General features: G+C 38.6%; 2 protein-coding genes and 2 long non-coding RNA genes across 7 annotated transcripts; 1 reads left to right on the forward strand and 3 right to left on the reverse strand.

The window, feature by feature from the left end:
- Nucleotides 1-14757: 14757 nt before the first annotated feature.
- Nucleotides 14758-15332, reverse strand: LOC120435402. Its single transcript, XR_005609702.1, has 3 exons — nucleotides 15280-15332; nucleotides 15013-15117; nucleotides 14758-14920 (listed from the first exon to the last, which is right to left on the reverse strand). It is a non-coding gene; the product is annotated as an uncharacterized LOC120435402 (long non-coding RNA).
- A 4716-nt stretch (nucleotides 15333-20048) lies between these two features.
- On the reverse strand, nucleotides 20049-21132 carry LOC120435401 (deoxynucleoside triphosphate triphosphohydrolase SAMHD1-like). The gene is made up of 3 exons (XM_039604944.1): nucleotides 21036-21132; nucleotides 20774-20923; nucleotides 20049-20595 (listed from the first exon to the last, which is right to left on the reverse strand). The coding sequence occupies exons 1-3, from the start codon at nucleotides 21117-21119 to the stop codon at nucleotides 20527-20529; spliced, it is 303 nt and encodes a 100-aa protein (XP_039460878.1). The 5' UTR covers nucleotides 21120-21132; the 3' UTR covers nucleotides 20049-20526.
- Nucleotides 21133-27934: 6802 nt separating this feature from the next.
- On the reverse strand, nucleotides 27935-50187 carry LOC120435400 (deoxynucleoside triphosphate triphosphohydrolase SAMHD1-like). 4 transcript variants are annotated; one of them, XR_005609701.1, is made up of 17 exons: nucleotides 41791-41847; nucleotides 40304-40364; nucleotides 40144-40207; nucleotides 37807-37967; nucleotides 37593-37708; nucleotides 37361-37437; nucleotides 33934-34101; nucleotides 33717-33811; nucleotides 33516-33624; nucleotides 33314-33405; nucleotides 33068-33183; nucleotides 32660-32815; nucleotides 30432-30562; nucleotides 29662-29751; nucleotides 29465-29569; nucleotides 29102-29326; nucleotides 27935-28244 (listed from the first exon to the last, which is right to left on the reverse strand). XR_005609701.1 is itself a non-coding variant. In XM_039604942.1 (17 exons), exons 3-17 carry the CDS (start codon nucleotides 40174-40176, stop codon nucleotides 28201-28203), a joined length of 1608 nt encoding a protein of 535 aa, XP_039460876.1. In that variant the 5' UTR covers nucleotides 40177-40207; nucleotides 40304-40364; nucleotides 50158-50187; the 3' UTR covers nucleotides 27935-28200. The 4 variants fall into 4 exon arrangements, 3 of the variants coding, with proteins under 3 accessions (XP_039460876.1, XP_039460875.1, XP_039460877.1); XM_039604942.1 differs by lacking the exon at nucleotides 41791-41847 and adding an exon at nucleotides 50158-50187 and having other exon boundaries at nucleotides 29212-29326; XM_039604941.1 differs by having other exon boundaries at nucleotides 29212-29326.
- Nucleotides 36090-37177, forward strand: LOC120435403. The gene is made up of 3 exons (XR_005609703.1): nucleotides 36090-36470; nucleotides 36669-36956; nucleotides 37118-37177. It is a non-coding gene; the product is annotated as an uncharacterized LOC120435403 (long non-coding RNA).
- Nucleotides 50188-72089: the final 21902 nt, after the last annotated feature.

Here is a 72089-nt window from a genome sequence, read left to right on the forward strand (position 1 = left end):
CTTCAGTCTGCAGGAAAACGATATCTCTGTTACTGATGTCAAGTACTGACTGCTATGCACTTCAAGCTCTCCTCCTTATAATAAGATGTGTTTGGTGTTTAATCTCCACCCCTGTGTTTTTTGTCTTTCTATTTGTGTATGTGTATCTATGGGTGCAGTGCTTGCATCACTGCTGCAATACCTGTGTGTAGGATTTAGTGTGCTGTATATTTAGAAACAGACTATTGCTTTCATAATTACAGTTGTGTATTTGTCAGCTTAGAACAAGCCACCCCCATATCTATACAGTAAGTCCATCAGTCACATTGAACCTTCTACATTGGACCATATTTGTACTGTAGCCCAGTGAGACAAAGAAACCCTGGCGCTAAGAAAAGGCTGTTTTACATTTATGTTCCAGCCAGTGTAGGATTTGTGCAGCAGGCAGGAAAAGGACCCGAATGCAGACGCATGGAAACGCGACTTAAACTCAGAAATACAGCTTTATTTGCTGAAAGGGAAAAATACAAAACTATACTGAGACACACGGGAGGCACACAGCTATGAGGGTGTAGGTTAGGTTAACAACGCGACAAGGAGTAAAGGAAAACACAGGGCTAAAATACACCAGGGAGTAATCAGGCACCAGGAGACAGGAAGGAAACACAGCTGGGACTAATTAAACATGACAAGACAGGGAGGAAGCAAAACAGAATACGCTGATATGAGACAAAAGACTGTCAAATTAAAACAGGAAATATAACACAGAGACGTGGACTTGACACTGAGACAGAGAGACATGACTGACCAGGGAGACAGAGGGGACATGAAGACAAGCATGACAAGACAAGGAACACGACAAAAGGCAAAATAACAGAAACCAAAATCCCAGGACAAAGATTAAAACCAAAGCAGAACCAAAGCCCATGAAATACAATAATCAAAGAATATAACTAAAACACATGAAAACACTGGGTCACAGACCCAGTAACGTGACAAAATTTGCCAGAAAGGTTTAGTTTTAGCTGCAGCCACCAGTTCCTACTCGCGGGTCCTTTAAGCCTTAAGCCTGCCAATCTCTCACTTCCCACTAATCTCTCTCTCCAGCCTTCTCAGTCATTCGCTTTTACTGTTTACTATCAACAGCAGATCACCCACAGAAATTTTGCCTCATATTGGTGTAGAACCTGAGGTGTGTCTGTCATCCATCGGTGGAAATGTGAGAAAGAAAGTGCTTACGTGAATGGGTGAATGAAACATTTTGTATAAAGCTCTTTGAGTGCTCAGATTGAGTAAAACAGTGCTATTTAAGAACCAGTCCAGCCCATCAATTTTAATTATCACAAGCTAATTGCAAAGTGGTGTCTATTTTTGATAACATAAAGAACTATCTGATGGCTGACAGCAAAACGAATATTACATTTGTTACAATGGAGGAAGCAAGAGTTGCTCACTGAAGTCATAATTTAGATACCAATTTGTATAGCAAATTCAGTATTTGAAAATCTACCTCAGTGTCACTGACCTTCCCTCTTGACGCAGAAAGAACCTGCTATCCCAGCTACCATAGGGCAAGAGGCAGGGTACACCCTGGCCCTCACAGGATCCAGCCAGGTGATGGCCCTTCTTGCTGTGAGGCAACAGTGCCACCATGCTGCCTACTACAGAACATGTTCATCTTTATCATATTTGAAAGAATTCATGCTAAGCATTAAGACTACTTATGGATGTAATATTGTTCTGACACTGAATCTTTATTTTATCATTTTGACTTTTGACTTGATTTTGACATAACTTGTTTCTAAAGTTGTTTCTGTTCATGCCATTATGCGTTCACTTGAGAATTAAGCAATTTAAAATGGTATGTTTTAAAACATTTCCAATGTTGCTCTCTAATTTTAACAGTCCCATAGAGGACGTGCTGAAATTCTTAATTAAGAATGAATATGTCAGAGTGCAAAACTATTACAGTCAGCAAAATAATTAGATGGTGTCAGAGAGAGGAAATGGGCATCATATGTCTTGGGTCCATGTTATCATTTAACCAAAAACAAGTGAAAACATACGGCACTGAGTATCTGACTTCGGAGAACAGCCCTACCTGATTCTGTGAAATGATTTGTCACTCGGTGTCACTGACCTTCCCTCTTGTTTTAACCAAAAACAAGTGAAAATGTGAGTCACTGAGTATCTGATTATGAAACAACTTCAGACAACAGCCCTACCTGATTCTCTGAAATTATTTGCAATGTAAACAAAACTCATTTAGAAATTAATGTGTGTTTTAAGAGGAACATTTTCCTAACAAACATGACCTTTGCAGGCCCACACAAAACAAAACACACAGTTTTACAGTGATATCATTACATAGGTATTTGTAGGACTTTCTAAAATGCTGCATAAGCATGTGTTTTTCCTTTATTTTGATTTCTGTGTGAAGCAACGGGTTAAAAACACCTTGTGTCTAAGAAGCACATTTTGTAATCCATTTTCTGTTTCAGTTCCCAGGGCAATTCTTCAAGGTAAAGGAAAAGGCATTAGGAATAGTAGATAGAGGGGAACCTTTGGAGCTCAGCAAAGGACTTTTCTAGATTGGTAAGAACACACTCTGAGGATCAGATTAAACCAAAATGCAGGGACTTACTTAAACCCAGAAGAAAATTGAATTGCAAACACGAACAAGAACAAAATACTAGAAAAAGAGATGAGGGATAAGAGTTTCATGTTTAAAAAATACTTTTTACTTTTTTATTTTTTTTAGATTTTTAAACTTCGAAATGGATAAGTTTGACATCCCTACCTCTTCACGTATTACAATAAATTACTGCTAACCATCTTTAATCCAAGTCTGCTGTTTGAAGATGCAACTGAGGCCTAAGCATAGCTTTGCATCATTGCTGGTCAGGCCTGTTAAGTTAAATGATGCAGAGTAATTTACACTATAACCAAAAGGCAACAGTTAATTGCAAAATAATGTAGGTGTTTGGTGCAACAAAACTCTGACAAGTTAGGATACTTATTTTATTAGGCAACACTGTGATGTGACAACACTTTTAACAGTACTTTGATACAACTCATGGCTAAACGCGAAAGGGTCACCTGAAGGCTCACATCACACATAAATATTGCATTTCCTGCTATGGAGAAAGTGGGAGCTGAGAACTGTTCAGCAACTCAATTTGGTGCTGTTAGCTCATATAATTCAAGCGTGTATGAAAAATATATTCTGATTTTGTTCATTCCAACAGATTCAGAAGATTTTTTTATCACCCAGAATATGAAAAACAATAGGTAGTAAAGTTGCTATACGATTGTTGTCTGATTTAAGTTGACAATCTTCTGCAGCATTTCCACTGTGGAAAATAGTGACAACTAATGTTAATAAAACACGTTAACTAGTTTCCTGGTTTCTGTGATCTAGCTAGGTTAGCAATCAGGTTTCTAGAAGGAATAACCATAAAAATACACCATCAGGAGAATAAACCAGACTTTTTCCACTGAATGATCCAAGGTGTACGCTCGGAGGTAGGCGAACAATATGAGAACAGTTCCACCAAGGCTTGCAATTCTGGAAAAGTATATGGGACAAGGAGGAAACACATAACAGCAATGTTCAGTGTTTAGTGGATCTAAGAGAAGACCACAGCAACCTCACTGAACAAGATCCAGTAAACATCACAGTGGCAGACATCCAAGAAAGAGTCTCCAGTATGAAGAGCTGGACCTGATTCACGCTTACTGGCTAATGAAGCAAACTGTATTTCACAAGCGCCTGGCAACAACGCAACGCTAGAGGTCTTTGTACTTCTTACTGTCAGTAACTCATCTTTGATTTGGACACATTAATGAAAAACAATAACTGCCCATATGGAAAAGAAATAGAAAAAACTTATAAAAGACTTGCATAAGATGTGGCCTACTACATATAGTGAATCATATAAGGCTTATATGATTCACTCATGAATAGGGATGGGTATCGAAAACCGGTTCTTGTTGAGAACCGGTTCCCACTTTTCAATTCCTTGGAATCGTTTGCCATTTTGCAAACGATTCCTTATCGATTCCAGTCGCCCGAATGACGCCACCACGTTGCGGGCGTCGGAGCGTACCTGGCAGGAAACACGCGCCTAAGCGGCTCAAACGCTCAAAAGTTTGGTTATACTTTACCAGAACGGATGACAACAGGGCAACTTGCAATATTTGCAAAGTAGATATTTCATTTAAGGGAGGAAACACTACGAATATGCAAAAGCATTTGCTCACAAAACACGCGATAACCTTAAATGAATGTCGTGTTTTTAATTCCGCTCCGGACTCGTGAATCTCAACCCAGCAGCAGCGGTTTGCACGTCCTCTCCCGTTAATGCGGCAGGTAAATAATCAGCTAACAGTGCATATCATGTTAGCGCGATCTGCTTTATTACAAAACCTGCCATTACTGTGCATTTAGGTGACCGTGATGAGAGAGACAGACAGTCTGGCTGGTGCTCGCTGGCAGTTGTCGCTGCAGTCCACCGGTAGCATCTCTTTTCAGGCCCGAATGTCACCGAGCAGTGACTAAGTTTGTGGTAAAAACCTTGCAGCCATACTATCTGCCACAGCAGATGGTAAGTGAATGTGTTTAATTGTAGGCAGGGACATTACTGGATATTTTTGTGTAATTGCTACAGAATAATTTATGTTATACTTTGTTATTGCTACAGAAGAATATTTATTTTATTATTTTACATTTACAATTTTCCCTGGGGACCCTGTGACACCCCATTGAAGAGCCGTAGGCTGGATCTCTTAAGATCTCACTGTTGGGTTTGTAAGGCCATGTTACTCCTAAATTTCTATCTTGTTCAAAGAGAAGACATAAAACAAAATTCTAAGCTAATCGACCTTAGTGTTCTCTTTTTAAAAAATAAGAATCGATAAGAGAATCGATAAAGAATCGAATCGTTAAACAGAATCGAAAATGGAATCGGAATCGTTAAAATCTTATCAATACCCATCCGTACTCATGAAAGTGGCCACTTTCATATATTGTTTTAGAAAGTATCCAAAACATACAAGTTTCATTTATATAATTTTTCTAGGGATTTTATATCTGTTTTCACTCTTGTATGCTTTTCATACAAGTTTCACACAAGACAGATACAAACTTTATAAGATTTATATATATCTTTTCCATATGGGTGAAAACTGTCATGGTTCTGACCCCATAACCCTGCCAGAAACAGAAAACCCTATAAACACCATATTACCAGATAACCTTAGATTTCATTCAAATTAACTGTAGTTAAGTTATTTGAAGTTTAGGACACTGTTGAATGATTCAGCATTTTCTTTCTGTAGTGCTAAAAATTGTGACACAATATTTTTAAATTCTGATGTCTTGCAGTACATTTTGTGACTTCTTGCAGTTTAATAAAATAAATTGATAAAAGTCATATCATGCTTTGTTGGATAAATTGTCTATTTATGCCAATTTGGACAATTACAGTGCAAAGTGTGTTAAACATTATAGCTCAAGTTACAATTGTTTCTAGACCATTTTGCTTGGAAAATGGAACAAATACACACACCCATTTACCTGGAAGACACTCACCTTTTATCAGTGTTTGCACAGTGCACCTTATGATCGTGCACTTCTGTGTCTCTCTACCTTTTTGTTATCTACCTCTCTGTTTGTGTTGCCAAGGGGTTTGGTGCTCCTCCCAGCTACCTGTTTGCACACCTGCCATCAATCATGACATCAGTGCTGTTATACTGCTGTCCACACAATGTATTTACATTTTCGTAAGCAAAGGTTCAGAATCATTTTTAACTATCATACTATCAGTGCGACTTCAATTTTGAATGAATCCGCCAAAGTGTCACCAGCAAAGCACCCCAACACCTTCACACCTGCTCCTCAATGCTTCACAGTGGGAAACATGCATGTAGGGACCATCCGTTCACCTTTTCTGCATTGCACAAAGACACTGCAGGTGGAACCAAAGATCTCAAAATTTGGACTCATCAGACCAAAGCAAAGATTACTCGTCTAGTATCCATCCATTGTGTTTCTTGGCCGAAACAAAACTCTTCTGCTTGTTGTTTTGTCTTAGTAGTGGTTTCTTAGCAGCTATTTTACCATAAAGGCCTGATTTTTGAAGTTGATGAGCCAGTTTCATTGTAGTGCTTGATGGTTTTTGCAACTGCACTTGGGGACTCATTTAACGTTTTTGCAATTTTCCGGATTGACTGACCTTCAGTTCTTAAAGTAATGATGAACTGTCATTTCTTTTTACTTAGCTGATAGATTCTTACCATCACCCAGAACATTAAAAAAACAACAGGCAGTGTAAAGTAACTGTCGAATTGGTATCCGGTTTAAGGTAACAATCTTTTGCAGCCTTTCTACTTTAGATAAAAGGAAAGGACATTTTGACGTTACCATGTGTTAACTAGCAAGCTAAAAATGGCTTCTGTCATCTGTATCCCAGCTGTCAGTCAGAAGCAGTAAACAGAACAGGGCAGCTACATCATGTAAGAACTTGAAAACTGAGACTGAGAATTTCATTGTGCTGAATTACAGAGAGACAGAGACCAGCTGCTGACTCTTATCAGGCAGCAGCTGGTTAAACAGAAGTGTTGAAAATCTTTTATGTCGTAAGGAAGAGGACTCTTACTACAATTATTTATAACTTTTATAGCACGCTAGGAGCATTGTTGCACTTGATTAAAAGCACCTTATCTAGCACTTTATTTAGCATTACACCTTGAGCATAGATTTGCACATGAAGAACATTAGCACAGACAAGTTTAATTATTTATTGAATATTTATTGCGCATTTTAAAATCAGTAGGTAGCCTTTTGGTGCCAGGTCCTGGAGAGCTGGGGCAAATGTGTGTGAAAAATCTAGAAAAAGTGGTGCAAAAAAGTGACTATGGGATGTGATTACTCACCTTTCTTTCCTGTGTCCTCTCCAGGGTGTTTGGGCAAATATTTCCTTGGGGATCCAGACACCAGATAAAGTAAAATAAAATAACTACAATGTTTTCATTATTCATTAAATCTTTGTTGTTTAAAACTATTTTGGAGTTGTGGGAGCGACCATGTTTTTTTGCACACAATGCATTCTGGGATGATGACGTATATTGGTTGTTGGCAGTACAGGCCCTTTCGTTCAGCTAACCTGTTGTTGCAGGAGACGAACTACCATGCCGCATTGTGCAGCTTTTGGTTGTAATGTCCAGTCAAAGGGCAACAAAGGAACAGATGTAAGTCTGCACAGCTTTCGTCATGAGAAAAAAAGAAGAAGAAAGTAATTGGAAGATGCTTGCGGTCGAATACAACTCCCAAAAGACCCACGGCTGTGCTCTTGCCATTTTAGCCCTGATGCATTCAAGGCGTTTAATTGACCACAGTTGCTAAAAGAGCTCACAGATGCGTCTGGCTATAAGCAAAGACTAAAACCAAATGCAGTCCCGACAATTTTTCCCCATAAGGAGACCACGCGTCCACGAAAAGCAAGTGAAAACCACGCTAAGAAACACATAAGACATGAGACACTAGACAATTTCCTGGATGATGGTGAACAACAACCCACTTCTGCAGTAGCCAACATGTTCGTGAATGATGACGACAACTCAGACACTGTGTCAGTTATGGAGGAGACAAACAATGAAGCAGTTGAACCTCCTAAAGTATCTGTAAGTGTTCAGTGTTCATCAAGTAAAACAGATACATCAACCCAGACTGAGATAAGTAAGTCAGATGTAGCGGTACAATGGCAATCTGATGTGCACTTTCCAGTCTCAACGGACCACACCTATAAAGGTAGACAGGAGACTGAACTGGACAAACAAGTAGACATGGATGATGGTAACTCCCAGGATTTGTTCATTTCATATGATGAATCTAGTGAACCAAAGTCACTGTGCAGTCAGTATGACCCTGAATTCATTCTAAGTTCTTCTAATTTGTCTCAAAGCACTCTGAATCTCAGACTTCAAATACTGCACATACAAACATAAGACCTTTTCTAGTTTACGAGCAACAGTTAAAACAATTACTTAAGCATTGTATGAAGTGTGGCTCCCCGATTGTACAAGAAGAAATCAAAGAGCTTCAAAATGAAGGATCACAGTTGACTCTCGAGCTCACATGTGATAACAGTTGTAGTTACAGATGGTAGTCTCAGCTTACTTTGAGTGGCAATAAAGGGCAAGGAAACCTGCTTTTAACAGAATCCGTTTTTTTAGTGCCATTCATTTTGCTAAATTTGAGTGCTTTTGTAGTAACCTGAACCTTAAAACAATAATTGAAGATACATGCGCCTCATTAAGAAAGAACTTTGTGCTTCCTATCCTTAAGAAAATGTGGATAAAAGAGCAAACTACCATGAAATCACAAGACGTTGTGCTCTATGGAGATGACAGGTGTGATCCTCCTGGACACTCAGCCAAATACTGCACATACACCTTTTTAGATGCACAAAGTACAAAAATTTGTGGACTTCAATTAGTAAGTGTCACCCAAGTTTCAAACTCTAATGCCATGGAAATCAAAGGATTTAAAGAAGCTCTCAAGACCATAGAGGAACATAAAGTGAAGGTCTCAACCATTTCCACTGACAGACATCCTCAAATTGTAAAAGAAATGAGGGTCAGCAATCCCGAAAAGCTTCATCAATTTGATCCCTGGCATGTGACTAAAGGCGTGTCCAAAGAACTGGCAGCTGAATCTAAGAGAAAGGTTTGTGAAGGTCTGGGAGCTTGGATCCATCCATCATCAATCATCTGTGGTGGAGCACACAAACTTGTGAGGGTGATGCTTTGCTTTTGAAGGAGAAATGGATATCAGTAATACACTATGTAACCAACTGACATGACTGGCCAGGGAACAGACATTATCACCAATCTGCCCATAACCCCCTTGATGACACAGTCCAGAGATGCACTTGTGAAGATTGCGACAGACAAACGGCTTTTGAAAGACCTTGATCATCTGACAAAGTGCATTCACACAAACACTAGAGGTATAACAAAGATTTACTTTATTTCACTTATATAGTCTCTAATCTTATATTGGCAAGATATACCTGATATTCTTGATTTCAAATTTGTTTCAGGTATATCACTCCATGTACCTCAAATACCTCCCTAAGAGAACACATTTTGGATATGATGTGATGATCCACGCCTCCATGCTTGCTGCCCTGGATCATAACAACAATGTAAACAAGGAACAAGTATGTAAACTGTAATAACTTTCTTAAGATTGTAAGCACATTATGCTTGAGGTGGGTACTATGACAATAAAGAATCAAATTGAGATATGAAGTTATCACAATCTGCTAATCTGGGAAGATGTTTGAATCGTGCTACAGTGAATTCTTTGTGCTCTGCTCGTTCCTGTAAACTAAACTGGTTTACAGTTTAGTTTACAGTTTACAACTAAACAACTAAAATGGTGTTGAAAACAAAATTGTGATATTATATTTTTGCCTTATCGCTCACCCCTATGTTACGCTGGGAATTTTGTATCAATTATATATTTTCTTATTTATGTTTTTGAACAGGCTGTTTATCAAGATGGGGAAAGTGTTAGCGAACCAAAGTTCAAACTTTAATGGAGCAAAGTCCACAAGACATTCAGAGCCAGAGCAGTGACTGTTGGAAAAGACTACTGCTACATGGCAGCTATGATGACAGATGTTCTCTCTGCTGTGTTGGATTCAATCCAAGACATGGACATGAGAGTGAACGTGACACACTCCACAAGAAAGACTACCCAGATAACAAATTGGTTTTCAAACACAACAGTTTTCACGTTTCAAGTAGCTGCATCATTACAAATAAAAAGATGTACACTCAACTTAAGTTCAAATGTCACTAACATTTATTTTAGTGACATTTGAGCAGTGACAACAGTGACATAACATGCATAAACAAACAATAACAGGCGGGTGGGCGATGGCTATAAAAGATCAAATTTTGATATGAAGGTGTTAGGATCTGCTAATTTGGCGAAATTGTTAAAATTGCTACAGTGCATTCAGTTTTGCTGTGCACTTCACCATCATTTTTATTGTAACAATGCCAGTGTTCATATTAATACGTATACTATGTTGTTACCATAAAACTTTTGGTTTGTTATTAAATCTTGTCAAGCTATTAATTACATAAATTACGTGGTAGAACAAGACAGTAAGAATGTAAACTATATGTAATAAAATCTCTCCACGGCTCATCTACCTGAAACCTGTATATATGCTACTTGGTTCTGGATAGGCTGTCCTTATTTTGTTCACTGGTCATGATGGGATGACTCTACATACTCTTTTCCCTAGCCAGCCATGCATCCACCGGTAAACTGTCGATATGAAGCATAACTGTAAGATCTTAAAAAAAAGAATGAACTATAGACTAGTCATTTATGCTTTTTGTCTTAACTGGTAAAACACAAACGTTAAGAAGTACATAGCTCAGTTTACTTAATTTTTTTATAGTGTAGCAACGATATTAATTAACTTGCCTTTTAGTGACCTGCTTATGACTTGGTAGACTAGTACTATACCGGTCATGAAGGCTAACAGGTGCTGCCCAAAGAACATCTGGAATAAGACATACGGCTTCAAAGTTCTGGTGCACTTTGTTGCATGGAGAATCTGTAAAAATAACAATATCGTAATTTCACTGTATAATAAAAATTAGAATTCTATTAATGTTTTTATCATGTGTTTATGCAATACCATGGATAGCTGCTGCCATAAAATTGAGCTCTTTACAACAAACGCTCTCAGTCGCTGTTGCCATAGGCAAGCAGTTGCCGCATAGACACCAGTAGTTTTCCCCCACTCTCCTGTCCTCGTGTGACAGATTGTTTTCATCTTCATCAAAATTAAGTACTGGTTGACTGTTTTTATCCTTTCTCTCAGTTTGCTCTGGTTCAAACTGGAAAGGTTGAACAGAAGCCATTTCCAGTGCACTGCTAACTGTGAACTTGATGCGGTGCAACCTTATGACGCCATTGACGTACATTGAGAAGTAAATAACAATGGCGGCCTACTGGTAAGTCGGTTTTATATAAAATGTGCTTAAAAGGAAAACATTTGGCGTATTTTAATACCACATATATATCCCCCCCAAACAGATATTGGTTTGTTGCTTCAAGGCAACATTGTGCAACAAGGGTAGTCAAACACCAAGTTATTCTTTAATAAGTTTTTAGTACAACAAGGATGAACAAATAAACAACAAATAAAAATAAAAAAGTATTAAAAAGAAATAAATGCAACAGGAAGATGCACATGCACGCGCGCGCGCACACACACACACACACACACACACGTTGTGTTTCCATCAGTTCTGGGGACATTAACTTACATTCATTTCCTGGAGACTTATCCTGACCCTACCCAGCACAAGTCCGTGCCTGAACCTAACCCTAACCCTAACCCTGACCTTATCCTAAACCTAACCTTATCCTAACCCTGACTCAAGTCTTCACCCTAAAATTTAATGATTTACCTAGCAATTTGTCTCCATAAAGTAGGCGAGATCTCACAATGTGAGTGTGTAAACAGATTTGTGTCCCCACAACAATAAGTAATACACGCACACACACAATTACTTTACCAACTGACCCCTGAGCTCCTAAGTGTCTCTCAAATCTGATTCAGGGATCCACTCCTCCACTTCACTGTCACTCCCTGAAAGCTCACTGTCCTCACTTTCTGAGGGAATGTCCCTAACTGCACATTCCCTTGGTTTCCTTCCATAAAACGTTTTCACATCCACGTCCTGTAATTATCAGTAGATTATAAAGTAAAAAACATTGACTATGATCATATAAATGCACACAAACACATCTCTACACACATATACTAATGCATTATATTACTGGAAAAAAAGACTGCAAACTTAACAAAACAAGCAACTGCCCAAACAACCATAACTGACCTAAATATGAAATGACACACAAGGGTATAATGGGTATATAATGGCTGATCAGACCACTATGACACACGAGGGGTAACTAAACAAAACAAAATTGTAAACAACAAACAATGCAGTATAGTCTGGTTTGTTAATAAAGTAAACACCAAAGAAGGAAATCAATACTACTAAACCCTAAATTCAAATACTTAATTTTTTTAAATTAAAGAAAACACACATCCCCCCCCCCTTCAGCAGGAAGTAGTGGTGCAGTCCAATTATCCCTCTTTGCATTTAGTGGTTTCAAACCCTGGCCACCACCTTTTGTGTGGCAACTCCCAGGTATGATGGCAGGTAAGAAGTAAAAGAAACAAAAGTTAGTCAAAAAAAATCAAAGTAATGAAGTGGTATGAATACAGAAGTAAACTAAATGTGCGTGGTTACAAATAGAACAAATGTATCCAAACCAATCAATAAACTTATTGGAAACTAAAGTGTGTTATTGTGTTTAAACAAAGGAATAAAAATATATAAGAGTTACCGCCTTTAGAGTGTGGCCATGGGTTTGGCCATCACAGCCAGAGATGTGCCTGGTAGCATTATTTGAAGAAAAAGAAAAACGTTTTTCTTTCTTCAAATAATGCTACCAGGCACAAAAAAAAAAAAAAGTTTTTTTTTTTTGAAGGGCCAGTGTGAGGCATGAAAATGTGGTTTGTTGCCTCAGGGCAACGCTATACAGTAGAGAGATATTATTGAAAGCACAGTACATATTTTAACGCAAACATGTCTTAATAGCCAGGGTTCCTTTAAATGCATGCTCAACCATCCAGGTAAGTAAGACTCTCTGTTGTTTGTTCCCCCAGTACATCTCTGACTTGCTTACTGTTCACATCCTGAAGTGAACAGAACTGATTGGATCCCCGGTGTTGTAATTAAACTTTGTGCTTCCAGGAGATCACAGTGATTGACTGTGCAACAAAAATGTGTTACACAAACACATGTGGTCTGATAGATGTGTTATAAAGATTCTTCTAAACTTCGTAACTGCAGTGCAGCTGGTTTGCTAGTAAGTCGGAGCACAAGCATCTAAATTGTGCCAACAGCTTTTGTGGCTGTCCTGTGACACTGTCCAGCTGTCCTCTCTTCAACACAGTTCTTGTAATCTTTCATTCTTACAAAGTTTACAAAAGTTTGCCACAGCTGAGGTTTAGAGAAGTCAGAAAAGGGGCTAACAGCATATGGGCTTGATCTCTCTGAACAATAATTATTATTACCTAAACTCCACTCTTCCAAGAGCACCACTAGGGAACGCTGAAAAATCACATGCAACGAGAATTGCTATCAATTTGTGCTATGTCTGATTGGTGACTGGGGTTTCATAATGAGAGCTTTTGCTACCTGGCTACATTAGGTTTTTCTGGATGCTTTTTCCAACAGTTACCAGCAGTGGCGGTCCTAGCCTGTTTGGCGCCCTGGGCGAACCCTGGACCAAATGTGGCCCACACATGGGCCAGCACAAGGCCAGTTGCAGACACACTGGTGGTCCTGTGCTGACCCATGTGTGGATTACCTCTGGCAAACCTGATCTGGGCCACCAAAGGGCTGTCATTCTTTGCGGTATGTGGGCCATGTGTAAGTTGTGTGCAGCCACGGGCCAGTTGCAGACACAATGCTCGCCCTGTGCTGGCCCAGAACAGTTTTAGCTCTGTCCCCAGATGTTAGCCTAATGTGTACCTTAATCAAGCCATGTAATAAAATTTGCCGGAACATGATAGTGCAAAAGTAACATGACAAAACTCTGTTCAGACAGTGAATGGACTGATTATTATATAGCACTTTTCTACTCTCTCAGATTACTCAAAGTGCTCTATACAACACACCACATTCATACACGTTCTCTAAACTGAGTGCTTCCTAACTACATTCACACTCTTGACATACAGCCTGGAGGAGCGAGGGATCGAACCAATAACCTTACAATCAGTAGGTGACCTGCTCTACCTCCTGAGCTACAGCCACCCAATGGTAAACATGAGGAAACCCTCACTAGGTTTTGGATAAAGTGTACACTCACAAACCTGTCAAACCTGCATTTGAAACGTTGGCTACCATAGGAGTATAGTATTACAACATGGCATTTGGGTCTTCTAACTAAAATAAGAAAATAAGAACATAAATAGTGCCATCATTGCCAGACCTGGCCCACATCTGGTTGACTTACACCCTGACATGACACCAGTCAGTCAGAAGTGCCAGCTTGATGCTGGATCCAGGCCAGACCTGTTTTCTATGAGCCTGGGCCACATAAACCAAACCATAATCGTGCCAGATGTGGCATGCCATCACATAAACCGTGCCATCTATGCTAGGCCCGGCCCATATCTGGATGGCATACCACTTACCATGCCAGAAGTCAGCCAGCAGTGCCGGCTTGACACCAGATCCAGGCCAGACCTGTTTGCTATGTGGGCTGTTATATAATAAATAATGATTTTTGTTTTACACAATGAGCAAATCATAACAGTAGCCTTTATCTAAACCATTCAGCCACATTGAGCTATATAGTCTAATTATAGTGAAAATGTGTGATAAATAACTTAATCATCAAACTACTTTAGTTTGCCAGTTTACCTGTTTTTAAATCTCTGAAGTAACACAAAAAATCTAATTTCTCAGTGTTTCACATCTTCATTTCATGGAGTTGCTCTGTCTCAATCCTGTAGATATATAAGGACACAGACAAGTTTATTAGTACAACCAAAAGGTCAAAAGTGTGATGTGAACCCAAGGCTCTGACAGGATATGCAGGTTTAACAGCAGCTTTCATGTTTATGTTCTCATCACATTGGTTGTAACATGGTAATGCCTGTCACTGCCACCCAACAGAATAAAGTGTTACCTCAGTTAGAAAGTCATTTTCGTGACACCAGCTTTGAAAGCAGAACTTAGCATCTCTCAGACTGGCTGAGTTCTTACAGTAAACTCTGAGGATCTTCTCAGCAAAGCACACTGGGAGAAGCTTGGACACCTGACAACAAGGACAGTAACATAAAAGCTGTTTTACAGAGACATCTACAGAAAGAACACACAGCTCATGCAAAGAGATGCAGTAGTTCTGACCTGTTCTCTGGGAATCTTGAATGCTTCAGTAGGGTTAGCCTTAGTGTAGAAATATGTGGTATTGATGGGGTCCTTGTTTTTCATCCCATAGTCCAAAGTGACAACCTAAAAGAGGAGTGTGACAGACCAGCCTGTGTTTATGTTCACATGTACATTATGACTCAGTGCAGGTTGGCAGCACAATTAAAATTAAATAAAAAACTAAACTAAAGAAACCCAAGATTTTAGGAAGATTTATTACTGAGTATAATTAGAATAAAAACCCACAGTAATTTCAAAGATGTCTTTTGGAATGACTTTAACCAGTTCATTTTCCAAGCATGTGCTGTCATTGATATTATCATTGTTTTGCTAATCTCTTTTTATGATCACTTTTCACTCTTACTTTTATTTCTTCTTGGTCTTCTTTCTTGAGCTAAGAAAGGGAGAGAAGAGTCACATCAACATCTCTCTCTCTTTTCTTTTAGAGCACTCACAAACCACAAATATTGTAATCAACCTGATATTAACAAAAAAAGTGTGATCATTTTGTTTTTTCCAACATTGCAGCTTGGGCATGATTATTTTTCATTTTCCAATAAAAAATGTTTTCCTTGCAACAAAAAGTTTGCCTAACTGCAGGTTAAACTGGGATAATAAGCTAGTATGCAGGTGAGCATGAACCTATGGATTGAAATGGTTTCAATCAAAATCCGCTACAAAGAACTCAGTTTTACTCTGTCTCAAATATTGAGTTCGAATCCCACCTGGGGCGTCTGTATCCGGTAAGGGTCCCAAGGCTAGACCCCCCATGCTAAGTGAGCCTGCTGCATACATGAGAGAGATAAATACGAAGTCATGCCCGCTCGGACGTTGCCCGGATCAACAAGGTCCGCATCAGCTGTTGAGGAACGAGGGCACCCTGATGAGAAGTGGGCTACTGGGACAAGAAGGCATCGGTGGGCAAGAGACGAAGATAGGGCGTTGTGGGCATGCTACTACGCAAGTAACCCTGGCAGAAGGGGTTACATTAATAGGATGAGCGACCTATGGAATCTTCCATACCCAACATCCACATTGACGGTGAAACAACTAGTAGCTCAGTGAAATCCATAGCATATGGGACAAGGAGAAAGACGCAACCCATAACAGCAACGCTCAGTGGTTAGTGAATCTAAGAGCAGACCACAGCAACCTCCCTGAACAGGGACCAGTATGAAGAGTTGGACAGCACCAGGCCCCGACATGGTTCACGTCTACTGGCTGAAGAAGGTGACTGCACTCTACGAACGTCTGGCAGCACAAATGAACCAGCTTCTACTTGAAGAGACACACCCAGAATGGCTAATCGAAGGGCGGACAGTCCCATCCAACTACCAGCCAATAACCTGCTTCTGTACCACATGTAAGCTCCTGTCAGACATCATAGTGGCTAAGATGAACAGGCAATGGTTCAATACATGAGTTGGGAACAGAAAGGGATTGGCAAGGATACCAGAGGCGCAAAACACCAGCTACTGGTAGACTGAGCAGTCAGCCGAGACTGCAAGACTAGGCTGACCAACCTGTTCAATGCCTGGATTGATTACAAGAAGGCCTATGATTCAATGCCCCACACCTGGATCCTGGAATGCCTGAACCCCCTCAGCGAGATTATTGACAAGACTGGCTATGGATACCGACTACGGAATGAAGCAGTTGTGAGCCATCTCCTGTACACGGATGACATCAAGCTGTATGCCAAGAATAAACAAGATATCGATTCACTGATCCACACCACCAGGATATACAGCAATGACATTGGAATGTCGTTCGGACTCGATAAGTTTAGTCGGATGATAACGAAGAGAGGGAAGGTACTGTCAGAACTGAGGGGATCGAACTACCAGAAGGTAACACTACAGACATAGAGGACAGCTACCTGGGGGTCCCACAGGCAAATGGGAACCATGACGAGGCCACTAGGAAAGCTGCAACCACCAAGTACCTGCAGAGGGTCAGGCAAGTCCTGAGGAGTCAGCTGAACGGTAAGAACAAGGTGCGGGCTATCAACACCTACGCCCTGCCCATGATCAGGTACCCGGCTGGGATAATAAGTTGGCCAAAGGAGGAGATAGCAGCCATTGACATCAAGACCAGCAAACTCCTGACCATGCATGGAGGGTTTCACCCCAAATCCAGCACCCTGAGGCTGTATGCTAAGCGGAAGGAAGGAGGCCGGGGACTGGTGAGTGTCACCACCACAGTCCAGGATGAGGTAGCAAACATACATGAAAAATGAGGAAGATGGCCCCAACCAACCACGTGCTCAGTGAATACCTCAGGCAGCAGAAACCCAAGAAAGAGGAGGATCATTGAAGGACAGGCCCCTGCACGGTATGTACCACTGGCAGATGGAGGAAGTGGCTGATATCCAGAAATCCTACCAGTGGCTGGACAAAGCTGGACTGAAAGACAGCACAGGAACAAGCTCTGAGCACAAGATCCATAGAAGCTGGGGTCTATCACACCAGGCAAGACGCCAGGTGCAGGCTGTGTAAAGATGCCCCTGAGACAATCCAGCACATAACAGCAGGGTGCAAGATGCTAGCTGGCAGGGCATACATGGAACGCCATAAACACGCGGCTGGCATAGTGTACAGAAACATCTGTGCCGAGTATGGCCTGCAAGTCCCGAGGTCAAAATGGGACACACCCACAAGGGTGGTGGAGAATGACCGAGCAAAGATCCTGTGACACTTCCAGATACAGACAGGCAAAATGGTGATGGCTAACCAACCAGACATAGTGGTGGTAGACAAACAGAAGAAGACGGCCGTAGAGATTGATGTAGCGGTTCCGAATGACAGCAACATCAGGAAGAAGGAACACGAGAAGCTCGAGAAATACCAAGGGCTCAGAGAAGAGCTCGAGAAGATGTGGAGGATGAAGGTAACGGTGGTCCCATTGGTAATCAAAGCACTAGGTGCGGTGACTCCCAAGCTGGGTGAGTGGCTCCAGCAGATCCCAGGAACAACATCAGAGATCTCTGTCCAGAAAAGCGCAGCCCTGGGAACAGCTAAGATACTGCGCAGGACCTCAAGCTTCCAGGCCTCTGGTAGAGGACCCAAGCTTGAAGGATAAGACCACCTGCAGGGGCGAGAGAGAGGAATTTTTCTTTTTAAATTCCCCTCTTGCCCCTGCAGGCTGTCTATCCTTGGACTTGAGGGGTCCTGCACAGGTCCTGCTGTTCCTAGGACTGCTATTCTGGACAGAGATCTTGGATATTGTTCCTGGGATCCTGGAATGCCCTGCCTGCTAGCATCTTGCATCCTGCCGTTATATGCTGGATTGTCTCAGGGGCATCTTTACACTGCCTGTTCCTGGGATCTTGCCTGTGTGATAAACCCCAGCCTCTATGGATCTTGTACTCAGAGCTCGCTCCTGTGCTGCACGTTTTCGCTGCCCAAAGTTGTGAAAAACCCTTCCTTAACAAATATAGTAGCCTACCTCTGGCAGCAAACCTGGCAAAGTTGTCAGGAGGATTAATTGTTTTTGCCCTGCAGCTGGATTGATGTCTGTAGTTTTGTGGACTTTTGGACCCACTGTGGTCATAAAACTGTCAAAGGGACCCAATTAAAAATGATGGATAACAAGGTCTGGGAATAGCACGCAGAAAGTTATGGAGTAGTGCCAGAAAGTTATGTAACACAAGTGTCCGAGAAGGAACAAGTGCAAGTAGGATTGACAACTGATTGGGGAAAAGTATTGACAAACATCTTACATTGATAATTTGGGGTGATATTGACATTTGTAGAGTTGAGAAAATACTTATTAGTTTAAAATTAACACGGTCCAAGTAAAAAGCAAGGGATGGAAAGTTACTCAGCAGCTGGAGGAGGGGTTGTGGCCTCCTATAAAAGGAAGGTCAGATATGCCCCGACCAGCTTTTTTTCCCGTCTGTTACTTTGTGTGTATCTGATGATTGTGCTTAAAGGCTCTACACCCGGGGGTTTGCTCTGCTTGCTTTGCTATGTGTTGTTTTGCTGTAATGAGCTGTTTTTCTGTTCATATGACACTGTTTAATAAACTCTGTTTTAAGAATTCTACTCTTTTCCAGAGGATCTTTTTGAGTGATTTGATTTTAATTGGATCTCAAAAGCTGGACCTCAACATCGTTGGCAGGATAAGGTTAACATATTGGCTTCAAAATATGCGACCCGACACATCTTCTAACCTAACATTCAATCTAGGCCCGAAGATCTTGACAATTTAATTAATTAATGTATTTCAAATTTTAATTAATCAATTATACATATAATTAATTCTTTATGTATTTAATTCATTCATTTTAGCACTCAAGACCCTCCATACTGATCAGGACATCATTTCTACAATATCTGTGTGTACTAAAGTTTCAGAAACAAAAGCTTCATAGTTATATTACTCTAAATAAGCATAGACTTGTTAGCTTTGAATAGCCCTCCAGATCTACACAGGGAAGGAATAAAAACATACGTTTATAAACAACAAATCAGTTTTTTGTAAACTGCTCTTAAATTGAACTTGTCCAGGGAGACACTCCAGATAAAACATTAGAAATCCTTCAAAACTTTAGAAACCCTTTCATTTTTGGAGACTTGATGATCTAAAAGCATATGATAGCTCTTGGCAACCACCTACTTGCCACCTTCTCAATCAGCTCTTTAGGTGGAACCTACCAACAAGGCAAGTAGTGCAAAAGATTCTTCAGATGCTCTAAAGACACTTTCCTTACTACTCAGACATCCCACTTAAGCTTTAAGCTCTACTCAGCTTTATCATTCCTCCAGTTTCTTGGTTGGCTTTGTGTTAGTATGGAATCTTTACAGATGGTGTCAGGTTCATTTTATTAGAGAAGATGAATGAGCTTAAAATGTAAGTTGTCATAATTTATTCTTAAGTGGTTAAAGTTTCAAGTTAGCTTTACACTGTGCCATTGCGCATGGCGCATTCTGGTTACATTTTTCAGGCAGAACCGGAGGGAGGGACACTGTGCCAAATGTTATGTTGTAAGAACTTCACGGTAACACAAAACATAAGAGAAAAAGAGCTTTATCTTGAATTTACCAGAAATCAGGAGTAAACAAATTGGAACAGGAAAACAGCTGAAAGATTTTAACTTCTGTAGATTTTCATTTAGCAATGACATGAAAAATAATGAATTTCCACACAATGAGCAAGTCACAAGAGTACCCAAAATTGCATGTATCGAAACTAGGCGCTCTATTTAGTAGTTGGAACATTACACTAAATAATTAATATTAGATTATCAAAAGTTTATTTCATATTGATATATGTTGAAGGAAGTAGTTAGTATCACTTATTATCAATCCAAAAAACTGATTAAAAGTCATTCAGTATGTAATATTTTGATAACATTTCATATCTAGACTAAACCAGACAGCTAACATTTAAACTGAAAAATGGAAAATACCCAAACTGCATAAATTTTCTGATTCAATTCTCCTATATTAAAATCCTTACAGTCACACAAAAACTTGATATCTGAATCTTTCACATGTTCAGATTGACTGGTACTGGAGTTTGACTGTCATTGCCACCATCCTCTTCTGCATTCTGTATCTGTAAATAAAGGTTATTATTAATACCAAGACATCAGAGTTATGAAGTGGAATCTGAACTCAGGGCTCTGACAAGATAGACATTTTTAACTGCAGCTTTCCTGCTTACACTGTGATCATTAGGCTTATTTTGTAGTAATACCAATCAATGCAATTAAATAGAATTAAGTAAGTAGTACCTCAAAGCCATAGTCCTCGCACTGGGTTTTAAAGAATTTTTTGACCTCTTTTTCTTTATTTTTTCTCTCTTTTCCTTGCAGTCCTTCATGGTTCTTCCAGTAAACCCCAAGTATCTCGTCAGAAAAGTGCTGTGGGAGAAACTTGGACACCTGACATCAAGGACAGCAGCATAAAAATGACATATTACACAGCCAAAGTTGTCTTATGGAGATGCATAAAAAAACAAACAGAGCTCATAGAAATTAAGGGTATAATTCTCACCTTTGATTTGGATATTGGGATTGCTTTGTCAGGCTTGTCCTTGCGATAGAAAAATGCTTTACTGATGGGGTCATTGTCTTCCATCGCATAGTCCAAAGTGACAACCTAAAATGAAATGTCACAGAGAGGCCTGTGTTTATATTCACATGTAAATAACGGTATGTAAACAGTGGAAGTTTAAAAGATCAATTAAATAAAATGAACAAAAATAAATAAATCAGGATTTCAAGAAAAGGTTGATGAATTAATAAAACTCACAATAACTTCCAACTTGTCTTCACGAAAGCGTTCAATCAGTTTGTCTCTTAAATCTTTCTTCATCTCCTGAAGGATGGAGATAACAATGTGTGTTATTACTATTATTTTGTTAATCTTGTTTCATGAGCTGTTCTCATTCTTACCTCCAATTTTTTCTTTTTGTATTTTTTCTCGAGCTGAGAAAGGGGAAAAATGGGAAGGAGAAGAAAAGCATTTACTGAAAGCACAATCGCTCGAAACCGAATGTTTAAAGAAAATCTCTTTTTCTTAATTCCTCTGTTTCAAACAGGAATTTTGTCACTCACCAAAATCGATCTGTTTCACAACTTTCTGCACAATAAACATTAATTTGCAGCTTGCTGTTTTAGTACATACATGGAAAATGACTCTTGGAAAGTGGTACTGTATGCCTTCCTAGTTCCCAGTAGACTGTGTGATAAGGTAGTGTCAGAACAGCACACACCACTTGTCCTGTCATGAACCTATAATAAGGCTGATTTTGTATTTTTTTTTCTCCCTTGCAGCAGCTTGGTTATGATTAACTTATTATGTTTCCTTTCCACAACACACTCGTCCAGCTTCAAGTAAAGAAAATTATATTCTAAGTTTTGTTGATGAATCATGAAAGATTACTACTGTATGACACAAGCCTGGACATGTCTGAGAATAAGAACTGCTTTGTCAGCCTCTGATGACAATTTAGGCTCTGTCTATATGTACATGGCTTTTTTGGTAAACACAGACTTTTATGTGCCTTTTGACTTTTTCCCAAATGGTAAACAGTTCTTTAAGCTTCCCTCTCTTTTCCTTCCAGTAAACCCTAAGTATCTCCTCAAAAAACCACTGTGGGACAGACTTATAGACACCTGCCATCAGGGACAGCAGCATAAAAATGACATATTACACAGCCAATGTTGTCTTATGGAGCTGCATAAAAAAAGAACACGCGGCACATGGAAATCAAAACTATAGTTCTCCCTTCTGATTGGGTGATTGGGATTTTTTTGTTAGGGTTATCCTTGTGATAAAAAATGCTTTACTGATGGGGTCATTGTCCTATTTCAAGCTAAAATATCTTGTATTAAGTAAAAAAATCTGCCAATGAAACAAGTGAAAATTGTCTAGTTTTTTTCTAGTTTTAAGATTTACTGTCTTGAAACAAGTTCCTTTAGCTTACTGAAATATTGCCCTTTAGCTGATTCTGTCTTATTTTAAGTGTAATGAGATAATTTTGACTAGAAATAAGACAAATACTCTTGGTAAGATTTTGAATTTTTGCAGAACAGGACATTAAATATGTTTTGTGAAGGCAAGAAAGAAAGAGAAGTCTGGGAGAAAGTTTAGATGCAACAATCAACCAAGATAGTGTGTATTTCTGAGTCCCTGTTTGGACATCCATCCATCCATTTCCTTCTGCCTGCCTGGGCCAGGTCGCAGCGGCAGCAGCCTAACCAGAGAAAACCCAGACCTCCCGCTTCTGGGCCACCTCCTCCAGCCTTTCCGGGGGAACACCAAGGCGTTCCCAGGCCAGCCAAATGATAGATTCTCTTGAGTTTGTCCTGGGTCTGCCCCGGGGCCTCTTCTCACTGGGACATGCCCAGAATGCCCCACCCAGGAGGCATCATAGTGAGATGCTGAACTACCTCAATTGGCTCCTTTTGATGTGGAGGAGCAGCGGTTCTACTCTGAGGCCCTCCCAGATGGCCAAACACCTGACCCTATCTCTAAAGGAGACAGGCCAGGTGTTTGCCAGCTACCCTTCAGACAAAGCCGCTTATATCTGCGATCTTGTTCTTTCGGTCACTACCCAGTGCTCATGACCATAGGTAATGGTGAATTCAGAGCTTCGGTTTTACACTCAGCTCTCCCTTTACCACAACATACTGGTACAGCTTCAATATCACTGCAGGATGTATGAACAAACAAAATGTACTAGAAATACTGGGGACAGCACATTAACACAATACTATGAAAAAATGAAAACAACATGGAGTGGGTAATAGGTAGTGATTTGTAAATAACTGGACAGGAATAACTTGAGCGTATTATATTATATCATACTACAGTCCTAACTAACTAGGCAGCTCATTGTCTTTCTCTTGTCAACACTTAAAAATAGAACTCATTTTAGGGTCGTGCCTGCCAGCAGGGTCTGATATCCTCGTGTTGGTGTTGTTCCCACATCATCATAATTAATGTTGTTCAATGTTCAACATTGCAAGTGACCACTCACATTGTTGTGATGTCATAGTTTTGCAACTTCCAAAAAAAAGCCCCTTCAAAAAAAACTACTTCACTTGCGAGAAACCGCCTCTGTCCCATCCAGCAATTTGAATTCTTTGTATTTCAGGACACATTTCTTTAATAAGCAGTAAGCATTATACATATTTTTGTTGTGACATTGGAATTTCATATATGAATTCATGGCTTGGCTTGCTGTTTGTTTACGATAGCATTAGCTAACCAGTGTCCTCTAGACAGAGAATTGAGTGTCAGTGTATGAAAGTACAGTTAAATATAGCTGTCATAAAAATTGTTGTCAGGCAAAAATGCAGTAGTTTCCCATGATCATTTTACTAATATAAGTAAAGAGAAAAGCATCTAAATAGCCCAGCCTAATGGTTGTGTGCTGAATCAATGAATAAAATATCAACTGTAAAAATAACTGGCCCATAGCTGTGGAAATTGAATTGAATTCTTGAGTTTGTGGAGATTAACAGTAATTTAAAAACAGTTAAATTTGTCCTGAGCCATCATGTAAAAGTTTGTCCAAACCTGTCTCAAATAGAGAATGTGTGGCATATTTTGAAGTGCAAAATGCCACAACGAAGACCCCGTACTGTTGCCCACCTTAAGACTTGTTTGCAGGAAGAATGGGACAAACTTACACCTGAAACACTTCACTTGGTGTCTTCAGTGACTAAATATTTAAGTGTTGTATTAATACTGTGTGTCCAGTTTTTCTACATCATTTTTTTTTTGGTTCATGCATCAATCACTGAAAAATTATTTGTTGCTAGCTGTAATCAGTCTGCCTTTCCATTTACTCTTTCAAACCAATATTTACTTCAGCTTTCTGCAGTTTCTTCACCTGATTAAATGGCTATGAAAATATTCTCCCAAGCATCTTTAAGTTGTGTCTGATTGCACAACAAAAAAGGAAACAGAAAACATGATGATGAGGAAGACTTGAGTATAAAACAAGAAATACTTGTGGAACAGTCACTCAAGGTCTGTTGTGTTGTGTTCGACCTGTCTTTCCATTTTTTTTCTGCTTTTTTTGTTCATGCATCCAGTGGTCTGACAGGTTCCTCACAGTGTGACTGCAAGCCAAGAAAATGCCATCAGGCCACCATATTTCTAAGATTTTGAGGGCCATTTACAAAATCCTCAGTTTTATTAAAATTTAGAATCAGAAAATTAGAGGTCATCCAGCTCTTTATGTCTTAAAACACTGCTGCAGTTTAACCACTTGGTGTGTATTATCTGGCTTCGTGGATAGATAAAGTTGGGTATCACCTGCATAGCAGTGAAAATGTATGCCATGTCTTCTGATGATACTGCCTAAGGGAAGCATGTATAATGTAAACAGAATTGGTCCTAGCATTGAACCCTGTATCCAATGAATACTGAATCCATAATTAACCTTAGTGTGTGAAGAGGACCATTTCCATTTCCATGAGGAAATTGGAGTCTATTAAATAGATATAATATAAACCAGTGCAGCGTAGTACCTGTAATACCTACAGCATGTTCTAATCGCTCTAATAGAATATTATGGTCGACAGTATTGAACGCTGCACTGAGGTCTAGCAGGACAAGCACAGAGATGAGTCCACTGTCAGAGGCCATAAGAAGATCATTTGTAACCTTCACTAAAGCTGTTTCTGTGCTGTGATGATCTCTGAAACCTGACTGAAACTCTTCAAATAAGCCATTCCTCTGCAGATGATCTGTTAGCTGTTTGACAACTACTCTTTCAAGGATTTTTGATATGAAAGGAAGATTAGCTAAGATCGCTGGGCAGGAACAAATACAAAATAATCACTGAAAAAAGAATTTGTTGGTAGCTGTAATCAGTCTACTGCCTTTCCATTTTCTCTTTCACCACATTTTTTACTTCAGCTTTCTGCAGTTACTTTCATCCCATTTTCTTGATATGATTAAATGGCTATGAAAATATTCTCCTGAGCAAGTTGTGGGTGATTGCACAACAAAAAAGGAAAGAGAAAACATGATGATGAGGAAGACTTGAGTATAAAAAAAGGAATACTTGTGGAACAATCACTCAAGGTTTGTTGTGTTGTTTTTATCCTGTCTTTCTGCAGGTATTACTGGGAGAAAGTAATTTATGAACTACCTACTCACATGTGTAGGTAGTTCTTCCCCCCTCTGAAGAACTACCTACACAGTTTAGGACAAAGGAAATTGTACACAATGGTCATCAAGAATGGGGTGCAAAAGAAAGGAGATGTGAAACCCTAAAGAAACAAAATTGAGATTTCAGTGTTTCCTTTTTTTTTCATCAAATTATTTTTATTCAGGGGATACATCATATGATATTCAGCTGCACATTTGTGAGGGAAGAAAACTTTGTTTCCCCCTGTTTACTTACACTATGATCAGTGTAGAATGGATGTTTTCACGGCAGGTATGGACAGGAATATGATCACAGCTTCCAACAGTTTTTCAGTATTACTATTGTCATGGAGTATTAGTTTTAAAAATGCTGTTTTAAAAGAGACTTCAAAAAAGGTGATTTTAAGTATTCCACAATATCTTTTCCAGAATTTGCGTCACTTAAAGCACATTATGTCAGTTTGTTTTAAGAAGGGTTGTAGCCATTTCATTATGATGTCACTCTCAAAGATCACAGAGCAGATCACACAGCATTTGTAGAATCAAGAGATCTGGTACAAAGACGTGCATGTGGTGTCTTATTGCACCCCAAAATGATATGTGGCAGGATCTTTAGCGGTTTTTGTACAGCAGATCAGTTAATTTGTATGTGCATGCAACCCTACATTTACCTTGCATTCAAGGAAGACCTCAACTGTTACTGGAACACATGGCTCAGCTAAAATGCAGGTCCAGGTTTACAGATCAGCTGTATTTCTGCTACATACACATGGAATTGACACTTCATTGTATATACATTTGTCTCCTGTTCCTTTTATTGTTTTAGGTTAGTCCTTTAAAAGCTAATTAAAAATAAATAAATAAAATGAGTTATTTCAGGTGGCATTGTATGTGTGTGAAAGCTGTATATTTCCCCTCAAATCAATATTTTGATTCAGTGTGTCAGCCCATGTGGTACTTTAAATTCCACGAATAAATGTTTAGAGTACTGCAGTCTAGTAGTTATTGACTCAAGCAAGATTTAAAAACCCTTACAATGGGATCTTGACCCAAATTCAGAAAGCATTTGGGTTTTTTTCAGTCTTTGCAAAGAATCATTTTCCATTACATGTACAGCGGGCAAAAAACAAATAAAAATAAAAGAATTAAACCTCCCAAGTGGGTTTTTAAAAATTATTTTTATTTGTATTATTATTTTTCATTTCCTAAAGATTAATTGAAGTCTCACAATGTGGGTCATCCTTCTCTAAATAAATGCGAATTCCAGCGGATGGGACACACAAGGGATAAGTAGACTTTTTTTACACCTGTTAAAGTTTCCCAATGATCAAAACAAAGAGTTAAGATTTCAAACTATTAGATAAAATGCAGACCGCACAGCAGAAAATCCACACATTTAAGAAGTAGACCTTAAAATGAACTTATGATGTTGAGGTCAGTTCTCATCAAAGAGTCATCGTCTTTCCATTGCTTACTTAAGGTGGTCACCACAGTGGATCATCTGCCTGCATCTTTCCCATCCCTGGCTGCCTCCTGTGTCAAACAACTCTCTTTCATGTCCTTCACTATATCCATGAATCTTCTCTGTTATATTTCTCTTTTCCTTCACACCTGACAGCCTTATATTCGGCATTCTTTGTCCAGTATATCAATTTTCCCTCCTCTGCACATGTCCAGAGCATCTCAAGCTTGCTTCTCTAACTTTGTCTCCAAACCGCTGAGCTGTCTCTCTGATGTACTCATTTCCTGTTCTTCCTGGTCGCTCCCAGTGAAAATCTTTAACTCTGCCACCTCCAGCTCTGCTGCTCAACTTTTTGTTAGTATGACACTCTCCAAATCAGACATCCAACCAGCAAATTAAATTAAAATAATAAAATAACAAATGTCATTTGGGTTTTACAGCATGTACAGCCATGATCATCTGTCCTTTAAACATCAATGTAATTACCTCTTTTCAAACCTCCACTATAGCATATAAGACATGAATATAGCTATTATCTGATATATAACATATGGTACTTTAAGTAAATTGAGTCTTCTTAAATATTTGCATACTTTTCTTATGTTATAACTTAATCCCTTAAAAAAAAAAAAAAAAACATATAAAGCTACAAATTTCAGAAGTCTAATATAAAAGAAAAAAAGATCAGACTAAAAGTATGTATTCATTATTTTAGAGTCCTCAATCTCAATGAGTCACTGAATGTTTCATGTTTTTCATTTTAGGTCTGTTACGGATTTGGAATTGAGGGAAGATACAAAACCAGAACAGTCCAGAAGGGTTGGGTCAAAACAATGATTTTATTGAACACACGCGCGGGAAGATAGTCACTGCACAACATCAGCAAGGATCTTCATCCAAAAATACACTTCAGATTGCTTTTATAATATCAGGGTATTATGACGCCCCCTCATGCGTTTACAAGCACATTATTTGCATCTTAAGAACATTATTTGCCTCTTTTACAGACAATGATCAATTTTTAGAGATAAATGCAGACATCAGAGTTCCTCTTTCTCGCATCTTCTTCCAAATAAGGCGATGGTCTCAGGCCTCTGGGTCCCCATGGGCTGGTCCCCTCCTTATGTCACCTGTTGTCAAGTAGACTCTAGCACAACATGTTTGCTGAATGCATTCAGGCCTCTACTCAGATCTGTTTCTAGGTTATATGTGGTATATATATATATGTGTTTTGTAAGCATGTGTGCGATCTTTCTCTAGCTCCCAGCCTCTCATCCAATGGATCGTCCGGACCTAACGCCGAACGAAGCTTTTGACCTTTAATTACCTGGGGAGCTTCAACTCTTTTATGAGCACAGAACTGCAATGTGTGTATAGAGATATGACAATATAAAAACGGTTATAACTGCACCTGTAATAAAGGTTAATATGGTGTCAGTATGTTAAATGTCTCCACGCCGTCTTAAAGCTATATGTGATGGTATTAATGCAATGCTAATGCTAAGAAATATACTGTAGCAGTAAAACAATTTCTTTAATTCCACAGGTCATCTTCAGCTTCATTTTTCATTACTGCTGCATTTTGTCTGTAATTTAAATCAATTCTAGATATTTTAATTGTTATACTAGATACTTCTTAAGCTTGAATAGTTAACAAATGTTATAAACAAGGGCTCGATCCCAGTGTCCCCATTTTTATTATCAAGTGTGAAAATATTCACATCAGACACCTGATCATTTATAAGTGTCTGTTTTGTTTTACTAGATAATTACCAAGAAAATGACCAGTATATTCTTCAGATGATAGATTAGAACAAGCATTAGCTGCAGCCCTTGTCTGTTGTAAATCAGCTCAGAAATCAGCTCTGACAATATTTACAATTTTTATCTGCTTGTGTTTAACTTCTGATGCTTCTCCTTATCTAAAAACCAGCCATTCGTATTAAAACACTAAAATCTATCACATCTTTTAACCTGCAAGCCCCACCTGTGTTAGTTTGTGATGGTATGAAAGCAGGTGAGTACTGCTGGTCATCACCCCTGATAAAAAAAAATAACCAGTCATGTACATTTTACGTTAGATATCAGAGAAATTACCTGAGAGCCACTGATCAAAGTGCTCCTGGGCAGTCTCAACGATTTCTTCATCGATGTTCTTATAGTAAACCCTTATGAACTGCTCAGAGGAGCACTTTGGGAGAAGCATAGAAACCTGACAAGAATGATGAGAGATAAAGTTTAAAATAACAATGTCCTAAAGGTTGTCTTAAAAATATACACACAAACAGCAACAAACTTATAGAAATATACCAAGATCAAAACTTTTTTAATTCATTGTTTTGGTTCTGACCTCATCTTCACGGAGGTTGAATGGTTTGTCATGTTGATTCTTTTTGTAGAAAAATACATTTTCAATGAGTTCTTTTTCTGTTATCCCATAATCCATGGTAAAGTGCTAAAAGAAAGTTATAGGAAGCCTGTTTCATACAATATGGTTTCACAGCAGAGGTAAATATCTTACAAATCGAATGATGATCAAAAACTCACCACAATTTCGAAGTCGTTGGCTGTAACTGTGACATTCTCCCCAGGTGGGCATGCTTGAGCCAATTCCTTTTTCCAAGTATCAATCTCTGACTAATGGTGGTAGAAGAAAGAGTGAGAAGTAAGAGGGACAAGAGATTTGAAATGTAGCCCATCTTGTCCACACACAGTAAGAGCATGTCCACATCACAGGCAAAATGTACTTTTAGTTCATGTCAGTATAAACAGTCGTTCCTTATGAAGATCTTATGCAATAATCTTCTCACACTTATTGAAATGGATTTATCTGCCTCAATAATGTATTTAAAATTAGCTCTGCTTTGGGGTTTTTTGTTTTGTTTTAAACATTCTGACAATAGTCAGCTATTTATGTCAAAACATTGCAGCTTGGCAGTGTTGATGAATCATTTTGTGTAAAAGTGAAATTCACAGAAATGTGTTCCAAAAAAGTGGAACCTATAATGTATAAACTACAGGCAAACACATGGTTTTGTTATGTGTTCATGACAAAACCATTCACAAAACCTTAAAGGTGTGATTTGAAAGGTATGATGTTGAGTGTGAAAGTTGTGCCGTTTGCAATAAATGGTTTTGATGATGGTTTCATTTCAAATTATTTAAACTGCAGAGTTAACGCTTCTATTTTCTAATGATTAACAAAATTCTAATAACAATATCCAGTTTTTTACCCTTAAACAATTAAAAATGTGCATTGATATTGCCACAGTCAGAAAGTGTAAACAAGCTCAGAAACACAAGAGATTACTGCACACCATGGTGGGTTTTTCAGACTGCATTTTGCCCAAACACTTGTAGATTTCTCGAGAGACGATCTTTAATAGAAGCCTCTGGGCCTCACCCATCTCTTTGGAGAATGAGTTGATGGCTTCTGTAATAATATTCACTGCAGAACAAACAGAATCCAAGATTCGTCAGTTAAAACATTTAATAAGTATTTAAGAAAAGTGATTAATAATATAAAGAGAGGCACAGCAAAACTTACACAAATGAAAACAACCCACTTAATGTAAAATCCCATTTCCCCTGTTTTCTATTATCATAAGCAAAGCCTGTAAAGTTAGTTCAGACTGAAACATAATCTGAAGAGTCAATACTCAAAATAATAGAACTGTATGTAGAACTGATGTTTTCACAAAACACATATGGCACATGTTTTGGCACAAGGCAATCTGTTGCAGAAACCAGTAGAAAAAGCTTATGTGATGGGATTGGAGGAATTATTAAACACCTTGCAGACAGAGCTAGTTTAAAACAACTATCAATGGTCACATCCTGACTTAAATCACTCAGTTCTGTGTTTCAGCCATCAATGTTGTTTCCAACATGGTAATCTGGATCCAAGACAGCTTTTTTTTAAGTCGGTCAAACCAAACAGAAAACAATGACTGGTAAAGAAAATTATAACCATACTGACAATACCATTAGTGCTACAGGTTGACACTGCTTAGTATGTTGTCAACATCTATGACAACCTTAGACATTAAGGTTGTCATAGATGTTAAAAACAAAGATATTCACCTGTGCAATCATTTTTAAACCACCCCAGAAAAGACAAGTGTTGAATACTAAGATCATAGATCATGACTGTTGTTCAGAATTAGATGATGGAAACAAACTGATATAACATGAATTTAACACAGAGAAGACTACAACCAAAAAAGACTTTTGATTTAAGTGTTAAAAATATATGTGATATTAGAAAAATTATTTTGACACAGAAGCAGCTGCAGCTAAAAGACGAGCCTGCTGTTGAAACGATGATTAACCTAAAATAGCTTATTGATGTTATGGATGGAAGAAAATGTTTAAAAACGAAAAAACAAACCACCAAAGTTGTTGGCACATTAAAACTAAAAGAGGCCCTTTGGTGGCCCAGATCAGGTTTGCCAGAGGTGACCCAGAAATGGGCCAGCACATGGCCAGTTGCAGACACACTGGTGGTCCTGTGCCCTCCCAGATGTCAGCCTAATGTGTACCTTAATCACGCCATGTAATAACAGCATGTGCTGGAACATAATAGTACAAAAGTAACATGAAAAAAAACTCTGTTCAGACAGTGAATGGACTGATTCATATATAGCGCTTTCCTACTCTCCCAGACTACTCAATGTGCTTTATACAACATGCCACATTCACCCACTTTCTCTAAACTGCAATTCCTAACTACAATCATACACATTGACACTCTTGCAGACTGGAGGAGCCAGGGCTTGAACCACTAGCCTTCCAATCAGTAGGTGACCTGCTCTACCTCCTGAGCTACAGCCTCCCACTGGAAAAAATGAGTAAACCATCACTAGGTTTTGGATAGTGTACACTCACAAACATGTCAAATCTGCATTTGAAAGGTTGGCCACACATGGCCCACTGTATATAATTTTCTGTTTGTTATTTATTATATGTTATTCCTGTCTGACTATTTATATTTTATTTCTGCACAGTTGGTGTGGAGCACCCACAATTTTGTTGTACATGTAAAATGACACTAAAGAGCTATTCTATTCTATTTTTAAAAGGACACATCTATTTTTAATAGATGAACCTGATAGTCCACAGTGACACAAAATTATATTGTTTGGTCCACTGGATTAACACAAAGGCAATGTTCATTATTATTCTGTTGTTATCATGAATCATTTTCATTACCCAAGCACATTTTTATTCAGGGGGATGGTACTCACAATAAGCTAACTCAGAGCTCATAGTTAAACTTGGAGTTTATTAAAATAGCTTTCTACAGATGGTCCTGTTTCCTCATGTTACTGTTTGGCTTTTCCTTATCATGCTTATCTCCACAGCATTTTCCTTTCCTTTTCTAACAACCTATAGGTTTAGAGCTATTTTTTCCCTTTCCCTATATTTGGATCCTGTTTTTGCTAACATACGTATACAGAACTCCAGATGTTATTAAAAACATATTTTAAACATGGCACAAACAAGTGTCTTAATGTTCTTCAATCTTGAGTGGTAGAACACTGACCTTTCATCTTTTTGTAGGTCTCCATGTTTTCTTCGGTGGGTGAGAGACTTGAGCCCTTGAACAGGATGGAGGGATCTGTGCCCAACTCGTGTTCTAGCATCTGAATCATTGCATCCGGCCTCTCGGAGGAGTGGAGTATTTTTTCAAATACAGAATCTATGAGACAAATAAAAAAATGTCAGGCCCTTGAGCTGCTTAATTATGGCAAAAATCGGTCAATATCAAGACTTTTCTAGTCTTTATCAAAAAAGCAGCTTTAAACTTCTCACATTTAACACAGTCGCACATTTTTGTAGTGCTTTATAAAATACACTTACACTGCTCCACAATTAGAAAAGGCAACAGCAAAATATGACCATCTACTGGCAAAGTTTAAAACATGAGTTAAGACAATAATTGCTGACTGACCTGTGAGCTTGGTGTAGGCTTCCATGTCATCTATAGCTGTGGATAAACTGCATATTTTTCCTTTTGAGCCTTCAATCTGGATGCATTCACCTGCTTTTAAGAGGGCATCTTTGATCCTAAAATAAACAACTTCAATATTTTACTTTGAGAAACTTTTTTTACTATACAGTATAATCAGAAATTACATATGCTATATTCAGGAGATCATGCTAAATGATGAAGTATATTGTAAGAACAGATACTCACATAACCTCTATGATCCTGGTCGTTTTGTGCTGGTAGGCTGTTCTGTGGAGTAAGCTCCTTGTTTGGAACATGCTATACAGATTGCTCACCTCCTATTTAAAGTATTCCTACAGTTTAGTTGCAACTAAACATAAAATATTAGAAATAAAGCACTGAAATTTATGAAAACTAAAAAGAAAAAAAAAAACCCCCAAAACAATACCTTGTCTCTAAAGCAGATGTGGTTTATCCCGTCCACCCTACACACCCGGGCAAACATGAGGCAACGGCGATGGTCAAAGCTGCTCTGGATGCCCAGATAGTAGCCATCTCTGAGATGACATAATGTGGAAATGTGTTAAGAAATCAAAATAATACACTGTAACTTATCATGTTAAAAACTGGTCTCTTTAACAGGATCCACCTGGCAATGTAGTCAAACTTGTCCACATCAATGCCATTTTTCTCATTTTCCACAATTTCATAAAGGAAGTACTTGTCCTGTGTTCGACCCATGAACTGTGAAAAAACAAAACAAAAAAAAAAAAACAAAAAAAAAAAAGAGGAATAGCACAGACATCGAATCCTACAGCAATACTAAGAACTGAATTCACTGTTTTTACACAGAAACTGATATAAACCTGTTCTTGAGTTTCAGTAGTGTTCAGAGGTCCTCCGATCATCTCCTTGATGAACACCAGGTCACTTTTATTTTGACCATCCACATTCAGACCATATTCCTTCATTGATGAATGGAGATTATTGGCTGTCAGTAAGTAATCAAACATCTGCACAGAAATCTTCTCACGCTGAAAGATACAAAAAAAATCTACTCATAATAACTGTTACATGCTGTCTGGAAATTACAGAGGAGAAGGGAAACAGTTTCTTCACATACTCTGTCATTATGAACTGTATCGTTTTAAATACTCAAAATTAGAGATGGCACGATACCACTTTTTTTTTTTTTATGTCCGATACCGATATCATAAATTTGGATATCTGCCGATACCGATATGAATCCGATATAGTGTGTTTTTTAATCAATAAAACAGTTTTTTTAAATATCTTGCTGCATTTTGTATAAGTTCATACTCAAGTTTAAATAAACAACAACACTAAAGCTATTGTTATACCTGTAGCTATGTAAAAAAATACACTGCGCCCAAAATATTTCATAGTTCAGCAATACTGATCAATCTAATAAACTTGAACCTACTCCATCCTTCCTATTCTGGTATTTTAAAGACTACTTAGCAGAAATCTTAAGCAACCTAACTAATAGGGTTGCAAACTCCCAGCAAAAAAACCCCCCAAAAACAAAAAAGAGAACCACCCCCCACCTCATGATGCTTAATTGACGTAATCAACTTTAATTTGATGCAGTGTGAAAAAAGAATGCACAGAAATCAATTATTTTTCAAGAATAATTAAATAGATTCAGCATCTTTCTTCAACAGAATTGCAGAGTGCACAGATGGTACTTTCCCAAAGGAAAAAGTATTATAGCTTACTAGGGTACATTAGACTTAACAGTTACTGTATACAGTAATGGACTTCTATACATTTTACATCAGATTAAAACTTTGGGTGTAAGATTCAGATTATTTATTAAAAGCTAGACATTTTAAATGAGAATAAGAAAGTAGTATGTCTTCGTGCCCCCCTTTTCCCTGTTAATGCCCTATCGGCCCCCCTGGCTAAACTTTGCTAGATCCGCCCCTGCACAGTTACCAGCTGTCAGCTACGTAGAAAACGATCCTGGTCTAGAAAGTAATATTAAATAAATTCTAACAGCTTATCAAGCTTAAACGTGCTGCTGTTGTTCAGCCGCTGGTTTCCTCTTTCTGGTGCAAAGTGGGCCAAAAACAAAGAGAGACGGACTCACCGATCAGCTGATCATTAAGCAGTTTCATGATTGAAGTAGCAACAGGAGAGGGAGGGGGAGAGAAGAGGCACTTGCTCCATATATCGATTGGTAAGCTTAACGCGGGAACGCTTTATAAACATTCAGAGATGAACTTACACACTTGCTTTACTTCTCTCTCTGTGATAACTTCCTCGGAGATGAAATGCTGGATTGCTAGCTAGGCTACAAATACACACAGCTGCTCTATCACATGAGGCATACTGCTCAAACATGCTATGGTTATGAGCCGAGTTATGCCATGTCGCAAGTTTTGTGAGGTGCTTTTTTGATATTTAATGGATCGGATTACATTTTTTATTTCTCTCCGATATCCGATCCAGTAATTTAGGTTGGTATCGGTCCGATACGTAATATCTGATCGGTCCATCTCTACTCAAAATACTTGGAAATACGATGGGGAAGTTCTTACAGACAATTTTAGCTCAGGGAGAAGATTGGGTGAACTACCTACTGGAAGATCAGGGGCTTTACAGCTGGTTCCTGTAGTCTACATGCATTTAGGCATCAAAAAAATGTGCTTGTATGTATTTGTGTATGAATGAGGCTTATAGTAGTGATTTGAGTATCGAAATCCTAGTAGAGGAAGATTAAAATTACAGGTTATTTTAAAAAGCTTAAATTTTAGAATGTAACTGTTAATGGCTCTGTGTTGTTTTCATGTCTGAATCTTACAATATGAAGTAATGAAATGATTAAGGGCTTAAAGAAACATGAGGAATGTACACAGTAGCTTATATTGTACACTATCAGTAACCTCATTAACACATGGATGGCTTAGAATCTAAATAATGTTGTATGTTCTTCTACACTAAGTCCTCAGAAGCTAGTGTAGGTCCTTCGGACTTCAAAATCCTGTGTTCCCAGCAACTTCTAACGGAGTTTGCCATTATATAAAAAACCATATTGATTCTTATTCAGCTGCTTCTCATAATCTGAATCACTGTTTTCAGAGAAAGGTGCATATAAAAATCTGTCCTTAAGTATTTTAGGATTATTTTATTAGTTGTATTACTTTTATTGGCCCAGTGAGGAGTGATGATGCTTCATAACAAAACGTTTTTTAAGTGGTCAAAAACATGAGAAAAGCACTGTATAAATTCCATGCCTCTGTAACAGTGTTTATGTGGTATTATTCCACTTGCCACAAATGTCAGTGTAATGGGGAAACAGCGCCCCCCCTCTCGGTGTGGCTGGTTAGGGGAGGCTGGCTGCAGTAATCGCTGCCAGTCTGCCGTAGCCATACGAGAGGTGAGTTGTATTGCTCCGCACACGATATAGCTAAGCAGTACAGACACATAAAAGATGTTTGATTAACTGATGGGCACCGAGTGTGATAAGTGCTTAGTGGACACATGTCCAACACCAGTTTTATGTACTTTTCATTTGTTTATTATTGTGTAAAACATGTATGCTAAAGCGGAATGCTAATGGGATGTTCTGCCGTAGTGTGCTGTGCGGAGTGGTGTGTGGCGAGCCTGTGCACTGATAAAAAACACCATTGTTTCCATTCAGGAAATAAAGTGGCATCGATCAGAGACTCATTGTTTTCTTAAAACACAACACAACGCAGAGTCGAGGAGTCTGTTTGGGCCGAACTGTTGCAGTAGGATGAAGCAGAAACCGGTTACACCTCTTCAAAGAATAATTGTTGTGCGCCTCCTGAATATACAGCATTGGAGGAAAAATTAAACACTCAGTAAACGACTGATGGAGTCTCATGCCATATAAAGTCAGGTGCATTCATTTTCTCTCTCTCTCTCCATTCTAATTTGTTGTTGTACAGTTATGTTTTTTTAACTTTAATTTTTATATTTTATTCCTTCCTACTTAAATTTACCCTTTTTAATTTTTCATATTTATTTCCCATCTTATTCATAGCCTTTTCTCTTCTTTAGGTCACGAGCAGTTGTGTAAGCATTTCACTGGATATCGTACTGTGTATGACTGTGTATGTGACCAATAAAATGTGAAATTGAAATTTTGAATTTGTAATCTGGTTTTCTAATTAATTAGAAAGTTTCCAAACCCATGTGAGTAAACAGTGCTAACCACTGACCCACAGTGCTACAAAATCAAGACACTCACATGTGTTTGAGTTTGGTGATGCATCTCAAACATCAGAAAACTTTGCTTCTTACCTTCTTACCGTCCGGCAGATCTGCCCTTTTTTCCCGGATGAACATTTCCTCAAAGACAATGGAAAAGGGTCCTTGTCCTACATACAGATATAATACATTTGTTATCAGTGTTTGCATATATAGTTTCATATAAAAACAGTCTACTGTTGATGTTTCTTTTTGTCACATTGGCCTTATAATACACCATTAGGTTGGTGTAAATTCACTTTTATACTAGTTGTTCATCAATTACCCAGATCTTGGCAAAGTCCTGCAATCTGCACACACAGGATGTCTTCAGGCGTAATATTGAGTTCTGGCTGCTTTGTACTTAGAGCTTCTGCAAACTGGCCTGCTAGGTACGCCACTCTGTAACACAATGCATGTACAACTGAGTTGCACTGTTTCAATAACTCTATGGAGGTATGGGTCAGTAGTTACCCTACTGCAGAATATCTGATAAATACCCAAGTGAATGCTCAAAGCGATTGTGAGATGCTCCAGGGAAAACAAAATAGGCCCCTCCAAGTTGCTTGATGTTTCGCAGTCTCTGAAACTGAGGTGTGTCAATGATTTTGACAAGAAGTGGGTGTAACTCTAAAAGCCCATGGATAGGATCATAAAAGACCTGGAAAAAAAACAAATAAGACATATGTAGCTGAGTTATTTCATAAACACTACGATAGCCAAAATAGTAGAAATTCAACATTCCGAGTATTGATTTTGTGGTCTTAAGATGTGTGATCATAAGTTGGTCCGGAGGCCGACCGTGCGGAAGGCAACGGCGGCGACTCAGGCGAAGGGAGTCTGGGGGCTGCCCACGACGGCGATGGCGCCTGGCCAGTGGCCTGGAAAGTGGCCGGTTAGCTGCAGCTGGCTGGACGATGAGGCTGCAGCTGGCTGGACGGGGCGAGGATGAAGACTCGGAGGCTGCAGCGGGCGAGGGCGTGGAAGACGGAGACTGAGGTGCTGCAGGCGGCGGCGTGGACGCCGGAGGTGGAGACACAACATGCTGGACAGATCCCTTGGACCCTCCAGCGGAGACTAGAGACGAAGGCCGGAGCAGTCCCTCGGACCCTCCAGCGGAGACTAGAGATGAAGGCCGGAGCGGTCCCTCGGACCCTCCAGCGGAGACTAGAGATGAAGGCCGGAGCGGTCCCTCGGACCCTCCAGCAGAAGCCATAACAAAGCCAGCAGGCATGGAGTCCACTAGCTGACATAAAGGCGACTGGCAATGCACTGAGCACTGGCTCTGCCCAGGCAACGCTGACATGGTACAGTTCTCAGGGGGCTGCTTAAACTTCAGGGGTCCAGAATTAGCTGGGGACTGAGACCTAGCCTCTGGGGAAGCCCTGGAGTGGCAAACTGTGCCAACGGCGGCCAAACCATGAAAAGTACCCTGAGTAGACATTAAATTACCTCCCTGCACGGAGTGAAAGAGTAAAACTGGTGACACAGGAGAGCGAGTGAGCAGCTGACGCAGACTGAGAGGAGAGCGAGTGAGGAGCGGACGGTGGCTGCTGCTGGGCAGCTAACCGAGCTGACGGTGGCTGCTGCTGGGCAGCTGATAAGCTGTTGACAGTACTGCTATCCGCGGCACAAAACACAGCCCCTGAATGAACAGTCACATAGTCCGGAAGAGAAACAGAGTCCTCACTCACCACAGCCGGCGATTTAGAAGTCCGAACGTCCGGCTGTGGGGTGATCGACGTTTCCTCCCCGCAGACGGCTCCGACGGGCCGGGCAAGATCACATCCAGCGAGTCGGGCAGCGAGGCAGGAGTGGCTGAGAGGAGGTGAGGTGTGTTGTGGAGAAAGGCCTGCATGGTCGGGGGAAGCGACTCCAGTAGCCATGGCAGGCTGGAAAAGAGCCGTTGTAGCCGGCTTTCAACAGCGCGGCGAAGCTCTTTCGGAGGGTTCTCCAGCCACAGCCCGAGGAGGATCTCCACATTGTAGATGTCATCTTGGAGCTCCTCGGACGGATTTACTGCTGCTGGGTCCATGGTGGCTGGTTCGTACTGTCACGTCCGGTGTGGCAGACGTGTGGAGTTAGTAGAAAGGACCCAAAATGCGGCAGCTCTGGTGCAGGTGAATATTTATTTACCCGAGTGGACGGGGCGGGTGAACATGAAACCGGAAAACCTAAGCTGGGCAGAGCTAACAAAACAAACCTGAACAAAGATGCAGGGAGGTACGGGGAAATACACAGAGAGACGCACAGAGAGACGCACAGAGAGACGCACAGAGAGACGCACAGAGAGACGCACAGAGAGACGCACAGAGAGACGCACAGAGAGACGCACAGAGAGACGCACAGAGAGACGCACAGAGAGACGCAGGAAGAACGAGGTGAACTACACAGACGAACCAGCCACAGCCCGAGGTAACACACACTATAAATACACACGCCAGGAATCAAGGGATGGGAAACAGGAGGGGAACACACCTGGAAGACATCACAACTGACGAGGCAGGGGAAACGTAAACAGAACACACTGACATAAGACACAGACCTTCACAATAAAACAGGAACTACATACACGTAATGACACAGACTCAAAAACGCAGTCTAAACACAGGGATACATGGGCAGAAAAGAATGAACACTAAACTAAGGAAGAACAGAACCACAATCACAATCATAGAAAACACAACACGCTGGGTCAAAAGGACCCAGGATCATGACAAAAGGATATTTTATCCTTGTCCTTTTGAATATTTTTGATACTGTATCAAATTAGAAAAATGGGTTTCATCAATTTATCAGTTATTGTAAGATAAAGACCGAGGGTCATGTTAAATCACCTTCCTTTCTTTGGTGTCCTGTTGATTTTCCATAGTGTTGTAGATTGGAAGATGGATACTATCCCTAAAGAGTACATTAAAAAACATAAGCAAGCATAGCAGAAACATACTAAATTAACCGAGTAAACAATGCAACTTCTTTTAACATGGACAAACTTACTCTATGCCAATTTTCTCCACCTGATCAGGAATTAGCTGACGAAGATCAGTGATGTTGTTTTCTGGGTACATAAGGAAAAGGTTATCAGTCCTGTGATCTATCAACTGTGACTATTAGACTATTATTATTAGCAATAATGGCAAGTTAAGAATGCTCTCAGATGTCAAGCCTTTAGGACGGGATAGTCCTTTTGTTTATCATTTATTTATTTATGTAGCACATTTAATTACAACAGCAATGTTGATCAAAGTGCTGTACAAAACTACAGAATAACTAGTTAAATAACTTATAATATTAGTACCAAACATCAAATACCAAATAACTCTCATACTGTATTAAAAGCCAGTGAATAAAATGTGTTTTAAGATAAGATTTAAAAAGATTGACAGTAGGAGCTTGTCTGATGTGCAGGGGTAGATTATTTGACATCCAGGCTTTAACTTCACCAAGACACTGAAGAAAGGGGGCAGAACAATTAGAAGTGTTAAAAGGGGCAAGCTTTTTATTCTCTAAAAAATACTACTACCTGATACAATACAACTACATGATATCATTCCCCTCTCTTAATTTGAATAGTACCCTGTTTTTACTTGCAATCTATGAAAATGTTTTGTTTCCATACTGATATTATTGAAAAAATTCTGAACTGCAACTCTATCAAAACAGTGTTTTTTGTATCACCCAGATGAGATTATAATTTAAAGTAACAGTGTGTAAAATCTCTACTGTATATGTCAGTACACTGCAAATTGCAGTCAACTGTGTTCTGATTTCTTGCCCCTTTCCAGTTCAAGTACAAATGCTTGGTTAATGAATTATGCTTTGTTTTTTTCCTTAATGCTTTTAAAAATGTTTAGAATTAATATTTTGGGTGGAATTCATTAAAGTTGAGGAATTTACAAAATGTATAACTGACTTAAGTCAGCATATAGTACAGCAGGTATTTGCAAGTTTACAAAAGTAGTAGCATTTGAACAAAGTAGTAGTATTTCCCCTAAGCACTAGTATGAAAATATACTTAAAGTGCCTAAAGTGCTCATGTGTACTCAATATATTATACTTTCGAATAACTGAACAATTCTGACACTAACAAATAGATTTGTGTTACAATCGATAATGAAAATAATGTGGAATCAAAATGAATTCAATCTTAAGCAAATACTTTGGATTTCCTCGTAAAAATTAAGGGAGGAGAAAAAGAGAAATTATTAGTTCAACACATGCAGAAATTAGAACAATTAAATACTTGTATAAAGTAAAGATGCATTCAGCAATAAGATGAAACCAAGTTTGTAAACAACAGAAACATTTTGCAGAATGTAATTTCCATTATACTCATATTTCTTCTTTATTTCTGCTTTCTTAATGACTCTTTATCAATAACACATTACAGACACATTGGCAATCATTTCACACAATCATCTGTGATAATTGCAATTTAAAATCCGATTATCAAGAGACATGTAATGTATGTTTGTGTCAGTTACCTTTGCAATAGCAATGAATCTGACTTCAGTCTGCATGAAAAGGATGTCCTTGTTACTGATGAGATGCACTTCAAGCTGTCCTCTTTATATAAAGAGATGTTTGGTGTTCAGTCTCCTCCCCCTATGCTTTCTGTATTTCTATTTTGTGTGTGTGTGTGTGTGTGTGTGTGTGTGTGTGTGTGCGTATCTATGGGTGTGGCGTTGGGATCACTGCTGCAATACCTGTGCAGAGGATTTAGTGAATCTATTTTCAGAAAGAGAATATTGCTTTCATAATTACTAATAATTTTCATAATTGTGTATTTGTAGCTCTGAACAATCGTGTTGTGTTTTATGATTCTCCTCCACCCATAGCTGGACTGGCCATCGGGCATACCGGGCATTTGCCCGGTGGGCCGCTCGTGATTTTTCGTTTTTATGGGCCGATGGGGTTTTATTTCTTTTATTTTTTCAACGGTATAAATGAATAGTGGTGTATTGGCCAGTTGGTCATGATCGACTCTGGGCTGGACCAATTACAGCCGAGGAAGTCGAACTTTAAAGTTGAGGTGAAATGCAACGCGATTTGTCCCGACTGATCGGCTTTTCTCTCTGCGTCAGAAAGAGCAAACCAGCGGAGGTCGCGTTAAACAACAGAAGCACCTTTAAACTTGATGAGCTGTTGTTAGAATTTATTTAATATTAATTTCTAGTATCAGCTGATGTTTGCTGGAGGGATGAAGGGTTGAAGGGAAGTTATGAACTGTTTCTGAGAGACAAATAACACCAGGATCCTTTTCTAAGTAGCTGACAGCTGGTAACTGTGCAGGGGCGGGTCTAGCAAAGTTATGCCAGGGGGCCAGGTAGGGCATTAACAGGGAAGGGTGGGAACAAAAAATACGTTTCTTTCTTATTCTCATTTAAAATTTCTAGCTTTTACCAAATAATTATCTGAATCATACAACCAAAGTTTTCATCTGATGTCAAATGTATAGAAATCCATTATTGTACATAGTAATTTTTTTCAGGGTCCCAACATAATTTCTTCAGAAAGTAAGTACTGTATATGATGCCAGTATTTTCCCACATTTTCTAGGTACTGTACCAGTACTGTGTGTAAAATACCATCAAAATTAAGTTTTGATGGTAAGTTTTGAGTGAGGAAGTTTTATTCTTTCTCACCTTTCTTTCTGTCTCCTTTCACTTTTTAAAGGTTACCATGTTAGAAAAAATATTTTGCCCTGCCATGCTGTTTATTGATGTGGTAAATAAATAGTTTATGAAAATATCACTAAATCTGTCATTTATTATTTTTAATATTCAGTAATGGTCATGTCTCACCTCTAGTCTTCTGTCTTAATTTCAGGTTTCCTCCATGTGTTGTAGAAAGTTCAGGAGGTAAACCAAGCAGTCTTTGGGTTTCGCTAAGTACTGTTTAGAATACCAGAATAGGGAGGATGGTGTAGGTTTAAGTTAAGTTCTAGATTGATACATATATACCAACAAGACAGTGTACATCACTGTCACAACGACGTTTGTTTTCATTCAAAGGCTTTATGGTTTTTCCTATAATACCTGGTGGGCCGGTCTCTAGTCAAAATGCCCGGGCCGATTTTTTGTCCCAGTCCAGCCCTGCCTCCACCCTTTGCTCTCATCCTGTTTTTCTGTCTCTCTCTTTGTGGATGTGGCACTTTTCCCTCCTCTCGATTACCCAATTCCACATTGTTACATTACTACTGTGACACCTGTGTGTAGGATCATTGTTTATTTTCAATCAAGTATTCATAATTCTGTTATTAGAAATAATTGTGATTGTATTAGAAAGGAAAATGGAAAACCTATGACCAAAAAAATGACATCAAACACCCGAGTCTCGGGACTGAAAATAGGTTTGGAAAAGTAATAAAAGGCCTTATCATATTTCTACAGGCCTAGTACGAACATAATAAACAATCTTAAGAAAAGGCTTTTTGTACTTTTAAATTGATTTTCCTCTAGTCTCAGCCTGCTCAGCTACTAGCCTCCCTCTTTCAGTATTCTGTAACCTTTTCTTAGCCTTTCAAAAAAACAAAAACAAAAAAACAATAGACAGTAGGCAGTACTGCAAAAGTAACCAGTGATCTGTCCAGCTTTGAAAAGCCAAGGTCAGAATAGTAAACATGGTTATTTGAATTGCAATAGCTAGCTCAAATATAAAAGCAAAAATAACTTGAATATTATTTAATACCAATAATGTTGCACTGCAAACACTGTTGGCAATTTTAGCTTGGTGAGGGCAGCCTATATAACAATGGAGGTGTATATAAAATGTTAGGCTGGCTTTTAGCATCATCACGTGGACCAGCTAGCACCTCCTGTCAAGACATACTCTCCTGGTCCAACAGGGTAGACTTGCTCTCGGAATGGTTTCACTCTACAGGTAAAAACCAATCCCAAAATAATCCTCAGCTGTGGGATCACTCTCAGGGCTTTTTGTCGATTCAGGGTCTGTTGACTTAAAGGCATTTTTCATAAAACTGTCCTATTGCTGTAGCATCAGCAAGAATTTTAAGTCAGGAATTTTAAGTCAGGCTCCTCACTTAATTTCCTTTCGCTGCTCAGCTGTCACACAGTGGCTCAGCTATGCTCAAATCCTCCATATTATGGCATATTATTATTTCGCCTTTTCGTGCCCTTCGAACACAACTAAACGCAACCCGTTAGATTGAGCAGTAAACTACGACAGTAAGTTACAGAAATGTCAGCGACTTTGTCTGTCATAACGCTTATGTTCATAGAACACAAAGAGTTTTCGGTAAATGCAAAAGAAGCATTCGGCAAAATGCAGATTTTGCAAAGTCTCCTTGACCGAGACAGCGGGGACTACCTCAGCCTTCACCAGGCACCTGGGCGCAAACACCCTCAAAGGTAAGCTAGCCAGTAGCCATCTTTCCATCTTCAAACTCTTCTACCTACCTTTCCAACCTCAGATGACCAGGTCATGTTTATGTAATATTGTTATTTATAATGTGTTCTTCACACGGTATAAATTATTTAGGGACAGATTTTGCAACTGTATTTGCAGACTTAACTTTTCTTGTAAAGATTGCAACTAACGTTACATGCTAAGTACAGGTAGCTACCGCTACCGCTGTCTCCTGCCTTTCCTTTTTTCTCCTTCAGCACGTTATTTACTTCAGCTTTTTGCATTTTCTTTCTTCCCAATTTGTTTTTGTGATTAAATGGCTATGGAAATATTCTACAGGGCATCTTTAAGTTGTGGCTAATTGCACAACAAAAAATGAAACTGAAAACATGATGATGAGGAAGACATGAGTTTAAAACAAGAAATACTTGTGGAACAGTCACTCAAGGTTCGTTGTGTTGTTTTTATCCTGTTTGTCCAGTGTACACTTATGCTTGGAATCACTGGGTATTTATGTATTCACATTTTTATTTTTACATTAGCCTTCTCATATGAGAGTTTCATATTTTGTTTGAGAAACACACTTTACAGCACCAACAAATGATCATTTCTCAGTCATCAGCCTCTCTTACTGTTTGCAACTAAAAGCATTTCACCCACAAAACTTTCTCCTAGCATTTTTGTACTTTTGAGAGCGTAACATCATGCCAATTTAACCTCTTAAGCCCCAAAGATCTTTCTGAAGTTCCTGCTTGAAAACTCTTTGTAAACAATCTTGGTATCAAAATAAAGCTAACACTTATGAGATTTCATCAGAGGTGGGTAAATACTAGAGATGGCACGATACCACTTTTTTATGTCCGATACCAATACCGATATAATAAATTTGGATATCTGCCGATACCGATATGAATCCGATATAGTGTGTTTTTTAATCAATAAAACAGTTTTTTTTAAATATCTTGCTGCATTTTGTATAAGTTCATACTCAAGTTTAAATAAACAACAACACTAAAGCTATTCTGTTATACCTGTATGTAAAAATACACTGCACCCAAAATATTTCATAGTTCAGCAACACTGATCAATCTAATAAACGTAAACCTACTCCATCCTCCCTATTCTGGTATTTTAAAGAGTAAGCAACCTAACTAACAGGATTGCAAACTCCTAAAAAAAAAAAAAAAAAAATAGGGAACCACCCCCACCCTCCACCTCATGATGCTTAATCGATGTAATCAACTTTAATTTGATGCAGGGTGAAAAAATGCACAGAAATAAATTATTTTTCAAGAATAATTAAATAGATTCAACATCTTTCTTCAACAGAATTGCAGAATTCACATGATGGTACCTTCCCAAAGGAAAAAGTAGTATAGCTTACTAGGGTATATTAGACTTAACAGTTACTATATACAGTAATGGACTTCTATACAATTTACATCAGATTAAAACTTTGGGTGTAAGATTCAGATAATTATTTATTAAAAGCTAGACATTTTAAATGAGAATAAGAAAGAAAAGTATGTCTTTGTGCCCCCCTTTTCCCTGTTCATGCCCTATCGGCCCCTGGCTAAACTTTGCTAGATCCGCCCCTGCACAGTTACCAGCCGTCAGCTACGTAGAAAAGGATCCTGGTGTAGAAAGTAATATTAAATAAATTCTAACAACAGCTTATCAAGCTTAAACGTGCTGCTGTTGTTCAGCCGCTGGTTTCCTCTTTCTGGTGCAAAGTGGGCCAAAAACAAAGAAGAGAGACGGACTCGCGACAGAAAAGCAGATCAGCTGATCATTAAGCAGTTTCATGATTTAAGTAGCAGCAGGAGAGCAAGAGGCAGTCGCTCCATATATCGGCTGTTAAGCTTAACGCTGGAACGCTTTACAAACATTCAGAGATGAACTTAAACACTTGCTTTACTTCTCTCTGGGATAACTTCCCCGGAGTTGAAATGCTGGTTTGGTAGCGAGGCTCCACACAGCCGCTCTATCATGTGATGCACACTGCTCCGACATGCTACGGTTATGAGCCGAATTACACCGTGTCGCAAGTTTTGTGAGGTGCTTTTTTGATATTTAATGGATCGGATTACATTTTTTATTTCTCACCGATATCCGATCCAGTAATTTAGGTCAGTATCGGACCGATACCGATACGTAATATCGGATCGGTCCATCTCTAGTAAATACAGCTGATTTTGCTGTGTCAAAGTTACTGAGGCTGGAATATAGAAAAGATATAGGGCCGCTGTTAGCCTCCACTGTGCAGTTGGTGCGTAAGCTCCCCAGGAAGATGATGATGTGCTGGCCATCGGCCTGGAAATCCATGGTTTGAGGGTGAGCAGGACAGCCTATTGCCTGCTATGGACAATACATGGAGACATGCAGATATCATATGAAGCCCAACCCCACAGCTAACTCTCACAGGACCATCACTCCTCTGCCGACCAGCAAGAGATTGGTGCCCACAGCTGCGGTGGGTGTGCCCCCAGCTGGAGCACAGCCTCCAGTTTGATCTCCACGCCTGTTAGCTCGGATTAAAGGCCCACCTTCAGCCCCTCGGTGGGATGAGAACGTGTGTTTATGTGACCAGTTGTTTGTCTGTTTTGTTTTGCTAATCCAGCCAGAGGTAGAGCTCTGTCTCATTGGTGTACAGCATCAGGGGTCTTACTTTGTCCCAGGGGCATAAGAGCTCATTCCACCAGGCCAATGGCAACCTCATGGGCTCTTTTTAAAGGGGTTTCCATAGCTGATATTTGTGCTGCAGCTAGTTGGGCATAACCACACACTTTAGTGTGGTTCTATTGTTTGGACATTACAGCCCCTTCAGTGGCTTATGCTGTCCTTTCCGCTGGGTATACCACACACTAAGGCGTTTGTGCACTGTAAAAAAAAAAATCCTAAAATAAAAGTATTTTATTGTATATTTCACAGTTTTGTTCTGTTCTTCTAGAATATCATTAAATTTACATAGACTGTGATTTCACATTTTAAATGTAAATTAACGTAAAATCACTGTAATGTAATAAAACATAATTTTCTTGTTTTTTTAATTTATTTGTCTGTACATATGCATATTTAGATTGTTAAAATACATTCGCAGATGTATCATGATTTCACAAATATTTGTCCGTTATTTGAAAGATTGAACTGTTAAATTCAAATGTAATGCTATGGAAAAATATTTATTACTAGTCCTTTATTTATCCAGGTAAAAATCTCATTGAGATTAAAAATCTCATTTCCAAGAGAGACCTGGCATCATGGCAACAAAAGTCACATACCACATAGGTATATAACATTTAAAACAAATACAATATCCCATACCAACATGTGTAAAATATACAATAACAGATCAAATTAAGAGTACATTAAAAACAATCACACTGAGTAAAAGAGCTGTTCTCTCGTTCCTTTAAGACAGACTTAAACTCTCCTAAGGTAACCAATTCTGATAATTTCAGTTCCTTCTGCAGATTATTCCAGGAAGCAGGGGCAGCGTATTTAAAAGCCTTTTCCCCCAATTCTGTTTTGATTTTTGGGACAAAATATATATGAAATGATTCTTAGAAACTTGTTTTACATCAAATAATAATAATAATAATTGCTATTTAGGGTGATCGTGGCTCAAGAGTTGGCAGTTCGCCTTGTAATCAGAAGGTTGCCGGTTCGAGCCCTGGCTCGGACACTCTCGGGCGTTGTGTCCTTGGTCAAGACACTTCACCTACCCTACCGCCTACTGGTGATGGCCAGAGGGGCCGATGGTGCGATATAGCAGCCTCGCCTCTGTCAGTCTGTCCCAGGGCATGCAATCCATTATTATTTAAACCAACTGTTAACTGTATATTTCTGTACATTTAAGTATTATTATTCATATTGCCACATTCATTGACCTTGTTTATAGGTAATTTAATTGTTTAATCACATTAAAATGTTCCTAATTTATTGTTTAAAAGCACTTGAAAAAGGCAAAATCCCATGTAAAATTAGGGCAACAAACTGTATTGTCATTACTGAAAATAACCACATTTTTATGAGAAAGTTATCTTCTTTTATTTTATGGTATTATTTTGGCGCCCCAGCTGCCGGAATATTACTGTTTTTTTAAGATGTTTTTTCTAACAGTGTGGTCTAACTTCAGTTCGGTGGCTGCTCTACAGGGCGTGTACCATACTTATGAGTGAAACGACTGAAAGGGATTGAACAGTTATATCTATAACTTCTGTTACCTGAAGGAAAGGAATGAGGTACAACACAATGTTGCCCCACAGTGCAGCTTGGCTTGGTGAAGAGCAGCTACCAAACTGAGGGATGACCGTGATCACAGGGGTAGATGTGCAGGCAAGGCCATGCAGATCACAGGTCATCAGCCTTAAAGTTGTGAATAAAGGTATCTTAAGACAGCACACGCAGAGGCATGATATCCCATACTTATGTGTTGTTGTTATGTGCTCAGTAAAATCAAGAAACAGTAGCCACTGAGGTGACAGTATCATGACATGATGCTCCTCTGTTTCTTGAGACCGGATTATTTGTTTCCTCTTCTGCAGTTATTGAGAGCTAAGCTGGTCACTGCACATGCTTCATAAATCCAATGCTAAGTTTAAGTGTGCACTTCTTTAGTAGGTGTTGTAAGGACATTTCAGTTGATTTATTAGTTAATGAGATCCATTGTAAGGCCACTTCTGCTTTGAAGCAGAAATAATGTTTGTCAGGGAACGCCTACCATTTAAAATGGGAAATCATTGCAAGGACAGAATAGTAACCACTAGATTAGTTTGCCTTAACCCAATATAGCCTAATATAAAAAAGGATATTCAGCAAAAAAAGGAAGACTTACCCCTCACTTTTTGCAAGCTTGTATACAAAGCTTGTAGATAAACATATTGAGGATGGACAGTTCAGGTACAAAGTAGTTTAAATTGTAGGATGAAGTTACAAATGTTTTAAAACTATTTTGGTTCAAAAATGGAGCAAGTGCAGTGCAGGCCCATTTGAACTGGAAGGTGTTTAAACATGTGCTTGGACAGCCAAATTAAACTGCAGGGATACATTTGAGTATATAAACCTCAGTGTTATTGGTCTTCCCCTAAACACAAAAAGAAACTGACACTAATCTGATGGAAGCCAAGAGACCTTTGGACTGTTGTGCATTAAAAAATCAATACAAATTACAATCTTTCTTCAACACAGAACAAAATTCTGTGTCTGCATGGATTTGCTGACATGGGACCTTTTTTGTGTATTAATGATGACTTTATAGTGAACTTAATGAAATTTGACTATGGATTAAAAAAAAATGTAAATAAAAAGATCAACCACTGTTTATTGCAGCCACTATGATCAGTCACATATAATAATAATAAAGCTTACATTGAGCACTAATTATCAATAACATGTTTGCTATAAGATCAATCATCAGACATGATCACAAACTAAAACTGCCATTAAAAAACCTAAAATGTAATATAATCTGTTTTAATTACCTTGGCTATGGTGACTGAACAGTCTTCACATGAAGGATGTCTGTCATCAAGTTCCTCTCTCTGTCTCTATACCTCTAAAGGTATATTTGTTTAGTGTTTTATGATTCTCCTCCACCCTTTGCTCTCACCCTGTTTTTCTGTCTCTGTTTGTGGATGTGGCACTTTCCACACCTCACACCTCATTGTCACATTACTGCTGTGACACCTGTGTGTATGATCATTATTTATTTTCATTCAAGTATTCATAATCCTGTTATTGAAATAACTGAATTTATTAGAAAGGAAAGTGGAAAGGTCAGAATAGTAAACATGGTTATTTAAATTGGAATAGCCCAAATATAAAAAAAAGCAAAAATGACTTGAATACTATTTAATACCAATAATGTTGCACTGCAAACAAACTGTTGTCAATTTTAGCTTGGTGAGGACAGCCTATGGAGGTGTATATAAAATGTCAGGCTGGCTTTTAGCATCATTACGTGGACCAGCTAGCACCTCCTGTCATTACTTATGACATACTCTCCTGATGTCCTGGAGTCCAACAGAGTAGACTTGCTCTCCAGAGTGATTTCACTCTACAGGTAGTGGAAAACCAATCCCCAAATAATCCTCAGCTGTGGGATCACTCTCAGGGCTGCCTTGTGGATTCAGAGTCTGTTGACTTAAAGGCACTTTTCATAAAAACTGTCCTATTGCTGTAGCATCAGCAAGAATTTTAAGTCAGCTTTCCAGCCACAAAGCATAATGATTCAAAAACATTAAGGCCAAAAATGTAAATAACTCAAATTTAACTCTGTACTTTTCCCTGGTGATACAACATCCTCTTTATTGGAAAAGAGTTTTAGCATCAGTGGCCTTGCATCTGTCCATTACCAGCCATTTGATTTTGTACAAGCAGGGAAGCTTATCGCTGCATAGCATTTTTAATTGCTCAGAGTTTTGGCTCTTTCTTGGTTGGAGTTGGAGTGGGTGGGTCACACCCAGGTTACTCCTGGGTAGTGTTGGTCAAGTTACTTGAAAAAAGTAATCAGTAACTAATTACTTCCCCCCAAAAGTACTGATTACTTATTTTCAAAAGTAATTAGTTACTTAGTTACTTTTTAAAAACATGATTTACAACCTGAATAGGTGGTAAAGCGATAGATCTTTCAGCCCAATTGTACTTTCTGCCTAAGCCATCATTTAAGTTTAATTAAATGAAAAAAAGTCTCTTTTAAAAATTTCTTTTATTAGTTTTAATCTTTTAACTTTATGCATCAAGCAAAAACTTAATTATATGCAACATTCTCATTTACATTTAAACCTATTTTCTGCACATTCCCGCAAATAAAATAAAATAGGTTTTTGTTTTTACACTCAGTCTTTCAAATAAATGCAAGTAAAACACAGCCAGAAAATAAATAAAATCAAACACTCAGCGGTCCTGTTGCTCTATTTTCACCTGTATAACAGGAGTGGGGCAGTTGGAGGTTTGCCCTGGTGCAGGTGTGCCGCAGCGGTCATTGGAAGAATCCGCGAGTTTGTCTGTGAATTTCCCATTCTGTGGTAGCGTACTCGGTGCGTGCTTGGAAATTACGGGGGTTTTCGCTGTAAAAAGAAGTTTTCTTCCCACGCAGTGAAAAGCAGACGCTAATGTTTTTGTCACTTTTTACGGAATCAAACTCAAAGTAAGGTCAGTACTTCCACGCTCTAAACGTCTCTCCCGCACTCGATATATTATCCATTTTTGATCTGCACACAGCTGTTGTCACGAACGTCGCACTCGCTTACCTCACTGTCATGAGACATTCTTGCACAAAAATCATAGTTTTAGTAACGCAGTAACCAGTGTTGCCAACTTAGCGATAGTGATGTGCGGATCGATACTGAAATATCGATTCTTCCGATACCAGTCATTTATGTTCTAGAATCGATTCTCACATTAAAATATCGATATTTTAGTACTTTAGGGTAAATTTGTAGTTTATCATTAACAGGAACACAGTGGGAAGAACCTATTTCATTCGGATTGTCTACATTGGAAGGAACTACTTCCTCTTCCGCCTTTCATAGTCATGTGCGAAATATGGCTGTATAAATGTGTCGCAGCCCCTTGGCGTGCACACTCACAACAATGGCTGAGTGTAACTGGGGTTGTGTGCGGACGTATTTTACATCCACAAACGTGGTTTGCGATACATGTGGCAAGAATGTGAGGTGTTATGGCAACACCACTGACCTCGTCAAACACCTCAGAGTAAATCATATCACAGAATATGACGAGCGTATGTTGAGGCGAACTGAAGAGGAGGAGTGGACAGGGACAGGTGTGCTGCTAGGGCGAGACAGATGTCTCTCACGGAGTCCTTTAGTGCTGCAGGCTGGCAACGTGTTCAAATAGCGCACAGCTTCAGGTTTTTATTTCTATATGATGAATTCTGCATTATTAAGTGATAAGAACAAGTAATCTGATGTCCTGTAATCATTATGACGCTATAATTTGAGATACAATAAATAAAATACATTTTTGTACAAATTATCGGTATCGGATCAGTATCGTCGATACCACCCTGAATTTTACTTTGTATCGGATCGAAAGGAAATCAGTGGTATCGCACATCACTACTTAGCGACTTTGTTGCTATATTTAGCGAGTTTTCAGACCCCCTTAGCGACTTTTTTTCTAAAAAGTGACTAGCGACAAATCTGGCGACTTTTTCTGGTGTTATTGGAGACTTATGTATCGCTCTTACTCTCAACAAGCAGCGGGTGCTGCTGTGGGCACCTCGCCTGTTCCAAAGCGCTCACCAGCGGAGGATGGTCCTCCCCCAGCTGCTATCAGGGCAGGAGATGTTCACACCTATGCGTCCAAACTGCAAATGAATCGCGCATGAGCGAAGCCTCTGCTCCCGCACTGTCTGTAACGCAGTCAGTTCTTCTTTTACTGTTATGCTGTTTTGTGGATCACAAGGTTTAAAACTACTTATAAACACACACACACAAGGTAACTCCAGCAGATTGCCAATTTTGGGTCACTTTTGCCGGTCCAAGACTGGAGATGGCACGATACCACTTTTTTATGTCCGATACCGATATCATAAATTTGGATATCTGCCGATACCGATATGAATCCGATATAGTGTGTTTTTTAATCAATAAAACAGTTTTTTTAATATCTTGCTGCATTTTGTATAAGTTCATACTCACGTTTAAATAAACAACAACACTAAAGCTATTCTGTTATACCTATATAACTGCGCCCAAAATATTTCATAGTTCAGCAACACTGATCAATCTAATAAACTTAAACCTACTCCATCCTCCCTATTCTGGTATTTTAAAGAGTACTTAGCAGAAATATTAAGCAACCTAACTAATAGGGTTGCAAACTCCCAGCAAAAAAAAAAAGGGAACCACCCCCCACCCTATGATGCTTAATCGACATAATCAACTTTAATTTGATGCAGTGTAAAAAAAAATGCACAGAAATCAATTATTTTTCTACAATAATTAAATAGATTCAACATCTTTCTTCTAAAACAGTAAGCGAGGCTCCACACAGCTGCTCTATCACATGAGCACACTGCTCCGACATGCTACGGTTATCAGCCGAATTACGCCGTGTCGCAAGTTTTGTGAGGTGCTTTTTTGATATTTAATGGATCGGATTACATTTTTATTTCTCTCCGATATCCGATCCAGTAATTTAGGTCAGTATCGGACCGATACCGATACGTAATATCGGATCGGTCCATCTTTATCCAAGACCGGATAAAGGAGCAGGGTTGGAATTGTGACATTAAAAAAAACAATAATTACTAAAAAAAAAATTTAATTTGTAGATCTAAATAAATTCTAAATATATTTAGGATGTTTTTTACTCACTTTATGTCTCTTCCACGATGTTATTTCTCTCCAACAACGTAGGTAGGTTACAATCAGAGATGGGCAGTAACGCGTAATCTGATTACTTTTTTCAAGTAACGAGTATTGTAAGGGATTACTATTGCAAAAACGGTAATTAGATTACCGTTACTTTCACGTAAGCACGCTGCGTTACTGCGTTACTAAAACCATGATTTTTTGCGAGAATGTCTCATGACAGTGACGTAAGCGAGTGCGACGTTCGTGACAACAGCTGTGTGCAGATCAACAATGGATAATATATCGAGTGCGGGAGAGACCGAGAGAGTATGAGCGTGCAGCGTTTAAAGCGTGGAAGTACTGACCTTATTTTGAGTTTGATTCCATAAAAAGTGACAAAAACATTAGCGTCCGTTGTGCGTGGAAGAAAACTTTTACAGCGAAAAACCCCTAAACTTCCAAGCAAGCGCCGAGTGCGCTACTGACGTAATGGCAAATTCACAGAGAAACTGCAGATTCTTCAACTGACCGCTGCGGCACACCTGCACCAGGGCAAACCTCGCCTAAACCACTCCTGCTTTATAGGTGAAAATAGAGCAACAGGACCGCTAGTCTTTGATTTTATTTATTTTCTGCTGTGTTTTACTTGCATCTATTTGTAAGAGTGAGTGTAAACACAAAAAACTATTTTATTTTATATGCGTTGTTAAGGTTCAAAATATATTGAGGGGGAATCCAAAATAACCACAGATCCGGCCTGGTGTAATTAGACGGCATTTTAATGAACACGCGCGGAGTTCAACAGCCCAATCAGCGTTGAACTGCCTTACAATAGTCAGACAAAGGCTTTATAGGGTTTCTGTTGTCAGGCAGACTCAATACAGCATACGTCAGCCTAAACCACAAACATTCAGTTAACTTTGAACACAGTTTTTAAAAGAACATTGTCTTCGGCTCGGTGCTTCCCCTCAGCTCGTCTTCGCTGTCGCTTATCTCTGGGACATCTGGTGTACTTCCTGGAACAGACTAACACATACACACCCCCACTTTGCAGCCCTAGCAAAACATGATTAAACTCTTACCTACTCAAAGGAGTCTATCTAATAGGTGTGTATGTATGTGTCAGCTTCTGCTGCCCTCTGTTTCACCCTTCACTTCATCAGCTACACCTTGTAACCTTTCCACTAGACAGAAGGCCAGCACAACTGAAACTCTGTATGTGTGTATGTGTCTCTCTGAACCTTAGTTGACCTCAACTTAGGCAACCAGGCTAAGGCCATCCTGTGTGTAATGATCTTGACTTATATGTAAAATGTATAAAACAAATGTTTCAATCTAATACAACTACTTAAAACTTAATCAAAGATAAATGCATAAAAGACAATAGCATCATCGCCTCAGAATTATTGCACTGAGACTCTGCTTTCAGTTTCACTTTTGCAAAGCCTGCAACTTCAAAAGCATATAACTTCCTGTCTTATTTTGGCACAGAATGTATTTCCTGTCCCTGCAGTCTACACAGAAACATTTAAGATTATCGGAGCATTGAAAAACATTTAAAATTATAGATTCAACTCAACAGTTTAAAGTGGTTATAACTGGACCTGTAATAAAGACTAATATGATACCAATATATTTGAACATCTGAATGCATCTGGATGCAACATCACTATTAATAATGAAATGGTAATGATGATTATAAAAATAGCAGCAAATAATAGCAGTAAAATATTTCTCCTCTTGACAGCGTGAATGTGCAGAAAATAGCTTTAAATGTTAAACAAATTTCTTCCAGTCAGACAATGTTGCATATAATTAAGTTTTTGCTTGATCCATAAAGTTAAAAGATTTAAAGTTTAAAGTTTTAAAAAGAGACGTTTCCATTTGATTACATTTTGTATGATGGATTATGCAGAAAAAGTAGAATTGGGCTGAAAGATCTATCGCTTTATTACCTATTCAGGTTGTAAATCGTGTTTTTAAAAAGTAACTAATTACTTTTGAAAATAAGTAATCAGTAAAGTAACGGGATTACTTTTTTGGGGAAGTAATCAGTAATTAGTTACTTTTTCCAAGTAACTTGACCAACACTGGTTACAATTATATTAGCATGACCAATTATGCAAATTAGGCGATGACATCATCTAGCAACTTCTAGCGACCTTTAGAACAACCAATAGCGATTTTCTTTACTGAGGAGTTGGCAACACTGGCAGTAGCAGCATGCTTACGGGAAAGTAACAGTAATCTAATTACTGTTTTTGCAATAGTAATCCCTTACTTTACTCGTTAATTGAAAAAAATAGTCAGATTACGTTACTTGTAACGCGTTACTGCCCATCTCTGCTCCTGGGCCTAGGAAGTAACATCAGGAAAGTTATATTAACTCGATGATATGCACAGCACACTATCTAGATTTAAATCTGACTGGAATTTTATGGTACAAATGGTCCATCTCAACTATTATTTGTGAGAATGGGAACAGATACTTGGAGAGTATTAGGTCCATGCATCAAACAATTCAGGCTTTCATAAAAACCCAAGAAGGTGAAAATCTTTTTAGCAGAATTTTTAGCTGTTAAACAAAAATAGTTTTAATCATGTCTGTGATCTGCTTATTTGATGAAAAAAATGTTTTGGAATAGAGCCTTTTTGGAATAAAAGGGCTTTATCATTTCCTGTATGTCTAAGTAGAGGTGGCCCTCACCAGAAAGCTGTAGGAATGACAGAAACCAAAACATGCAAAAGATAACACTGAAATGCACTTTAAAAAAAAGCATAGGCTTCATCTGTGTTTTGAGGGAGAAAAAGATATGTAAGCTAGTGTGTGTTTTAATTGCAGGATTCTAGTGATGGGCAATGCAGGGCTCTGGAAAGCACTGAAACCTTTGTAGCAGATATGTAGGTTCTGAAACAATCTGACATCTGTTGTCCACCTTTTGCTATCGTCAGGTCTTGATAATCCTATTTTGTGAAACAATGATGCAGACAGCCCTTGCACAAATCTTATAAATGGCATTTAATATACTAGAATACTAGAATTGATATTTACAATTAACATATTTTGGAGAAATCACTGTAGGGAAGGAACAAAAAATTGAGATTGTAAAAGACAACAAGCTGTGACTAAAATGAACAATGTGCTTCTGTTATGAAGTTGTTTTGCTTAATAAGTCAGCACAATGCGTAACAACCCAGTTGCTGCTATGCCTATTGTGATAACCACACAGGTTTTAGTCTAAGTTGGCATAATAAAATTCACTGATCTGGTTCATTTTCAGTGATTCAGTTAAATGTTTTTCCTGCTGTCTGAGTGTAGTGTAGTAACAGTGTGTGTTGCACAGAGTAACTTAATACATGTACCGGTGTTACGTATTTAAAATACAAAATATGAGTAACTGTATTCCGTTACAGTTACCGTTTAAAAAGGTGGTATTCAGAATACAGTTACTTTGTTGAAATAAATGGATTACACGGCGGTCTTTTCCTGTTTCATATGTTAGGCTATGCCCCTCTCTATTTTTGGTAATTCCACGCTGATGAAAACCCAAACAAAACACGCATTAAGAGGCTCTAATGTCTGTGTCTCAATCTGTGACATGGGCCTTGACAAAATATTTTTAAAAATGATTATTCAAAGAATGATTTAATATGAAGGCAATAGGCAGAGTGTTACAGGCATCGCCCTAAAGAATGTGGCCTGTGGACAGTGTAGTCCGTGCTGCAGGGAGAATGGACTGCCATACCCGTTATGTGTCTGTGAGCGCGAGGGAGGGAGAAAAAGGAGAGTCGAATAGTACGAGTTGTCACCGACCAGAAACAGGAGATGGAAGCATGTAAATATAATAATAACCACTGCAGTCAAGAAGAGTGCCTGACGAGCCCAGTTGTAAGTAAGCTATTAAGACTCGACTGTACACTGTGTTCGTGTTTTCTTCCGAAACAAGAAGTTCCATTGGAGCAGCCTTTCAACGCCTCTCTCTGTCATGGTCCTGGGTGTGACCCAGTGTTTTGTGTTATTTGTAATCATTCCCAGTATTTAGTGTTCTCTGTGCCTCCCTTATGTTTGGTCTCTGCGCTTCTCAGTCGCTCTGTCTCCCCTGTCAGTTGTATCCCCTAGTCAAGTCCTAGTCTCAGTGTTACATTTCCTGTTTTACTTTGAAGGTCTGTGTCCTACGTGAATGTATTGAGTTTGACTTCCCTTGGGTCTCGTCATGTCTGATTTCTCCCAGCTGTGCTCCCCTTCTGTGTCTCATTCCCCTCGTTATTCCCCAGTGTATCTCCCTGTGTTTCTCTGTGTCAGTGTCGCGTTTTCCCTCACGGCTGTGTTTCTCTGTGTGTCCATGTGTAGTGTAGTGTAGTATGGTATGCCTTTTCCGTTGCCTGCAATAAAGCTGTGGTTTTTGAGTTCATCCCTCATGTCCTAGAGTCTGCATTTTGGGTCAAACTCCTGCCTGCACACAGCCAAATCTTGACACTCTCTCTGTCTCTCGCTAGCAAAGTTGACCCAGACAACAAAGTAAAGCTAGTTTTTGGCTACGAGTCCGACACGGAACCAGACGTATTAGCCAGAGGTCCCTTTACTACAGTTTGGAGCCGCGAACCTGTTTTATATACGCGCGGAATAGTTTTCTATACGAGATCGCTGCAAAAGTGCAGCCTTACCTAATGTCCACCTACTGTTGCTCATTTTATATTAAGATTTAAAAATCTAGTTGGTATTGGTATGGCGAGTAGCCTTCAGTAATAGTAGTAAATCACACAGCAATAGCACATTCATGTAGTTGTAAAAAAGCTTGATAATATATTAAGTAATCCAAAGTATTCAGAGTATGTTACTCTCATTGAGTAATGTAACGGAAAACGTTACAAAATACAATTTGGGGCATGTATTCTGTAATCTGTAGTGGAATACATTTTAAAAGTAACCTTCCCAACACTGGTGGTGCGCATACAATAATGTTGCTTGTTCTTTGAATCAACGTCCTGATATTTTGCTTCCTATTTGCAGTTTTTAAATTAACTACAGCACATTTTGGTTGAATATTTTAAAATTAAGGTCTAAGATTATTTTTAATTGAGGTGAACAGTAAAAGTTTTCCTTTACCAGTCACTGTTATCATATTTTGGCAAACCCAATGGATAGTTTAAATTATTTTACAGTTTGTTTGCCATTTTTCTTTTGTGCCTGATTTTGATGAGCACTGGCAAAGAAAATATGTATCTTCAGGGTCACGTCACCTACATAACATTTCCTTTTACATACTCAGTATTTAGGTGTTTCAGAGAAAATAAAACAAGACTTAAAAATTAGAATGTGGTGAGTCTGTGTGTCTTCAGCACCAGATTATGTTAGCATGTTATTTGAAGATGTCACATATCAGATTTTCAGTAAAAAAGAATTCCCTTTCAGATATCATTACATGTCTGGAGCCTAGAAGATCTTAAGTAACCAGTGCCATCAAACAGCTGTGTTTTTATCTGATTTTAGCCAGTGAACTAAATTCAAGAATTGTTAAGGGAGGTGGCGAGAGAGTCTGGATCCACAACTCTGTGTATCCAGAAGCTGTATCAAAAAGAACAATTATACAATTTTGTATGATGTGTGGAATTAACATAGTCATTTTTTTGGAAACAGTGTTTTGTAAAAATTGATATTCTTGCTAAATGTGAAGACTTTGTGCATTGTTGCAATAATGAACTGAAATAGCATTTTTTACGATTCTGTTGACTTTGACTTATTTGAGTTTATAGTTAATGATTGTTTGTTGACCGTTGATTTTTTTTCATAATAAAGTTGAAAAAAAAATTGTTTAGTGCAGGAACCATAAATTCTTCTTTTTGTAACTCTGATTTTTTTTTCTTCTGAACAAAAAATGTTTTAAGAATGGTTGACATTATATCAAATCAAAAACTTAACAAAAGACAAAATGGAACTATGCAGAAATTCCAACACTAACTCACTCACAAAGTAAAGATGCAGTGAGCAAAAATGAAATAAAAACATTAAGATGGAAACATTTTGCCAAATGTACTTTACATTATACCTGCATGTTTTTCCTTTTTTAAAAACTTTCTGCTTTCTTAATAAAATTTTATCGATAACATGTTATACTCATAAGACCAACCTTTTTAATACATACGGACCTGTGATAACTGCTATATAAAACCTTAAACTGAAGGATCTCACATGTAATAGTGGGACGTGTGTGTGTTAATTACCTTGGCAATGGTGATGAACTTCAGTCTGCACAAGAACGATGTCTCTGTTACTGATGTCAAGTACTGACTGCTATGCACTTCAAGCTCTCCTCCTTACAATAAGATGTATTTGGTGTTTAATCCCCCCCCGTGTTTTCTGTCTTTCTATCTGTGTATGTGTATCTATGGGTGCGGTGCTTATATCACTGCTGCAATACCTGTGTATAGGATTTAGTGTGCTGTATACTTAGAAACAGACAGGGAGACACACAGCCATGACGGTATAAGTTACGTTAACAACACGACGAAGAGTAAAGGAAAACACAGGCCTAACATGCACCAGGGAGTAATCAGGCACCGGGCGACGGGACGGAAACACAGCTGGGACTAGAATAGAAGAATAGAATAGAATAATCCTTTAATTGTCCCACAAGGGGAAATTTGGTTGTAACAGCAGCCAGAAAGACACATATACAAACAAACAGTGCACAGGACACAGAACAGAAACATACACAATTTTTTCTTACATATTTACAATGGACAATGGTTACTATAAACAGAGTACTGTACAGTTATTAAATTAAATATAAATAACTACAGAACTACTAATTAAACATGACAAGACAGCGAGGAAGCAAAACAGAAAACACTGACATGAGACAAGGAACTGCCAAAGTAAAACAGGAAGTTTAACACAGAGACAGGGAGACAGAGGGAACACGAAGACAAGCGTGACAACACGAGGAACACGAGAAAGGTGAAATAACAGAAACCAAAATCCCAGGACTAAAAATATAACACAAACAGAACCAAAACACAATACAATAATCAACGAATATAAAACACATGAAAACACTGGGCTGCAGACCCGGTACCGTGACAGAATTTGCCAGAAAGGTGGCGGGTATTTAGTTTTAGCTGTAGCCACCAGCTCCTACTCGCTGGTCCTTTAAGCCTCAGGCCTGCCAATCTCTCACTTCCCACCCAAGCTCCCTCTCCAGTCTTCTCAGTCATTAGCTTTTACCATTTACTACTAACAGCAGATCATCCACATAAACTTTGCCTCATATTAGTGTATTCTTGTGATTGTGACATCGTGCTAATTTACCTGCTTAGATTTACTAACCCTGCGCAAATTTGCGTAAATCCCCTGAACCTAAAACCTCCTAGAATTGCTGACTTTTTTATTTTCTGGCGCAAGTCCCAAGGTGTTATTCACCCCTGCTGAGATTTTCACAGGTCGTCAGCTCGATTCTCCTCCTGCTTTTGTTGTGCAAACCAGCCATTGCACATTTGCATTTGTTCACTCAGAGTAGCTCAGATCCAAGGCAGGAGAAAAATCTGTGTTGCAACCCTCAAAAATGCCTGCCGTATCTATACAAAATATCCCACACATTGACTGACCTGCAAATATGAAAGACACACATTCACAATATATGGAAACACAAGTCTGTTTAATTTATATAAAAAAATGTATGAAAACAGAATGAAAAGTTGCTAATACAATGACATGAGTGACATGTGTGATCTCTCCAGCTTTGCATGTTCTCTCCTCTGCCTGTTCATATAAAAATAGCAAAAAATTAAAAAAACAAAAAACATCAAAAATAAATTCTGTCCCTCAGTTCCCTCAGTCAGTTCTTTTGCCACAAAAGATGGCACTGTATGGGTAGACAAGGACATTGGAATGCCCAGTGCAAATTGCTCGTGCTTCACTGCTCAAGCTGGACCCACTGAGTCTGCTAATGTTTGTCATTGCCATAGTACATATGATATTTATATAAACCCATTTAGAGTGAGGTTCATGTAAATTTACCATTCTCTATTTATTTATTTACTCCCCCATCAGGGAGTGTACAGTCCATCAAGCCCGCACAACACAGCAGGACTGGAATTTGTCAATTCATGAACTGATGTCATTCATTTCAATTCGGTTTGTAAAAGCAATCATGTGTCCCGTTGGTGCCATTGTGGATTGCTGGTCAGGAAGATTTCTGGTGCCAGTAATCAAAGAGACAATGCCCTGAGATAGATTCATTTCAATTATGCAACACCTTCGATTTGATGACAAGGACACATGGGCAGAATGGGTGAAAACTGACAAATTTGCGGCAATCTCCGACATCTGGACAATCCAGGAGAACACATGACCATAGATGAACAGCTGTTCCCTACCAAGGTTTGTTGTCCATTCACACAGTATATCGCAACCAATCCAGACAAACTTGGGATCAAGTTCTGGATGGCCACGGATTTGGAGACCAAATATGTCTCCAATGCATCTCCTTACTTGGGAAAGGACTCCTTGGGGTGAGAGGCTGGCAGAGAACATGGTCATGAAACTGCTGGAGCCGTTTTTGAATGATGGGAGAAATGTCACAACGGACAATTTCTTTACTTCGATGTCACTATCGCACAGACTGCTGCGGTGCAAACAACGTTACTGGAGATGGTAAATAAAGTCTGGCGAGAACTTCCTCAACTTGCAAAAGACACGGCACAGGTGGTACTGTCCGCTTCAGTGATTAGAAGTGGCAGTGTCTCATGCCAGGCAGTGTCAGGTGCAAGACAGCTGCAACAGGAATCGCAGCAGGTTTACTATGCCATTATTTTTGTGCCACTATTCTGAGCGCATGTAAAAAAAATTTGCAGGTGCGAGTGTTGCATTTTGAGGAGAAATTTATTTTAAGCAAAGAAAAGCTAAATTTGAGTGAACAAAATTCATTGCTGCGTGCAAAAAAAATGTATTTCAGTGTTTGCTATTATCCATACACACACATAATAGCAGCCCTTGTTGCTCATTGTTGCTTTTGCGCTTGCTCGCAATGTGCTGCTTGCGCTGTCAACATTTCTGCCAGTGCGCGCTCAACTCTTTCTGTACACCGTTATATTTGTGCCACAAAACCAGCCAATCACAGAACTGGATGCAAAAAAATCTGATTGGCTGTTTTGGTCTCCAATCAGCTCGAAATGACGAAATGCAATATCCCAGAATCCTTTTCGTCCAAAACTTAAACGAGACAGTGGAGCAGGAACACAGAGTGGCGGAGTTTGAAATATTACTCCTTCTGGGTCACAAAATAAACTTAAGATATTTTCATGCGAGAATGGTGCTGTGTAAACTTCAAATATCTGCTCGATTTATCAAGACATTACATATTTGCAAAAGTGCTCTAATGTTTTCGGAGATGCCTGGGTTGGCCTGCCTTGGATCTGAGCTACTCAGAGTAAACAAATGCAAATGTTGCACACACACACACACACACACACACACACACACACAAATGCAGAAAATCTGTCTTTATTAGTCCCACAAGTGGAAAATCTGCATTGTCTTTGCAGAAAAGTGGACAGTGCAAGACAAAAGCAGCAAAAATAAAAACTGTACACTTTTTATACTGTACTATTGCAATAGTACAGTATAAAAAGTGCACTATGCAAACAATATGGAGACATAAATATGGACATGTGTATTGAAAAATATTGGTGTGTATATATATATAAATTTATGTATGTGTGTATGTATGTATGTATGTATAAATAGACTGTATGTATATTATGTACAGAGTGGATATATAATTATATGTCCAACACTGTGTATATATCATTATGAACAGGCACGCCATGTAGTGACAGGGATTGACAAAAAGTAATATTGCATATGAGAAATATTGCACATAGAAACTACCATGGTGTATTGTAGGCTGCAGGTACTTGTTGTAGAGTCTTGAAACGATTGGAAGGAAAGACCTTCTAAATCTCTCTTGGTTGGGGTTTGGGGGAGGGTGTGTTTGCACAACAAAAACAGGAGAAAAATGGAGCTGAAGGCCTGTGAAAATCTCAGCAGGGTGCTTGGAGGTGTTAGGTTCGGGGAATTTATGAAAATTTGCGCAGGGTTAGTAAATCTAGTAGTAGGGACTTGCACCAGGGAAAAAAGGGTCAGTAATTCTAGTGTTAATAAAATTGTAGTTTTCTAAATTAGCAAGTTACTTGATACAATGTGAAGGAAAGAGGAAAACACAAAAAAACAAAACAAAACATAAAAATCAGCAACAATATGCTGATTTTTTCTTGCTTTTCTCCCTGTCGTTCCCCATGAGTGCGTTAAATTCTCTCATTAGAAAACCATTCCAACCCAAGCCATGGGAGCTAACGCTCTCATCCAATGAGCAAAAACTCCAATATAGAGTCAGTGAACTGAACGCGGTCAAATATTAGGTGTATTTATTTTTGGAAATTTAGCTTATAAAATGGAACAGTTAATCAGTATTTTCAAAGGCAAAAAACAAAGACTGAAGGAGTAAAGAAGTTAGGAAATTATGTACTTGATGAGAAAATGTGCATTTTCAGGGCTAGGTTAACCAGATAAGCTTTCCTGTCACACCCGTATCTTAGATTTTTCTGCCCTGAAAATCGCCACTATTGGAGAAAAAACTGTGTATATGCACATCTGGCATATACATTGTTTTTTCCCACTGATATCTGATGTGTTTTCAAAGTGTCCCTTTATATTTTTTTGAGTACTATTTTTTATGGCTTATGCAGTAACCCTCATTATTTAATCAGCAGAGGTTAAACAGGGCAAATAGTCTGTGGCCTTGGGTGATTTGAGTTCTGTTGGAAAAATTGTCATGTTATCTCATCACACACACACACAGACAGTTTGTAGATTATTTTGCATGTTGAAAGGGAGCAAATAGGGAAAATGGATTTGAATGTGGAAACATTTACATGTTTACTTTGAAACCCAAATATATAGTCAATACCCAGCATTTCGCATTTAACCAAATAAATGAAAACGTAAGACACTGAGGTTGTGAAACAACTTTGAAACACAGCCCTACATGATTCTCTGAAATGATTTCCAATGCAAACAACGCTTATTTAGAAATGAATGTGTGTTTCGAGGGGAACATTTTACTAGCAAACATACCTTTTCAGGCCCACACGAAACAAAACAGAAAGCAATTAAAGAAATCAACAAAACAAAATCTAATCAACAAAAAAAGACAAAAGATGTGTTCAAATAGTTCATTTTTTTCATTACTAAATGAGACACACTGTTAAAAAAAACATCTTAAAAAAAACGGTAATATTCCGGCAGCTGGGGCGCCAAAATACTACCGTAAAATAACAGAAAATATCTTCCTCATAAAAATACGGTTATTTCCAGTAATGACAATACAGTTTGTTGCGCTAATTTTACATGGGATTCTGCCTTTTCCAAGTGCTTTTAGACATTAAATTAGGAACATTTTAACGTGATTAAACAATGAAATTACCTATAAACAAGGTCAATGAATGTGGCAATATGAAGCATAATACGTAAATGTACAGAAATATACAGTTAACAGTTGGTCTAAGTAATAATGGATTGCATGCCCTGGGACAGAAGCGAGGCTGCCATATCGCACCATCGGTCCCTCTGGCCATCACCAGTAGGTAGGTGAAGTGTCCTGACCAACGACACAACGACCGAGAGTGTCCGAGCCGGGGCTCGAACCGGCAACCTTCTGATCACAAGGTGAACTGCCAACTCTTGAGCCACGATTGCCCTAAATAGCAATGATAATAATACTTATGTGATGTAACACAAGCTTATAGGAATCATGTTATATACTTTTCCATAGCATTACATTTGAATTCAACAGTTCAATCTTTCAAATAACAGACAGATATTTGTGAAATCATGATACATTTGTGCATGTATTTTAACAATCTAAATATGCATATGTACAGACAGATACATTTAATAAACATGAAAATTATGTTTTATTACATTACAGTGATTTAACATTAATTGACATTTGAAATGTGAAGTCAAAGTCTATTTACGTAACTTTAATGATATTCTAGAAGAACAGAACAAAACTGTAAAATGAACAGTAAAATACTTTTATATTAGGATTTTTTTGTACAGTGCAGCCATACCCGCAACCTTGTGGTTGTTAGTTCATATTCATTGGCCGATGCTTAGCGTCATGTTATTATGTGTCCCAACATCCAATGGCATGTCACATTGTTTTCATGGCCACACCCTCACCCCAGGTGCAGAGGCCTATTTCTGTTCAGGAATGTTGTGAATACTTTGAGATTTATATTAATTGCAATTCCTACCTCTACATTTATTTTTTAAAATATATAATCAGCACAGCGTGGCCGTGCAATGTTTTATATGATTTTTTTAGTTTTTATTCCTATTAATTATATTTTCACTTGTTACCTCTGAATTATTGAATCAGACCTAGATGACATGAAATTTTCAGCAAAATTATAATTCAAATACTCCTTTAATTATTGATTATTCCCATTAATTTTCGATCATTTTATATATTTTTCCATAGTATTACATTTGAATTTAACAGATCATTCTCTCAAATAACAGACAAATATTTGTGAAATTATGATACATTTCTGAATGTATTTTTACAATCTAAATATGCATATGTACAAAAAAATATATTTAAAAAACAAGTAAATTGTGTTTTACTATATTTACAGTGATGTCATGTTATTTTACATTTGACATGTAAAATCACAGTCTACTTGTGTAAATTTAATGATATTCTAGAAAAACAGTACAAAACTGTAAAATATACAGTAAGATACTTTGACATTACTATTTTTTGGAATAGTGCAGGTGACCCGGAAGTATATGCGTGGTAGCCATTGTAAGAGCTGTTCCAACTCTCCAAATAATAAAGAAAGGAGTTTCGGTGCTTCCTTTGTTGTATTTTTACAGTGATATCATTACACAGGTATTTGTAGCACTTTCTACAGTGGGTCTGTGAGTTCAAATGTACTGAAACTCAAGGAAGTACCAACTAATAGAAAAATGCTGCATAAGCATATGCATTGTTTTTCCTTTATTTTGACCTGTGTGAAACAACAGGGTAAAAATACCTTGCGCCTAAGAATCACGTTTTGTAGTCCATTTTCTGTTTCAATTCTCAGAGCATGGCTTTTCTCTTTTCTGAAGTCCTTATCAATGACAAATTACCTTGATGACATTTTCTTCAAGGTCAAGGAAAAGACATTAGGAATAATAGATAGAGGGGAACCTTTGGAACTTACCGAAAGACTTTGCTTGATGTAAGAAAACACTCTGAAGATCAGATTAAGCCAAATACAGGGACTTAATTATACTGAACACCCTGAAGAAAATTGAATTCCACACTACACTATAAGTGCCACAGGAAGTAACAAGGGAATCTTAAATTTCATTCAATTTAATTGTAGGCAAGTTATCAAGTTTACTAAACTGTTGAATCATTCAACATTTTTCTTTCTGTAGTGCTAAAAATTGAACACAATGTTTTTAAATTATGATGTCTTGCAGTACATTTTGTGATTTATTTATTGTTTTTGCACTTTTACAAATAAATTGATAAAAGTCACATCTTGCTTTGTTTTATAAATTCTCTATTTAAGCTAATTGTTTAGAGGAAATCACTGCAGTGACAGAATATTATTCACTGGATTAGCTTGCCCTAACCTAATATTTGAAGGAATTTTAAGCAAAAAATGACCCACTGCTAATTTACTGCAAACATCTTGAGGATGGACAATTACAGTGCAAAGTGTGTTAAACATTATAGGCTCAAGTTACAATTGTTTCTGGACCATTTTGCTTGGAAAATGGAACAAATGTACAGACCTATTTGAACTGGAAGACTCACCTTTTACCAGTGTTTGCACAGTGTGCCTTATTATCATGCACTTCTGTGTCTCTCTTCCTTTGTGCTGACTGTCTCTCTGTTTGTGTATCCAAGGGTGTGGTGCTCCTCCAGCTACCTGTTTGCACATCTGTCATCGATCATAATATCAGTGCTGTTATACTGCTGTCAGTACAATGCATTTATATTTTCAAACAGAGTATTCATAATAATTTCTTACTATCATAAGTTTGCATTCAACAGCTTATAATAAGTCCTCCATATCGCCCTCCACCTTTCACCAAACTTTTGTAATGTTATGTTTATGTTACAGACATCATAGGTTGTCCCAACACAGTTGGGGGCTATTTCATTTTCATTGTTATATGATGCCACCAATTTATACTCACTGACCCTTTAAGCCTCCAGCATGACAGCGTCTCAGCCATCAGACTGCATCACCATTGTGCAACTGCCTGCCATTATTTCTACTCCACTCAGCTCCTCATCCCTACCTCTTCATGTATTGCAATAACTTGCTGCTAACCATCTTCATTCTCTAACATTTCAGAACACTTATTTTAGTAGGCAATGCTGTGATGTAAACTTATGGATTATTTTAATCTTGTGACAGCATTTCCAACAATAATTTGATAAAACTCATGGCTGAAAGTTAAGGGGCCACTAGAAGCTTTACATCACACATAAATATCGTATTTCCTTCTATGGAGGAAGCAGGAGTGCAGTTAGCTCGTTTAACTCAAGCATGGATGAAAAATCTGATGTTGTTTATTCCAACAGATTCAGAAGATTTCTTACCACCCTGAACATGAAGTAACTATCCAGTTGCCATCATTTAAGGTGATGATCTTTTGAAGCCTTTCTCCTGTGGAAAATAGTGACAACCAATGTTAATTAACCATGTAAACTAGTGTTACGTAGCAAACTAACCATGGTTACTGTCATCTAGTTAGGCTACCAATGGACTTTCTACAAGAAATAAACATAAAGACACAAACTGGAGAAGAATGACACAGGTAGATCAGATACTACAGAAAATGGTCTTTAGTTAGATGTCTAAGGAACTTGGAAAGAAAAGCATCTGGACTTCTTTAAGTTCCTTGAAGACATTTCACCTCTCATCCGAGACAAGAAACACAAGGAATGGACATCAGACCAGTTAAAATCTTTGCTTTGGTCTGATGATTCCAAATTTGAGACCTTTGCTTGCACCCACCGTGTCTTAGTGCGATGCAGAAAAGGTGAATGGATGGTCTCTGCATGTATGGTTCCCAGGCAAGGCAAGGCAATTTTATTTGCATAGCACACTTTCAGCACAAGGCAATTCAAGGTGCTTCACATGATTAAAATTAAAACACATAAAATAGAACATAAATCACTTTAAAAATACAAGAAAACATTTACAAGAAAGCACTTACAATAAAACAATAATCAAGACAATAATTTGTGTGAAAATTTAAACAAGCAAGTAGAAAGCCATCATAGTATCAGTTACTCATAAGCAAGTTTAAATAAGTAAGTATTCCTCTGCAGAGGAATGGCTTATTTGAAGAGTTTCAGTCAGGTTTCAGAGCTCATCACAGCACAGAAACAGCTTTAGTGAAGGTTACAAATGATCTTCTTATGGCCTCTGACAGTGGACTCATCTCTGTGCTTGTCCTGCTAGACCTCAGTGCTGCGTTCGATACTGTTGACCATAATATCCTATTAGAGCGATTAGAACATGCTGTAGGTATTACAGGTACTGCACTGCAGTGGTTTGTATCATATCTATCTAATAGACTCCAATTTGTTCAAGTAAATGGAGAGTCCTCTTCACACACTAAGGTCAATTATGGTGTTCCACAGGGTTCAGTGCTAGGACCAATTCTATTTACATTGTACATGCTTCCCTTAGGCAGCATCATTAGAAGACATAGCATAAATTTTCACTGCTATGCAGATGACACGCAGCTCTATCTATCCATGAAGCCAGGTAACACACACCAATTAGTTAAACTGCAGGAATGTCTTAAAGACATAAAGACCTGGATAGCCGCTAACTTTCTGCTTCTTAATTCAGATAAAACTGAGGTTATTGTACTCGGCCCTGAAAATCTTAGAAATATGGTATCTAAGCAGATTCTTACTCTGGATGGCATTACCTTGGCCTCCAGTAATGCTGTGAGGAACCTTGAGTCATTTTGACCAGGACATGTCCTTCAATGCACATATTAAACAAATATGTAAGACTGCTTTCTTCCATTTGCGCAACATCTCTAAAATTAGAAATATCCTGTCTCAGAGTGATGCTGAAAAACTAGTTCATGCATTTATTACTTCCAGGCTGGACTACTGTAATTCTTTATTATCAGGATGTCCTAAAACTCACTGAAAAGCCTTCAGCTGATCCAAAATGCTGCAGCAAGAGTACTGACAGGGACTAGAAAAGAGAGCATATTTCTCCTGTTTTGGCTTCCTTCATTGGCTTCCTGTTAAATCCAGAATTGAATTCAAAATCCTGCTCCTCACATACAAGGTCTTAAATAATCAGGCCCCATCTTATCTGAATGACCTTGTAGTACCATATCACCCTATTAGAGCACTTCGCTCTCGCTCTGCAGGCTTACTTGTTGTTCCTAGAGTATTTAAAAGTAGAATGAATGGGAGGCAGAGCCTTCAGTTTTCAGGCCCTCTTCTGTGGAACCAGCTTCCAGTTTGGATTCGGGAGACAGACACTATCTCTACTTTCAAGATTAGGCTTAAAACTTTCCTTTTGCTAAAGCATATAGTTAGGGCTGGACCAGGTGACCCTGAATCCTCCCTTAGTTATGCTGCAATAGACGAGGCTGCCGGGGATTCCCATGATGCATTGAGTTTTTCCCTTCCAGTCACCTTTCTCACTCATTATGTGTTAATAGACCTCTCTGCATCGAATCATATCTGTTATTAATCTCTGTCTCTCTTCCACAGCATGTCTTTATCCTGTTTTCCTTCTTTCACCCCAACCGGTCGCAGCAGATGGCCGCCCCTCCCTGAGCCTGGTTCTGCCGGAGGTTTCTTCCTGTTAAAAGGAGTTTTTCCTTCCCACTGTCGCCAAAGTGCTTGCTCATAGGGGTCATATGATTGTTGGGTTTTCTCTGTATTTATTATTGTGCTATCTACTGTACAATATATAAAGCGCCTTGAGGCGACTTTTGTTGTGATTTGGCGCTATATAAATAAAATTGAATTGAATTGAATTTAATCAATGTATTTTTAAAATTGCAGGAAGTCGCAAAATGGCACACTGAAGCAGCACCAACAGCGACATGCCATTCTTTCCAGATTGCCTTTAGTTGGTTTAGTATTAGAGATGGCACGATACCACTTTTTTATGTCCGATACCGATACCGATATAATAAATTTGGATATCTGCCGATACCGATATGAATCCGCTGTAGTGTGTTTTTTAATCAATAAAACTGTTTTGTTAAAATCTTGCTGCTTTTTGTATAAGTTCATACTCAAGTTAAAAAAAAACACTAAAGCTATTCTATTATACCTGTATGCAAAAAATACACTGCACCCAAAATATTTCATAGTTCAGCAATACTGATCAATCTAATAAACTTAAACCTACTCCATCCTCCCTATTCTGGTATTTTAAAGAGTAAGCAACCTAACTAATAGGGTTCTAAAACTCCCAGCAAAAAAAAAAAAAAAATAGGGAACCACCCCCCACCCTCCACCTCGTGATGCTTAATCGACGTAATCAACTTTAATTTGATGCAGTGTGAAAAAAAAGCACAGAAATCAATTATTTTTCAAGAATAATTAAATAGATTCAACATCTTTCTTCAACAGAATTGCAGACTGCACAGATCGTACCTTCCCAAAGGAAAAAGTACTATAGCTTACTAGGGTATATTAGACTTAACAGTTACTATATACAGTAATGGACTTCTACACATTTTACATCAGATTAAAACTTTGGGTGTAAGATTTAGATAATTATTTATTAAAAGTTAGATATTTTAAATGAGAATAAGAAAGAAAAGTATGTCTTTGTGCCCCCCTTTTCCCTGTTAATGCCCTATCGGCCCCCCTGGCTAAACTTTGCTAGATCCGCCCCTGCACAGTTACCAGCAGTCAGCTGCGTAGAAAAGGATCCTGGTGTAGAAAGTAATATTAAATAAATTCTAACAACAGCTTATCAAGCTTAAACGTGCTGCTGTTGTTCAGCCGCTGGTT

Source organism: Oreochromis aureus, linkage group 20 (genome assembly GCF_013358895.1).
Source record: "Oreochromis aureus strain Israel breed Guangdong linkage group 20, ZZ_aureus, whole genome shotgun sequence".
Classification (NCBI taxonomy): Eukaryota; Metazoa; Chordata; class Actinopteri; order Cichliformes; family Cichlidae; genus Oreochromis; species Oreochromis aureus.

Bases quoted from the DNA above. Each gene is read 5' to 3' on its own strand.
- LOC120435401 (XM_039604944.1), bottom strand. From the start codon at position 21,119: ATGGAAGACAATGACCCCATCAGTAAAGCATTTTTCTATCGCAAGGAC. The intron at 20,924-21,035 runs GTGAGAATTATA...CCTTGATGTCAG, and splicing joins TCCCAATATCCAAATCAAAG to GTGTCCAAGTTTCTCCCACA. The intron at 20,596-20,773 runs GTACTACTTACT...CTTTATTTACAG, and splicing joins GCGAGGACTATGGCTTTGAG to ATACAGAATGCAGAAGAGGA.
- LOC120435400 (XM_039604942.1), bottom strand. From the start codon at position 40,176: ATGGAAAATCAACAGGACACCAAAGAAAGGAAG. The intron at 29,752-30,431 runs GTGTGCAGTAAT...TACCACCATTAG, and splicing joins AGTCTGAAAAACCCACCATG to TCAGAGATTGATACTTGGAA. The intron at 28,245-29,211 runs GTAATTTCTCTG...ACTTGACAACAG, and splicing joins CTTTGATCAGTGGCTCTCAG to GTGACATAAGGAGGGGACCA.